Here is a 71,845-nt window from a genome sequence, read left to right as displayed (position 1 = left end):
TAATAATTCTGCCTCATGAACATTGGCAAGCTTTCCATTTTGCACAAAATGAGTTACCTTCTATGACTAATTTACGATTAATTGCGAATATTTTCATGTTGAGCGAGGTGGACCAGCCGGAAACAACAATAATGTAACCAACACCTCCCTATAGACATGGTCCCTAGAGTCAGGAACAACACGCTAGACTGAGTCACGAGCTCCTCCACTACTGCATCAGTGGAGGTGGTTTGGTATGTAAGACTGTGATTTATCACCCGTAGTTCCTCACTTCAGTGGGTGTGTTTACTGATGTATGATGACGAATAATGACCAGGATATTATTGTCTTTATAGGTTTGAGAATTTGTTTACTGAGAAATGTCATACTCTGGTGAACAACATGAGGATTTCATAAATGTAGCAAGACTGTAATACACTATCTGACTAAAATGCTGAACCGAAATCATGGAACAATAATGGAACATTGGGTTATAATGCATTGGATACATTAGACGGCAAAGATATAGGAAAGGTTAAAAAAAAAAGGACCACACTTAAAAAGACAACTGCTGTCTGTATGATGGCAGCCAGTATTTGTTTGGCAGTTGCTCTGGGTTGCACGGTGAAGACAACTGACCTCAAACAGAGATGTCCAGTGGAGCCAAAGGCTCTCTATCACTATGTGTGTATAAGTGGTCCTGTGCTGCTTTTTTAAAAGGATAGAGCGCCAGGGTTAGGGGTTCGAGTCCCTCGGGGGGTCACTCGTGCTAAAAATATACGCTGTGCACTCGTGGCAGGCTGGCAGCACTGTAAAGTACTTTGGATAAAAGCCTCCACCAAATGTTATACGTTAGTATGTGCCTGGTGGATACGCCGGTAGGGCGGGCCATACTTTTTTTTTTTTGGAAAATCAATCGAGTGGGGTGTCTAAAATATGTGTTTTTTTGTGGGGAATTCAAATATGGGATTATTTTTCTAATAGGATAACTCCTACCTACATTGTTTTGGATTTCAAAATGGCCGATTTGACCATTTTTCACCCCTTGGCCATACATGGATGCCAACATGAATCTGAAGGAAATCCTAACATGCAAGGTGTCTAAAATATGTGTTTTTTTGTGGGGAATTCAAATATGGGATTCTTTTTCTAATAGGATAACTCCTACCTACATTGTTTTGGATTTCAAAATGGCCGATTTGACCATTTTTCACCCCTTGGCCATACATGGATGCCAACATGAATCTGAAGGAAATCCTAACATGCAAGGTGTCTAAATGATGTGTTTCTTAATGGGGAATTCAAATATGAGGTCATTTTTGGGATAGGATAAATATAACCTGCATAATTTTGGATTTCAAAATGGCTGATTTTACCATTTGAACCCATTGGTATTGTATTACAAAATTGCAAAGATAAAAAAGATATGGGAAATCATTTATAATGACAAAGCCATCAAATTTATTAACAAGTGAACTGTATATAACTGGATACAACTCCAAAGATCAATAATAATAATACTAACAATAATAAATTGTATTTGTAATGCACACAAACTAAATGCACACACAAATGCTAAATCTCGATCTCCTGACTTCTTGAACTTTGCCAGGTTCCAATATCTTGATTGGACTCATTCTTGGATGGCAAGATCTCCTACTGTACTGCTTTAGCCACCAACCTACAAACACAAACTTAAAGTCAATGTCAGCCATAAATAAGTGAGCTCTTTCCAGAACTACTCAGCAGAAACCATTTTAACAAACGTCTCAATGTATTGAGAAAATCCATGGGGCTCCATCAATCCTCTATCTTCTTAAAACATTGGGGATGGAAAAGAAGGCAGAGAAAAGGAGAAGGGGCAAAGAAGAAAGCTTTGCAGCAGCAGACAAGGTTGCCAGGAAGGATGTTCAGAGCTTCCTTACAGTCCCTGAAGTTGAGCTCATTCCTGAAACTGACCCTGCAGCTTCAGCAAAGCTACGGAAAAATTATGATGAGATTCCAAACATCGCCCTTGCTAGTGTAAGGTATGGCATAGGTCTAAGGCCAACTGCAGCTATAGCAACTGCAGCTCTGATTGATGCAGGACTCATCTTAGAAGATGACACAAGTAAAGTGATTGATAAGAACAAGGTTAAGAGAGCACAAGAATAGTTGATGCAAGAGCTGGGGGAAGAGTTTGAGGAGAAGTGCAGGGAGCAGGGGGGGATTTCCTGTATCCTCTTTGATGGGCGGATTGACATGACCAATGTGATGATGGAAGCTGAGGGCAGTGACCAATCTTTTCCTGCAAAGATCAAGGAAGAACACTATAGTGTTGCTAGTGAGCCTGGCAGCAACTATCTGTTCCACTTTACACCAGAGAAAGCAACTAAAGAGGAGTCCCATGCAGAGAAGATCGCTAAGGTCCTGTTTGCCTGGCTGAAAGAGAGAGGTTCTGAGACCTTGTGGGCCATTGGAGGAGACTTGACCAATAGGACAGCTCCTTGATTCTGTTACAGACTTGGAGATCAATCCTAACTTCACCAGGATCTTTCTTGGCCCTCCGCTGATCAAGCTGCCTGAGAAGATCATTCAAGATCTCTAAACTGATCAACACTATGGCTATAAGCTGGTCTGTGCAATCAGGGATGGAGTGCTTTCTGCAAGGCTGGCTCTGCTGGAGATTGGACCGGTAAACCACAGCCGCTGGCTCACCACAGCAAACAGACTCCTCAGGCTCTGGGTGTCAAAGCATCAACTTAAAAGAAAGAACCTGAATAATCTACAATGCATTGTGGAATTCATCATTGGAGTGTATTATCCATGTTGGTTCAACATGAAGGTCAAGCACTCCTGGATCGAAGGGCCTAGGCACATCCTGTTTCAGCTGGACTGCCTCAAGTCTCAGAGGAAGAAGGTGCTGGATGTTGTGATGCCAACTGTGAGAAGATCTGCTTGGTATGCCCACAGTGAAGCCATCCTCCAAACACTGCTGTGCTCTGAGGATCAAAAAGAGAGAATTGAGGGGGTGGAGAGAATCCTGGCCATCAGGGGAGAGGGGGATCCAGACACTCAGCTGGGAGACTCCTGTGTCAGGATCAGAAGAACACCTCACATCAATAGTGATGCTTCCAGCATTGGTGGCTTAATCAGCTGGTCAGAAGATTTGTCAGAGCCACCTCTCACCTGCTCCCTAAGCACCTCCGAGGTGAAGAACTTAATCAACACCCCCATGGAGGTTCTCGACTGGCCTTGCCACACACAAAGCATCGAGAGGGTTGTTAAAATGGTGACTGAGGCCTCTGCTAAGTACTTTTCACAAGAAAAAAGGGATGGAGGGATCAGGGCTCAGGAGACCAGCAGGAGGCTGATGTCCAAGAATGAATCCAAGCAGGACTTGTGCAACCTGATCAAATTTAAGAAGATAGAGGATTGATGGAGCCCCATGGATTTTCTCAATACATTGAGACGTTTGTTAAAATAGTTACAGAGGTTTCTGCTGAGTAGTTCTGGAAAGAGCTCACCTATTTATGGCTGACGTTGACTTTAAGTTTGTGTTTGTAGGTTGGTGGCTAAAGCAGCACAGTAGGAGATCTTGCCATCCAAGAATGAGTCCAATCAAGATATTGGAACCTGGCAAAGTTCAAGAAGTCAGGAGATCGAGATTTAGCACTTAGGTGTTTGTGTGCATTACAAATACAATTTATTATTGTTAGTATTATTATTATTGATCTTTGGAGTTGTATCCAGTTATATACAGTTCACTTGTTAATAAATTTGATGGCTTTGTCATTATAAATGATTTCCCATATATTTTTTATCTTTGCAATTTTGTAATACAATACCAATGGGTTCAAATGGTAAAATCAGCCATTTTGAAATCCAAAATTATGCAGGTTATATTTATCCTATCCCAAGAATGACCTCATATTTGAATTCCCCATTAAGAGACACATCATTTAGACACCTTGCATGTTAGGATTTCCTTCAGATTCATGTTGGCATCCATGTATGGCCAAGGGGTGAAAAATGGTAAAATCGGCCATTTTGAAATCCAAAATGATGTAGGTTAGAGTTATCCTATCCCAAAAATGAACTCATATTTGAATTCCCCATTAAGAAACACATCATTTAGACACCTTGCATGTTAGGATTTCCTTCAGATTCATGTTGGCATCCATGTATGGCCAAGGGGTGAAAAATGGTCAAATCGGCCATTTTGAAATCCAAAACAATGTAGGTAGGAGTTATCCGATTAGAAAAATAATCCCACATTTGAATTCCCCACAAAAAAAGACATATTTTAGACACCCCACTCGATTGATTTTCCAAAAAAAAAAAAGTATGGCCCGCCCTAATACGCCGGTATGGTGTGTTCTTTTGCAGCCAAACATGAGAAGACTGGTAGTCACTCATCAACTCATCATCAAACAGAAATGTTTTTCCCAGAGTCCATTCAGCTTTCAGGTCACGGTGTATCTGTCAAGCCCTTTGCTAACATACCAAATGGCTAACAAGATCAACTGGACCTTGTCTAAACACGACCACACCGTCTCTGTGGCAGTGACATGTGATCCAGCAGGGATGTCACTGCTGGACTGTTGATGTGACTGTTGGTGTGTCTAAAGTGTCTAGAGTGACTAGAGACAGTGTCTCTAGTCACTGTTGATGTGACTAGAGACTCACATCAACGACTATCTTGATCCTTTGCACTAGAGATACCACTGGACTATCTTGCGTTTGTATTTTTATATTACTATTTTATATTACTTTATTTTATATTACTTTATTATTATTATATTTTATATTACTATATTGTATTGTACTGTGAAGCTATGCATCCCCCACCCTGTACCCCCCCCCCATGCTGCTATGACACCCGAATTTCCCCTAGGGGATCAATAAAGAATTATCTTATCTTATCTTTAAACACGACCACACTGTCTCTGTGGCAGTGACATGTGATCCCAGAGAGGAGAGAGGAAGGCACGGCGTACTACTCTCTGTGTCTGCATGCTCTGTTTTGGACCCATCTAGATTATAGCCAAGGCTGTATAATTAGAAAGCTTTTAGCCTGTGTGCCCCATTATGACTATGCAACACAAGAGCTTCCTGGCCTCTGTGTACACAGCCAGACCTATCGTCTGAATCAATATAATCCATTCAATGGTGGAATGGATCCTGCCGTTTTTTTTTAACTCCCTTTGAAGAACTACAATGTAGTAGTAGTAGTAGTAGTAGTAGTAGTAGTAGTAGTAGTAGTAGTAGTAGTAGTAGTAGTAGTAGTAGTAGTAGTAGTAGTAGTAGTAGTAGTAGTAGCAGTAGTAGCAGTAGTAGTAGTAGTAGTAGTAGTAGTAGTAGTAGTAGTAGTAGTAGTAGTAGTAGTAGTAGTAGTAGTAGTAGTAGTAGTAGTATTGAATTGATTAATTGAAAATGGGGGACCCTGATGTAAACAAGACGAAAATCTTTCTCTGGTCTGCATCCCCCAATTGTGTGCATTGAGCCGTACTGTATTGTACCCATTCTGCAATCTGTTAATAAAATGTTCAATCAATCAATAGTAGTAGTAGTAGTAGTAGTAGTAGTAGTAGTAGTAGTAGTAGTAGTAGTAGTAGTAGTAGTAGTAGTAGTAGTAGTAGTAGTAGTAGTAGTAGTAGTAGTAGTAGTGTGAGGTTTGGTCCGCTCCCCACCCACTCGCTCCGTTCCTTTAAGGTATTTTGTTAATTAATTGCATTCCCCACCACACGCATGTTGGATCGTTTTGAATATTCCCTGCATTTGCCTGTTATTTCCCGTCGCTGTTCCCTGTCTGTTGCTTCCCAGGACTTTCGTGAAGTATCCCTGTGGAGAAACCTGATTCCCCGTACGAAGCTGCGCCTCGTTTATCTGCCCGCTTTACGCGTTGCGCTCTGGTGAGTTTTTGGAAACAGTTCTTTTTGGATCACCAGTTTTTTGTGTGTTTGTGAAACACCGAAGAGATCCCGTTTTTGTTATACTGTTCTCACCTATTTTTTGTTGTTGGATTTACACTTTGGATTACCGTATTGTTTTTTCTCTGGACTCTGCTAACTGTGTGTATCACACCGAAGATCAAGTCACTTGGATATTTATTTGGATCAGTCACCTCTCTGTTTCTGTTGTGCGCTGGCTAACTGGGATTTCTCTCTCTCTCCCCGTTTCCACCTGGAGTGAGCTGGGAGGATCTGCAGAGCGGCTTCAGACGTCACAAGCTAATTCCTCACCACCACCTACTGGGAGAATCTGCAGAGCCGCAACCATCTTCACATGCCAGATTCCCAGTTTGTTCTGTTTCTCCACCTAATTCAATCTTGTGACTCTGAGAATAAATACGCCCTTGCTTTGGCTAACTCTGAAACAACTCTCTCTGTGCCGTTGCGCTTGTGGTCGGTTACAAACCCTAACAAGTAGTAGTAGTAGTAGTAGTAGTAGTAGTAGTAGTAGTAGTAGTAGTAGTAGTAGTAGTAGTAGTAGTAGTAGTAGTAGTAGTAGTAGTAGTAGTAGTAGCAGTAGCAGTAGTAGTAGTCAGTCATCATCACTGCACAATCATTCAACGGCCTTTGATGTTGGCAGTGACTGAAAAGGTACAGGCTGAAGCATAATGATTATACTGTACATGCCTGTCCTATATTCTTAACAAATTAAGCCTCCAAAATAAGAATTATTCACATTTGTAACCTTTAAAACCAAAAGTTAATTACTCATTCTTAAATGTATATCAGCATTATTCCACAATGTAACCCCAACAATAGAAATACATCTCCTTATAATCCCTTTTAGCTTTTTGAACAGTAAATTTACAAACGTCTCTCAAATCACATTTTCTTTCATGTATTGAAAATAACCTTTGCACACCGTCCAGGAGTAACTTTGCTTTAGCTCTGTACATTATTTGCATTATTTTATAATAAACCAAATCATAAGATTTCACAACATGATACTTTTATAAACACAATGTACAATGTAGCTGCTTCCTCTTCCTGTAACGTCTCTAGATTCCTTTCCCTGGAGCTGTTCGACCCCTCACACCGGGGGGGGGGGGCATTTCAGGGCAACATGTCGCCAGCTGTCCAGCTCCTGCAGCTTAATTGTTCCTGAATAGCAGGAGTTCAGAAATGCTAAATATCATAATGGAGAGGGGCACTCCTCCTGGTATCAATCTACTTCCTCTACTGTTCCTGGAAGGTCAGGGTATTTACATAACTCTGCCATCATTATGCGATATGAAAACTACCTTGGTCTCTGTGTGTGTGTGTGTGTGGGTGTGTGTGTGTGTGTGTGTGTGTGTGTGTGTGTGTGTGTGTGTGTGTGTGTGTGTGTGTGTGTGTGTGTGTGTGTGTGTGTGTGTGTGTGTGTGTGTGTTCCACTGGTAACAGTGAGGGGTGTGGTGAGAAACAGGTGGTTCTCAACAGTAGTTTCTTTCAACATGGCCCTGACTGACCGGTATGGCCAGTAAGTTAATGTTGTGACATTTTAACTGAGGCTGGGGAGGGTTGGTGGGGCACTACTGCATTACATTAAGTCTTGGCCAAAAGCTATAGAATGTAGGTATTAAAAAATACCTTAAAATACAAGTGAATCTACTGAAATAAACCATTTCCAGCCAGACTGTCACACGACACGCTAATTAACAAACACTATGTTGGACTTTGGATACTGTGGTCTGTTTGGATACTCATTCAAAGGATAGTCCATTATTTTATAAAGTGATTTGGAAGCAGAAAACATGGCTGTTTGTTAGCAAGGTATTGAATGGAGGCATGAGCGATAGAATTGTTCAGCATGGTTGACACATGCTTCCATTGACTTATCATACTATAGATTGCACTATTTTACTCTGTCCGTTCTATTTTACTCTTGTATTACTTTTTATTACAGGTTCTAAAACGGGTCGGGTGAACTGTGTGGGTATCAAGCAGGAAGAAAGACAGGTTTTAAAACTGTGTCTGGGACCCAGGCCTTAACTGCACCCTGAGAGAGGGAACTGCGCCCTGAGAGAGGGAACTGCACCCTGAGAGGGAGGTTTGCCCTGAGAAGGAGGTTCGAAGGGTCAAAGTGGGTGTTGTGGTGGAAAATATAGCCGAAGCTAATAACTTACTCAGTCCAAAGACACCTGGTTAATACGATTTATTAACTAAATCAAAGTATGTATCAATACAAAATAGTAAGAGTTAGGCTGGATGACTCTCAACGGAGTGTTTAGCTAGGACACCAGGGAAGAGACACCCCTCACCGGATGGGGGACCCTGATGTAAACAAGACGAAAGTCTTTCTCTGGTCTGCATCCCCTTAACAATTGTATGTATTGAGCTGTACTGTACTGTACCCATTCTGCAATCTGTTAATACACTTTTCAATCAATCAATCAATCAATCTTGGAACATCTCTATACAAAACTGGAAGGGGTGGCGGCTACAGATACACGAACATAGGGGTGTGACATCTTTGGGGACATATGGAAAGGGGGGAAGGGGGGTAGGAAGGAATGGGGGAAGGGATGGGGGTAAGAATGAAAGATGGGTGAGAGAGATCAAAGAGAGAGGGGGGAAGGGAGTCTTATCTCCCACAGTGTCAAACAGGAAGGAAGACTGTGAGGTTTTAAACTGTGGATATCAAAACAGGGAAGGTAAAGACGGTTTAAACTGTTAAACTGTCATTCAGAACTATTTTATTGCATTGTGTTAAACTTTTCTTTCTATGCTCATTTTGTGCCTGTCTTTTTTCTGTTGTGAAGCACTTTGAGCTGCAATTCTTGTATGAAAGGTGCTATACAAATACAGTTTATTATTATTATACAACCAAAAACATTGGCGCAAGGGCTTTTTTTTTAATGACCTGAAAGGACCCTTTGTTTGTGACGAGTCAGATAGGCATTGTAAAAATGCAGACTATTCCTTTAAATCCAGCAATTATTTTCCTTTTTAATTGTTTACATACACTCTGTTCCACCAGCTTCCCTGGTGGGCATATTATGTCTCTGTGCAAGGCATGCAACTGTTCCTCAACACAAAATACAACTGAAAACACTTAGAGAGAGAGATAGAGAGAGAGAGAGAGAGAGAGAGAGAGAGAGAGAGAGAGAGAGAGAGAGAGAGAGAGAGAGAGAGAGAGAGAGAGAGAGAGAGAGAGAGAGAGAGAGAGAGAGAGAGAGAGAGAGAGAGAGAGAGAGTCATGTATTATTCACTTGTGTTTTCCCTCCAGGCGCTAGTCAGGAAGCCAAAGACCTCAGGAAGCTGCTCTCCTTCTAACCTCGTTCCCAGTTTTATCTCCTCCGTGAGATAAAGCCTGGTAAAGCACTACGGCCGAAAGTGTGTATGGGGTAGAATTTCCGGTGTATATAGGCCTACTTCCCCTGGAAGCTGCCTCCGAACGGACCAAACTTTTCCCGAATCCTGTCGGCAAACAAGCTAGAATGTCCCGTTCATGTAGTAAATTCTTCAGGCGAAGCCTGCACTTCACACGTTTCTATAATTGTTTTGTCGAAACCGGAAAGCCTGTGTAGCCTGTACTTCCTGTACTTCCGTTTACACACTTTAGGAGGCATATCTTGTCCAGCCTACTCTCCTTCAAACCACAGCTCAGTGTAGCCCCTTCCGTGACTGCGATGTGCAAGCCAGGGGCTTTTGAATCCGCAGTCACTCGCAGCTCCATAGCTCGCAGGCTAATTTGGACCACCAAGCACTGCTTATAAGGGGTCCGAAATATATCAGATATGAATTTCAAAGGTACCCAGCGTACAATTAGGGGTTCACACACAGCCGCGCTGGGGTCTGAAAGCTCGGAGTTGCTAATAAACATTTTAAATCATTTTTATAAAACGAGTGGTACTCACAGAGCGAGCCGTGTATTTCCGTATTTGGCTGCCTGGTGCGCCTGCGCTGTGATCACAGCGCATGCACATCATGCACCCAACGCCGGAAATAATGCTGTGTTGACCAGTTTATAAAAATGATTTAAAATGTTTATTGGGAACTCCGAGCTTTCAGACCCCAGTGCGGCTGTGTGTGAACCCCTAATTGTACGCTGGGTACCTTTGAAATTCCTATCTGATATATTTCGGACCCACCCCGAGCTTATAAGCAGTGCTTGGTGGCCCAAATTAGCCTGCGAGCTATGGAGCTGCGAGTGACTGCGGATTCAAAAGCCCCTGGCTTGCACATCGCAGTCACGGAAGGGGCTAAGCTCAGTGGGGCTTCTTGCTCTTACTTTTACTTTCACTCCTCCCTGCCTGCCAGATACAAGGTGAGATGATTTCCTCCCTTTTTCTTGCTTGATTCTGTTGTGTCTGTTTGTGTGTATGGTTGGAATGTCTAATTACCAAATACAAAGAGTCTGATTACTGAGTAAAAAAAAATTATAAAGAAAATAAAGGTAAGTTGGCTTAGTGTTTTAGGTCTGACTGTGTTTCAGTTTCAACTTCAACTTCAAATTACTTTATTTTCCTTTCGGAACTTAATTTGTGCAGTGGTTAAAAGACAAACATAGTCACAATACATAGACACTCACCACTATAAAAAAAAACACCAGCTTCATTAAAACTACAGTCAAAAATACCACTATAAAAAAAACACCAACTACATTAAAACTACAGTACAGCATATTAAAGTTTAAAGGAAGTGCAATATGTTCACAGGATCGTTGTAGTGTAAAGTTCTGCTGGTCTGTGATCAGTAGAAACATGACAATGTACTCAGTGCAGTAGGAAGTGGGAAATAGGTCAGAACACGCTCACATTAAGCTGCTACTTAGCCTATGATTTAGCAAATTTGAGAATTTTGAGTTATAAAAAAAGAAAACAAAAGTTAGGCTGTCTGCTGCTCGCACACATTCCTGTCTATAACTGACATCGTTGCAACGCAGTAAAAGGTCAATTACATAGACAAACAGACCCACAAAGCCCCATGTTAAACCACAGTGAACGCTTAAAAAAAGATTTGTTATGACTATGTGTTGTTTTGTAAAATCCGATACTGTTGAAGGGCAGACCAGCTTGCCGTAGATTTGTTGTTTCCTTTGAATGTGGACATCATTGCTCCACGGGTCTCACGGAACCATGTGGTCCTGGGCAGCTCTTTTCTTTTGGTGTACGCGAAAAGTTCTCCTCTTTTATGGTAAATGGCTTTTTTTTTTTTTATATATATATAGCGCTTTTATCCAAAGCGCTTTACAATTTGTTACTCACATTTTTTTACCCATTCACTCACCGACGGTGGAGGCAAAAATGCAAGGTGCCAACCTGCTCATCGGGAGCAATTAGGGGTTAAATGTCTTGCTCAAGGACACATCGACACGCTGCCCGGGAGGAGCGGGAATCGAACCGGGAACCTCCGGATTACCAGACGACTGTCGCCCAATATTTATAATGGGTTTTACACCACTGCCACATGATAACGATTTGATACCATGCCGTATATATCCAAGATAAAGATGTTATAAACAAACAATAACATATTCCAAAACCTTACTTCCTCTTTCTCGACTTTCCTCTTGGTATAACCACATTGGTCAACGGTGACCTTTGCCCCTTCGGAATGCAAACCTGTGGCGGGAACTTAAACGGCTCATAACAGTGATCGGCAGACAAGGAACCCTGTGGTCCTACAGCATGGCAGCAGGGGGGGGGGTTGGTAGGGCTAATTTTAACCTTTGGCACCTCCAGGTCTCCCAACACCTGTGTGATCCAAAGGGAAAGGAGAGGGAATAAGCTCTGCTTGTGCGTGCGTCTCTGTGTGGAGGTCAAAGACTGACTTGTAATAATTCAAAAGTGGCCGTGATCACTGTCAACTGGGATGTAATTACTGGCCAGAATGTTGGAGAGAAACGGCGTCGATTTCATACTCAGCTGTGCCTCCCTTTGGGTCCTCAATCACTGAGATGGTTTTAGCGGCGCTGTAGAGTTGAGCTATAGCCCATGTGGTCTGGCCGTCACCGACCGACTTCCCTCGTTTCTTCTTTAACCCTTTCACTGCCTGCACGACAAATGGTTAACCCTTTCACAACCACGTCTGTAGTCGGTTAAATGTCTGTAGTGTGTGTTAGTGAAAGGGTTATTTTTTTTTTATCTACCTTTTTCTCCCCATTTTCAATTTTTCCAATTTCGTATTATCCAATTCTACCCTCCCCTGTCTCGAACGCTGTTAGGCCATGCCTCCCACTGGTCGGCTGCAATGTACTCGAGGAGGCAGCTGTCGCATCTTTTCACCTGCACAGCGTGATCTCTCAGTGGCGAGGAGTAACGCGTGGGAGGCTCACGCTGCCCCCATTGCTTCCTGATTCTGCTGTACAGGCGCACCAACCGACCTGCAGGAGTCGCTGTCCACAACGTTTGATCCCCACCCACCGGCTTTCCCACCCTCTAACACTGCCAATTGTATTAGTATGAACGACCAGCCAAGCCGGAAGCAACACCGAGAGCTGGGCTCGAACCCAGCATATCCTGCGTTAGTGGCGAGCGCCTTGCCCACTGCGCCCACGGGTTAACCTTCTGTAGTGTGGTAGTGAAAGGGTTATACCCAGCACAGTGCCACGCCAACAAGTGTGAACAGTCGTGAAGATTTCAGAAAAGGACTCTCGCCGAGCATAAAATATTCACAGCGTCTAGACAATCCGCTTGCAGCAGCCTCGCTCCCGGGCATCCTGACACTTATGCAAATGCCCTGACGTGGTTTTCCTGACGTCGAATGCAGCCGAGAGAGAGAGATACTATATCACTATATGCATGTATATATCCACAGCTGTGAGACTTGCATTACGGTCAGGAATACTTGTCATCACGACACGACGGCATCTTTATGTTTTTGTTATGATGAAATACGAAATACGGGGCACAAAGGTGACTGTTTATGAGGCCATATTAACATAGGCATCCCTCTCTCTCTCTCTCTCTCTCTCTCTCTCTCTCTCTCTCTCTCTCTCTCTCTCGTTTCCTGCACCAACAGGTGGTTAGCCTATACAGTATACCTGCTGCTCGCTGGGAAGAGAAGTTGCATAGGGCTACAGTTCTACAGGGGTGTTTATACATAATTAATAATAATAATTCATTACATTTATATAGCAATTTTCTAGACACTCAAAGCGCTCCCTACAATGTAGGGTGGAAATTGCCTCCTTCACCACCACTGGTAGCACCCAACCTTGGGCTGCGCAGGCTCAACGGCTGCCATACACTGGCACCAGGCACATCAGCCTCCATTCCCAATTGTAGTAGATAAGATAAGATAAGATATTCCTTTATTGATCCCCTTGGGGGAAATTCAGGCAGCATAGCAGCATGGGGGAGGGGGGAGGGGAGGTGATTGATTGATTGATTGATTGATTGATTGATTGATTGAACATTTTATTAACAGATTGCAGAATGGGTACAATACAGTACAGCTCAATACACACAATTGTTAAGGGGATGCAGACCAGAGAAAGACTTTTGTCTTGTTTACATCAGGGTCCCCCAGGTACAGGTAGTAGAAGACATACAGGTACAGATCACAGAATTATAGTACAGTGGAGAAGTAAAAATAAAAATAGAATAAAAAGGCAGTGTAAACAATATACAATAATAATTAACTTTGGACATGGGGGTTCACGCTATATCCCCCAGATCCCCTCCCTGCTGAACAGGTGCCCCGACTGACCAGTAGGAGTTGCAGTTTACAACGACCAGGACACATACCCCACCGGCTTCCCACCCGCTAACACTGCCAATTGTGTTAATAGGGACGACTGACCAAGCCGGAGGTTCCGCTGACAGCTGGATTCGATCCAAGAGTCTCTGCGGTGGTAGGCGAGTGCTTAGTCCACTGCAATCTCTTATGCAGTCTCTTATTTGCACAATCGAAGCGGGCATGGCCACCCGCATTTCACTGTATGCCCTGGTATGTATGTGATAAATAAACCTCTTGAATCTTATGTATTTGATCTAATAAATTGGATCAAGCAAACTATGGATCAAGGGAGTTATTTCCACCACAATATTGACCTAATAAACTTATAACAACAACTATGGACTAAGAGAGTATTTCCACCACACAGAGGGAACAAAACATGAGTGTAAAAACTGAATGAAAATAAATAATGTGGTGAGTCAATGACCAAATGGTGTCAGGACACAGGCCCTGGCCCCTGGGGCCCGACAGGTGTTGGGGCTTCGTCTCCTGTTCACCACCCTCACATTGGGCACATGCGGACAGGACAGGGGGTATTATGTGCCTGACAAAAATAGTGCACTGTAAATAATTGACTTTAAGCTCTGAGTTCTTTCTAAAACAGCTATGGGCCTGTATGTCTAGGAGTGAACATCTTCAGAGGTTGGATGAAAGGAAGATTGAGTAGGTTCATAATGAAATATAATCTCAGAGGGTGCTTTAATCGAAAATGTTATCATAGCCAAAAAGCCTGGTCGGCTAGGTTTTGTCTGTGGGCTGGATCGTGACAGGCTACTCATACCTTAAGCAAGCATGGCTTGGTTTGACAGGCCCATGGGGGAGTAGTGTGGTGAAATTGGTTGCACTGTAGATGCTGGTCTTGGTTCAGAAGCTGCAATTTCCTCCAGGAAAGCGTTGTCAGTGTTGAGGGAAGCATGGCTGAGTCCCTGGGGGTGAATGAATGAATGATGAATGAATGAAAACTTTATTTAACACATTGCAGAATGGGTACAATACAGTACGGCTCAATACACACAATTGTTAAGGGGATGCAGACCAGAAAGACGTGTCACGTGTGTCTTGTTTACATCAGGGTCCCCATGCATTTTCAATTCATATGACATTTATGACATACACAACATACATGACATTTATGGCATATGGGACATACATAACATACTGTATATAGTACTGTATATATAATACAGGTATATAGAGGGTCCCATAGGATCCTCTGAAACTTACGGTTGGTTTAATTTCTTGAGGTTATAACTCCATCACAAAGTGAACATAAAGAATGGCTTTTATGAATATTTAGTCTATCTCTCCATGGGCCTACATAGATGTATGCAATTATGGTAGTTATGTAGACTACCATATAATGAGCTTACCACAATCTAGAAACAGCTTTTGGGTGAAATCGTATAAGGTGGGGGTTGCTGGTGTAATAAGTCCTTGGATGAATGAATGAATGAAAACTTTATTTAACAGATTGCAGAATGGGTACAATACAGTACGGCTCAATACACACAATTGTTAAGGGGATGCAGACCAGAGAAAGACGTTTGTCTTGTTTACATCAGGGTCAAATCAGAGGCAAATCTCTCCTGTGACAAAATGGCATCCAATGTAATAAAAAAAGTCAACCAACGAACTCGATTCTTGTACCGGATCTCCTCACTGGTAAACAAGAATACCCTGAAGACTCTGGCAGGAGCACTCATTCAAGGGTACTACGACTATGCTTGCACTTCATGGTACCAAAGCACCTCAAAGGCGCTAAAAACAAAATTACAAACATCTCAAAACAAACTGGTCAGACTACTGCTTGACCTTACTCCTAGAACCCACCTCACCCCTGCCCACTTTGACAACTTAGGATGGCTTAGAGTAGACGACAGAGTACAGCAACTTGCAATGGGCCTGGTCTACAAGATACACTACACGACCAAGGTACCCATGTACATGTCAAAATACTTCCCAAAGGTCAGTGAATACCACGATCACAACACCAGAGGGAGCTCCACAAATCATGTTAAACCCAGATTCGGCTCAAACAAGGGACTAAACACGTTTCGCAATTATGCCACATCAATGTGGAACGCCCTACCCAAAGCTGTAAAGGAATGTGAATCACTACCCACTTTCAAAATCACTCTCAAAAAACACCTACGGGAGACTGCAATTCGAAACTGGCCCCTGTAAATGTCCTAACACAACCCCCTCCAATGTACAGTAAATTACCAAGTATGGTCTTGTCAATATTCCAATGTACAGTTTTGTTTGTACAGTGTACAGTGTCCCCCACCCACCCCTCCTAGTCCCCCATTTTCAAATCATAGTGACATTTATGACATACACAACATACATGACAGCATGACATTTATGGCATAGGGATATACAGGTATATTGATTGATTGATTGAAAACTTTATTAACAGATTGCAGAATGGGTACAATTTATACAGTACAGCTCATGCAAGACCAGAGAAAGACTTTCGTCTTGTTTACATCAGGGTCCCCATTTCATAGTAGTAGGTAGTAGTATCGATTCCTATACCTATTTTGGTATTGTCGGGGGGGAGGAGGTGGAGACACAGTGGTGAAAGGTGTGTTTGTTGGCAGTCTTGGGAGAGAGGAGAGGTGAGGGCACTTGATCGAAAGAGCTGAAGAAGAAATTTGACCCACTGGCTGCTGCAGGGTTTAGAATCTATCGCCGTCTGTCTCGCGCGAGTCCCACAGTCAGCAGCGAGCAGCGCGAGGCACCGAGAGCAGGCGACCAGCGGTGGTGGTGGTGGTTACCGTGTGTCACGTTCGAATAATGTAACGTTACAATAGCTATATTAATAGGTCATTTGGTAGGCTCATTAATTAGCTTGTTAATTACGAATAACGAAAAAAAATAGCACGTCGAACGAACGCCGTGCCTCCAGTCGGGAGGCATTCCTGATACGATTTGTTTGCCTTGTTGCTACCCAGCTGCTAGCTTAGCTCCGCGTCGCCAGTTGGTTAGCCGCGGGTGTTAAGCTAACAAGCTAACAGGCTAAGCTAACAAGCTAAACCAGGAAGGAGGCAGCAGCTCAAAGGTTGCTTCACTTCTGCAATCTTTAAACTGGAAGAAAAACACCTCGAGTCTCCTCACAGAACCTGTCACACGGTAGGTGGATTATTCCAGTGTTCCTTTGGCTTTTCTCTTAACATTTACGAGCAGCTGCTCAGCTAATTTACGGTTTGTGCTTTTTATAGCACACGGCAATAATAATGATGCCGTTTGCTGTCGATGTGGGTTGTTGTTGAGCGTGTGTGTTACTAAACATGGACGGTGAGGTTACTTTCTACTAATCGATATGGGGACCTTCTTCTTGATGTACTGTGTTGTTATCTTCTGCCGCCATAGTTATTAGCTGTATTTATATTTATGTAACGTTGGTTGCCGCTTTAAAGGGGCACTTAATCTAAATTATTATGGTGATGGGGGACCCTGATGTAAACAAGACGAAAGTCTTTCTCTGGTCTGCATCCCCTTAACAATTGTATGTATTGAGCTGTACTGTACTGTACCCATTCTGCAATCTGTTAAATAAAGTTTTCAATCAATCAATCAACAATGCTGGTTTTATTTTGCACATAATCTCACACACATACATGTATTAATTTAGTTTTGACTGAGTTATTGAGAGCACATTTGTTTTAATGACCACCGGTGTATCCATCTCGGGATTAAATGATAAGGTAGCGGATACGGTATTGTTATTTCTCAATCATCATTTCATGATTTAGAGTTTTTGAATGTGTGTGAGATTATGTGCAAAATATATCAGCATTGGATTTTTTTTGGTGAAGTGTCCCTTTAGTGCTGCTAGGGCAATCAATGCACTACTTGGGATATCGATTGCCTCCCAATAATAATATACAATGGGTATGATACATGGTGAAACAACCAGTAGTGGAGATGGGACTTTGAGCCACCTTGCCATTTGACCTGAACATCAAGAAGATGTGTCATGCCGTGGAACTAGCAAGCTCTTTCCCCCCCTCAGTTTACAATCATGTGAATCTTATTGCTTAGGCAAAGGCGTGCGAGAGATTGAATTCTACAAGGATTCAAGTACTTTGACTATTTGCATTGCTCAGTCATATAGAATAGGCCACAGACCAAATAAAATAAGATACTGCATGCTATTGGGGCAACACCTCAATACTGTAGGCCTAACCAAACCCTCAAACTAGACACGTCTCATAGCGACAGAAGGGACAGATCCTTATTGGATTGTGTTGATACTGGCAAGTGTTTCACAAACAACAAATACAGTCGTGTCTCACGTTGATTGGCCAACATCACGTCCACAAACCAGCCTGGCTAGATTCTACTACCTGGATGAGTCCGGGATGGGACAACAGACGTGCCTGTCTTGACTCACACCTCTTTTCTTTACGCTTTCACACAAGCTGCTGCTCACCCTTGGTTAAAGCACAAGAGATGGTATATTTAGATTAAGGATGCACCGATCCAATTCTTTATGTCCCGATACTGAATTGATACCTGGGCTTTGGGTAGAGTACCGATCCAAACCATTACTTTTAATGAACAGTATATAGACATGGATCGTAATTTTAGGGTCATCAGATAAAAATGATTGAGATATGTAATACATTTGTCTTCATTAGAGAGAAACGAGAATGTGTCAGAAATGCAGCAAATCAAGTCACTTTGCTTTGATGTCTGGTATGTTGGATGTATTTGGGATTTAGTATTGCAGAAATTCTCAGATACCGATATTCTATTAACCTGGTATTGGACTGATATATCCCTAGATCTCTTAGAGCTGCAAATAATACAGAACTAAACTCTGATGCCACATCCTGTGTGACTAGCCTGGCGGAAAATGATTGCGAATATTAAGATGCATTTCACTAGATTTATATATTATTTTATTTTTAATTTGGTGTGTAACTAGTCAGGTTGTGGAAGTGCTGTTTCCGTGTGTCTGTGCATTACGCACTTGATTATATGCATGCCCTTTTACTGTAAATTGTGCATTATGCACTTTACTATGATATGCACTTTAGGGGATGTTGATCTTAACCTTAGCATTTGTCCTTTTATACTGTGTTTTTTCCTACTGTCCATGTTTTTTTCTGTACTGTTTGCTCTGCTCCTGTATTGGTTTAGTTGTAGACAGACACACAGTATTGCTCTGTACCTGTATTCCAATGTGGATTCATCCATACATGGCAAATCAAATCTCTGACTCTGACTACACTAAGAAGCGAGGCGTGCAGATTGTAGCCTGTATTTCTCTAGGTGTCTCATGCTGCACCATCGTGTCGTTCTCTAACGTCAGTGGCAAGAGGAGCTATCGCTTGAGTTATAGTTGAGCGCTGAGTGCTTCTGTTGTACGGGCAGCTCGAGTGAGTCGGCAGGACCTGAAACCAGCCCACCTTATTCAAGTGGAATAATTTGGTGAAATATTCATGCCCTTTACCGCCAGCTTTTCTTTTGAATGTCAAAGGGAGGGACATTTTTAGTTGGGGATCCATCCAGTTGATGATACGGAGAGAAAGGGAATGCACAGAGGCACTGCGCAGTAATTACCATTCAGTGCATGCATGTGCACTCTGCAGTGCGTTCTGCACAGCCTCGGGAATGAGGGCAGTAGCGGCGGGGAAGCGGCGGATATAAGGCGCATGCAAACTCTGCAGTGTGTAGGCTAATTATTAACCACGAGACAAACCCATCATGTCTCTTCTTCCTTGTTGCTCTTTTGGAGTCCCTATTTCACAGAGCTCAAAATGTGCAACCGCCCTCCTCACGTGAAACTGGACTCGAGTGGTAGTCAATAATGGTGATTATTCAGTTTGGTTTTAATTAAAACGGTAGGCTTAGATCCTGTTCTGCCGGATGTTAATGGGAAATATTGGAAGAATGTACAGGAAATATTACTTTTCATCTTGAACGTTGTTTTACTCATTTAGGGGGGCGGGGGCTCTTCTTTCTGAAATGATATGTGACAATTTTTTCAGAGTGTCCGTCTGCGAGTTAAGATTTGACATGGTCGAGTGCATGGGATTCACATTATCCAAAGTCGAAGGTCACGGAAGTAATTTCATCTCACCTACCGCCCAAATAGCAAAAAATTCAAATAAAAAAAAATCTAACCCTAACTAACCGTGCACTTGTCCTAATAAACTAACCTACACTGTAACACGCAACACTTTGATGAATATTGTTACTCAGCTGATAGACTGTTGTACCCTTCCTGATGACCTGTCGTACAGAACTTGTAAGTCGCTTTGGATAAAAGCGTCAGCTAAATGACTAAATGTAAATGTAAAACTAGCAGTCTTTCATGCACTTCAACAATAAGCAGGACAGCGTCGTGTCAAGGCAAAGTATGGCTTTGCTTCACTGAAATCTTTACTTGCACATTCGTTTTTCAAACGAAAAAACGACTTCCAATATTTGTTCAAAAGGTACACAACAAGTGTACATGATCCATCCCCCCACTGTCTGTCATCTTCTGCACAAGATAAACTGCTGTTTCTCCACCTGTCTCACAGGGCGCAATATAGGTAACAGTAGATGACACACTTTTGAAACAAAATGCCTCTAGTCGCATTTTTATAGTTATGAATATGAGTTAATTATATTGTTTACACTGCTTCTATCTGCACTATAACTGTACTATTGCTTATATTTATGTCTTCTACTATTACCACGACCATACCTGTACCCCCTTCCCCCATCCTGCTATGATGCCTGAATTTCCCTAAGGGGATCAATAAAGGAATATCTTATAAAAATAGCCTATATCTCCCTGTACAGTGCTTCAGCAAATCGACCAGTACCACAAGCAAATGAAACAGAAAAGACAGAACTCTGATCTGAAACGGAACAGGCGAGTGAGGAATCTGAGGATACAGGGACACTGAATCCTTGTATTGTGTTAAGTACAGCTCAATGAAATGATATAGATGAAAAAGGTAAGGAAGGATTGCAATAATAGGGATCGATATTTTTACACCTACATAATTTGGTCCAACCTATCAATGGAGTATTTGTTTACTGGGCACGAGGGCTGAGCCCAAATGTTAGAAGAAATGAACATCAAATAATAAACAAGACAAACACAGAACTATACAGACAGGATCAGCACCAGACGGAAGGGATGACAGACTACTTATACACAAGGGGATGACGAGACAACACACACCTGGGGTAATGGTAATTGGGTACACCCGGGGGAAAACAATAGGGACTACATACCATGACAGAGGACTACATCTAGACATGACGACTCACATTAGGGTTGGACACACAGCCTTATGCAGCCATTTAACACAAAAGGATGACCCTAATTCATTGCAAATTTGCATCAAATTCAAAACAGAGTGATGCACAAAATAACTTAAAAGAAAAGAATAATTTAAAACGATGAATAAAGTGTGCATGAAATAATAGGGGAAAGAAAACGTTAGGAACATGTTACATTCACCCACACAAGGGCTAAGTAATCACACACCCCCCCCCTCTCTCACACACACTCTCCCAGCTCTCGTTCTCTCTTGCCCCTTCCTCATCTCACCCCCCTCTCTATATATCTCACACACACGCACACACACACACATCAGAAACAAACATAGTATCAATGAGAGCATCAATAATACACCTGAGTGATTTCTAGAAAAAAATATATATATATATATTTTTTAAGTTAATCGTGAGTTAAAAAAAATTAGTGGCGTTAATAGAATCGGGCGATAACGCGTTAATATCGCGTTAACTTTGACAGCCTTATATCAGAATATCACAGTACTATGTTGTGTTTACAATAATTTGAACGTCACGCGTACGAACGAACACACAGTCTAGTCGAGATGAGGAGGGGTCACCGTCCGTCATAAATTATCAGGAAATGAATCGATCATGCAAAAAAAAAAAGAGGGAGAGAGACTCACTCACACTCGCCCGTCTAATTTCATAATACAACGTTTCCAAATGGGCGTTTGGATTAACCCAAGTGTATGCAATGATGTCATTGCTGAACTTTCCCAGCGGAACACAAGTTACTTAACGTTACACAGGTTAGGTATGTTATGCACGTTAAGCTATGCACGTTAAGCTTGCTAAATTAAGATGGCAGGAGCCGTCGGCCAACAAAGATGTTGTTTCAACAAATGGATTCACAAAATGGATTACCGTCCAAACGTTATTGAAGCCTCCTGTGACCAGTAAGTAGGTACTACTACTTTTAATAACCATTTTTGACCGCAGCAATATATGCATATGTTGTAAGTTATATGCGTAATGTGCCTAAAGTCGACAGTACTGAACCAGAAAAATTATTTAGGCGCAAATTTTTTCCATGATTTAAAAAAACAAAGGTTTGAACGTCCGTTCGGAAAAACCCTGCCTAAGTTTGAATCCCAAAAACAGGCTTCGGCGACGGCTGGCACTGCCATGATGATTAGAATGTGACTGGGAGTGGAAATAACACGTTTTACGCTCTAATCAAGATGTCGGCCCCGTTTAACCCTTTCACTACCACACTACCAAATGGTTAACCCTGCAGCAGCACTGGTTGTTGGTGAACCGTAGAGTTGACTCAAATATTAGACGGAATGTTTTTGGAGCATTGTAATAGAAAACGTATCCGCCACTTGAGCTCTGACCTTGTTCTTCTGACACGGTCGTGACCTGGGTCACAAGCTAACGTGCCACTGTCAATGTTTTCCTCGTGGGTGGGTTCCCAGAGAAACGCCATTGAATTGCGCAACTGAACCCTTTTTGTTTCTTATTAAGCCTAGTATGAAATGGAAATGGGTTTGAAAATGCGTTATACTGTGTGTGAATACTGAGTAACTTCCTTACCCTCCCAAGCGGCCTCCTTGTGTGTCCGCTGTGCAGCGGCCACGCTGTGTCCAGTATTATTGACTAGCTGCTGCTGGCTCATCTGCACAGCATTCTGCCTGGTGGCTCATCTGCACAGCATTCTGCCTGGTGGCTCATCTGCACTGCATTCTGCTGCTGCCTCATCTGCACTGCATTCTGCCTGGTGGCTCATCTGCACTGCATTCTGCCTGGTGGCTCATCTGCACAGCATTCTGCCTGGTGGCTCATCTGCACTGCATTCTGCCTGGTGGCTCATCTGCACTGCATTCTGCTGCTGCCTCATCTGCACTGCATTCTGCTGCTGGCTCATCTGCACTGCATTCTGCTGCTGCCTCATCTGCACTGCATTCTGCCTGGTGGCTCATCTGCACTGCATTCTGCCTGGTGGCTCATCTGCACTGCATTCTGCTGCTGCCTCATCTGCACTGCATTCTGCCTGGTGGCTCATCTGCACTGCATTCTGCTTGGTGGCTCATCTGCACTGCATTCTGCTGCTGCCTCATCTGCACTGCATTCTGCCTGGTGGCTCATCTGCACTGCATTCTGCCTGGTGGCTCATCTGCACTGCATTCTGCTGCTGCCTCATCTGCACTGCATTCTGCTTGCTGCCTCATCTGCACTGCATTCTGCTGCTGCCTCATCTGCACTGCATTCTGCTGCTGCCTCATCTGCACTGCATTCTGCCTGGGCTTGATGTTCAAGTCATCTGCTATGTTGTCTTATAGAATATCAATTTATCTTTTTCGTATATATTTTCATGTAATATGGTATCATGACTGGATATCTGCACTAAGGCTGCACGATTCTTGCTCAAATGTGAATCTCGATGTTCTCTAAGAATTGACATCACGATACTCTCTCACAATTCTTATTTTTCGTCATAATTTTTAAAAAGTTAAGTAAAAAGTAAACGTTTTTTAAGTAAAAAATACAATATAAAATCACCATAATTTAGAGATGAGAATTCATAGGTCTATGAATTGAGGTTGTGATTCTTTTCCGATTTAATTGTGCAGCCCTAATCTGCATTTAAACATGGCATAATCCCTGGGATCGGTCCCGATATTGTCTCTTAGTTAAACACGGTCCAATACTCTTAATGCTTTTTATTTACTTATTTTATTAATATCGATACTTTTAGAATATCTTGTTGAGGGGTGGTTAGGTGGCGTAGCGGAGATTGCGTTCGTCACCAACCCCGGAGCTGTGAGCTGGATTCGCCTGTTCGAATCCAGCTCACAGCTCCGGTATTGTCACCAGCTTGGCTGGCCGTTCACACTAATACAATTGGCTGTATTAGAGGGTGGGAGAAGCTGGCGGGGTGGGTCTGGGTCGTTGTAAACAGCGACTCCTACAGTTCGGTCGGGGCGCCTGCTAAGCGCGGATAGGACCTGAGTGGGATAGTGTGATCCTTCCACACGCTACGCCCTCTCAGGGAGGATCCGCGCTGCCAGGTGAAAAGAAGCGGTTGATTGGCTGGACGTGTGTCGGAGGAAGCACGTGATAGCCTCCACTCTCCCAGATGATCTCACTGTGGGGGGTAAGTGCGCAGCGACCAGGACGGGGATTGGGAATTGGCATACGACTAACATTGGGATGGGAGAAAAATCTGAGGAAAGTGGAGGGAAAAAAAAAATTAAAAATCTTGTTGAAAGTGAGGAATGGGAGGGGCTGAGCCCAAAACTCTCTCTCTTTCTCTCTCTCTCTCTCTCTCTCTCTCTCTCTCTCTCTCTCTCTCTCTCTCTCTCTCTCCTATATATTATAATCCATTACTTTTCCTGTTGTTTTAGGTTTTTGCCATGGTATCGTTCTAGAACCGGTATCGTGATACTCAGGCTGGTATCGGTATCAAAGTCAACAACATGTTGGTATCGTGATGACACCAGTGTCTCTGCTGGTTTGGCCCGTTGCAGGGGATTGTGGCAGCTGTGCTCGACGAGCAGACAGGCTATTTAGGTTACAATCCCTCACTCTGAAGATGAGCCAGACAGCTTCGCTGCCCTTCAGCCGATTGTTCGTCTCGTGTCTGAGACTCTGCTCTGTTGCGAAGTGTGGCTGTTCCGCTGACTTTGTGTCGCAGGCCTTTGTGCATAATATCGCCGTAGCATTTCCATCCGTCTATATTGCTGTCTTAAAAGATAAGGAATGCCTCATCTGACTGTTTATAACTTATCTTCTCTGTATTGCTGCTAATTTTAGCCAGTGTGCCAGTATTGTGATAAGGGGGTGTTGGGGGTGTTGGCAGCAGTATTAAGTGCAGGGGTCTCGATGACAGGGGACACGGTGCTATGTCATTCGCTCCAGACCCAGCCTGTCGACGGCTCTAGAAATGTATACTAGTATAGCCGAATCGTGGCGATTGCTGAGGCAAGCCGACGAAGCAAGAGGATGCCCGCGGACATGTCGGCTCCTTGTGATGCGTAACGGGTTGGGCATCGTTTGGATTTGAACGATTCCGGTTCCGATTCCGATTCTCCATATCGATTCCTGTTCTAAACGATTCTCGATTCCGATTCTTTGAGGTGCATGTCAAAACAGGTGACAGCTTATTTCGAAGGAGATTTTTTCTTTTCTTTTTTCTTTCAAAAAGAAAATCATACTATTCACATTTTCAGTTGACTTGATACAGTTTAATTTGGTTGCTGTACTGTAACTAGGGTATTAAATTAAAAAAAAGTAAAAAAAAAAAAATCGAAATTTAGAATCGAAATTCTTGTTACCTATTAGAACCGGTTTTCGGTGCCCAACCCTATGCGTAAGGGCACCTGGTTAATGTGGATGGTATATGAGTCATGACCACGGTGATCATTCTCCTGTGATTTGGGCACATTTTTGTTGGATATTGGTAGGGCTGTCTTAAATACTTCGAAGCTTTGTTCGATGGGCATGGGCTTCGAATATGAAAATAAAATTTGAATATATTTATATATATATATATATATATATATATATTTATTTTTTTGCAAAATCAACTCTGCCTCTCTTTGTTAACTACAACAAGCAATGCTGTTTGTTATTTAAGATGAGGTCGGACTCGGCACTGACAGATTTGTGTTCATTGTGCTGCCTGAAATGACGGCTTACAATATTTCATGAAAGCAGTGTTTAGTTTGTATACTTTTTTTTTTTTTTTTTTATATATCTAAGCTTCGAATTATAATCGAATCTCGGCCCCGACGCTTCGAATTCCAAAAAAATATTCGAAGGTCAGCCCTATTTCGAGGAGCATAATTCTTTCACACGATCATGAAATGAAAATGGTCTGCAAAAGGTTTAAAGAGATGAGAGTTTTTTTTAATATGGGTGTGTGATGAACTCGATACAGAATCGAAGATTTGGAGAGAAAATATAAAATGACGTTCAATACAGTGTATGGAAATGTGAAAGAAAAAATTTATAAAATGTTTTCGATCACAAATGAAAACAAGATAATCGAGATACAATTATTATTGCGCCACATGCTGCGTTGCTCTCATTTAGTCCTGTGTTGTAAACACGGCGCACCCATCCTTCACAGCGGTGTGCTCTGCCCCTCCCACCACACCCAAGCGGTAGTGTCGGCTCGTGTTGAGAGGGAGGAGGGAGCCACGGTGCGTTTCTCCAGTTATTTTGAAATGTATTTTTGCCATAATCAAGCAGCCCCAGCTCTGTAGTATGAATACATTTTGACATATGAAAGAATGGAATTGTGTTGAAATTAGTATCAAGTAAGGCATCGATTGACATGTGATTGTATTCAGTAGTTGAATCATGTAGGTCTGCGAATTGGTCAAACTCTTAAAACATAACCATGACTTTATACTTGATAGTCAAGTAACATTAGACCCTTCTTCCTTTTATTGTTCCCTCAGAGTTAGACAGCCCTGACTGCAGAGATGTCAAAGGCCCCAGATTCTCCACCTCGGACCCGCTCCAGATCAAGATCGAGGACCCGGTCCAGGTCTTACACCAGATCTCGTTCCAGGAGCAGATCGCGCTCCAGATCCAGGAAACACCGTCACAGGTAAACCGTCACCGACTGGTAAACTACACACCACACCCTCCACATGAGACCAGCCCGACTGGTAAACTCCAGCCACACCGTAACCCTCCACATGAGAACAGCCCGCCTGGTAAACTCCAGCCACACCGTAACCCTCCACATGAGACCAGCCCGACTGGTAAACTCCAGCCACACCGTAACCCTCCACATGAGACCAGCCTGACTGGTAAACTCCAGCCACACCGTATCCCTCCACATGAGACCAGCCCGACTGGTAAACTCCAGCCACACCCTAACCCTCCACATGAGACCAGCCCGACTGGTAAACTCCACACACTAACCCTCCACATGAGACCAGCCCGACTGGTAAACTCCAGCCACACCCTAACCCTCCACATGAGACCAGCCCGACTGGTAAACTCCAGCCACACCGTAACCCTCCACATGAGACCAGCCCGACTGGTAAACTCCAGCCACACCGTAACCCTCCACATGAGACCACCCCGACTGGTAAACTCCAGCCACACCCTAACCCTCCCAGGGTTTAAAGTTCCCCCGACTGTATGCCATCTGAACACTGACCTCGGAATCTTTTTTTATTCATGCGCTAGAAGTATTTTAATCGGCCCGCGTTACCCATTTTTGGATCAGTATTTAAGGAGCAAAATAACGAATAACTGATTAATCTGCTGATAAAGACTTCTTTTATGACTGTATGCCATTTCCTTACATCACAGATTTAGTTTTAAATAGTGATGAGATTGTCGGCCACAATTAGATGGGAAGCCTTCAAGGCATATATTAGAGGTCAAATTATAAGCTACACAAGTAGAATGACAAGAGAAAGAATGAGAGATAAGAGATCTGGAATCCAAAATCAAAATGTTTGAGAACGAAAGGTTTCAGAAAGGACAGAACGAACATGTAATTTCAAAACAATTATTAATACTTAGAACTCAATACAACGAGATAACATACGATAAAGCTGCTGCAAATTTGATGAGGCTAAAACAGAATTATTACGACCAAGGAGAAAAGCCTGGTAGACTCCTTGCATGGCGCATCAACAACAGACAGAGGACAATCACTAACATAGAGGATGGAAATGGAAATAACAATCGATCCATTAGAGATTAATACAGCATTTAAAACCTTTTATGAAAAATTATATAGTTCAGAATATAACATTAGTGAAGATACCCAAACTGAATTTCTTGATAAACTTAACATTCCCAAAATTTCTGAAGAAAGAAAGAAAACCCTGGATGAAAAATTAAACATAACAGAGATCAGAGGCCATAGGTGCATTAAAATCCGGAAAAACAGCGGGACCAGACGGCCTCTCAATTGACTTATATAAACATTTTAAAGATAAATAGTGATGAGATGTTTCAATGTTCTTTCCCACAAACCTTTTAAAAGCTGCCATCAATTCTTGAAGGTTTTATGATAACACTGCCAGCAGCACAGACGCTACTATCTGGTGGATATGATGCTAGATGGAAGGAAAAATCGAGGTCGTCTAAACATCGGCCTGTAATATCCGCTTCTGATGATAGACCACTGCACTTCCGTGTTACATTGAGCTCATGGAGGAGAGAGCGGGGGGAGAAAATTAATGAATGTGGATGAGAGCCTTGACATTAAGTGGTTGTAGCTGTGGGGGTGCTGGAGACATGATCCAATTAGTGATGTTGTACTGACTGAATGTCATGTTAGTGTGGTCATGTCAGTGATGTCAGTTTTTATGAATGAACGTTGTATGGTCCGTTTTGTGTTTGTTTTATGTTAGGACTACGGGTGGAAATGAGCCCTGTGCTATTCCCGGCATATTTACGTCCCTATCATGCTGTGATGTTATGCATACACTCATGTAAATTATGTTCATTAATTTGCATTGTCCTTAATAAACAAATCTTAAATCTTACTTTTATACGTGTCGCCTGAGTCTCCTGAACACGGAGAGACCAATCCCAAGTCGATGGGCACTTTCTCTGCCGAGCTATAGTAACTTTTTCACACCTGGCTACTCCCGAACTACGCATGCGCAGATTGATGAACCTAGACTCCGTGGGCAATCTGCGCATGCGGAGTTCGGGAGTAGGTGCGGATATAAAAGTCTATTGGATCATGTCTCCAGCACGCCCACAGCCGTAGCTACAACTACTTAAAGGATAACTCCACTTTTTTTTTTAAATTCGCTTATTTAACATCTTCCCTGGAGTTAGACAAGAAGATACATACCTTTTTTGTCTCTGTGCGTGCATTTTAGCTATAGAGCCCACCAAGGTCATGCATATCAAGTTTGGTCAATGTCAGACCTTGCAATACACTGTAAGGCACTGTAAGGCTACTGTCCTCCCCCACTTCCAGTGATGAAGCTAAGCTATGCTAACGGAGCGTCTATTCCCAAAGCTAAAATGCACGCACAGAGACAAAAAAGGTATGTATCTTCTTGTCTAACTCCAGGGAAGATGTTAAATAAGCTAATTTAAAAAAAAAAAAGTGGAGTTATCCTTTAATGTCAAGGCTCTCATCCACATTCATTAATTTTCTCCCCCCGCTCTCTCTCCCATGATTTCAGAATACCGGAAGTGTTGCGGTGGTCTGACTATAGTGAGATCTGTTCAAAACCGCAGGAAACTAACTGCTCTCATATTTCAGCTGTGTCTTTACCTCTCCACCTCCTTTCCTGTTGCAAACCGCCGTTTCTCTTCATATTCTATATATCATATGATATCTTACGATATCTTCATACCGTGTGCAGTATTAGGATCTTATATCAAACCACAACTAGGCTTGGCATGGTAGTCGATGAAACCGGTGTCAGTAGGTGTTCAGGCGTCCACCCAGTTCATTACTTGGCCAACGTGTCGGCGTGGACAGCAGCTGTTTTTAGGTTTCACTCTCATTTACAGAGTTGTTTTATCTTCACGTGAAGGATATACATATTTATTGCAGAAACACAGTCGGCCGCCACTGTTAACACTCCACACACACCAAGGAGACAAAGAGTGTATCTCACTCATGGGACAGTAACTTGTGTATCACGCTGCAGGTCAGCATTCTATTCCAATGGAAACAAGATTTAGGATTAAACCTGCAGCAGCGAAAGCTCGACTGGGAGAGGAGCTCAGACGACCAGTCCAGACCAGCAACGGCATGTCTGCGCGGTATATGATCAATACATTGATCCGTCCGTCAATGAACAGATAGAAAAGTGACTGAAAGGAATTACTGTCCGCTGGTTTAACAGACGTTGTGACGGACAGACACAGCTGATCAATGTAGCCACATGGCGTTAACGGTCAAAGTGAGCTCTCTACACAGACATTAAGCGTCATTTTGTAAAATGTCCCGGTGTCACTGGTAATACCGGTGTTGCCATGGGTTTATTATTAGTCATGGGAAATTCCACATCACCGCGGCAACCCTAACCACAACCCATACCATCTTTCCCACGGTATTGCTGTACATCCAAGTGAGGTCAGTCGAGTGAGGTATCATGTTTCAACTATTAAATTGCAATTTTATTGACCCATCTCAAACCCCGCCCTCTTTTCTTGATCCTCCAATCACAACTGTTGCTTCCCTCGGAGGATCCAGCTTTTGGTAAATGGCAGCGGTGGCCTAAAGGTTAGAGAAGCGGGTTTGTGACCGGAAGGTCGCCGCCGCCGCCGGTTCGATCCCCGGGACCGGCAGGAAGAATCTGCTGCTGAAGTGCCCTTGAGCAAGGCACTTAACCCCCAACTGCTCCAGTGGAGTTGCTCAGTGGCCAACGGTGGCAGACTGTGGTTGTACTGGGCAGCTCCCAGGTGTGAATGGAACTTTTCCAGCTAGTTAGATAGTAAATTATATTGACATTTGTTTACACAGCTTGTGTTGTTTTTACTACCTGTACCCCCCCCCCTTCCCCCATGCTGCTATGATGCCTGAATTTCCCCAAGGGGATCAATAAAGGAATATCTTATCTTATCTTAACTGTGTGAATGTGAAGCAGGGCGTTCCTGAAAAAGAGCATATGTGCTCAGCGAACCTACCCTGGGTAAATAAAGGTTAAACAAACAAACAATTTGATTTATATAGTGCTTTTATCCTAAGTGCTTTACATTTTATTCCTCACATTCACCCATTCACTCACACATCGACGGCGGAGGCGACCATGCAAGGTGCCAACCTGCTCATCGGGAGCAGTTGGGGGGTTACGTGTCTTGCTCAAGGACACTTCGACACACTCCCCGGGAGGAGCGGGAATTGAACCGGGAACCACTGTCCTTTTGTTTCCATAGAGGAAGTGCCAAGGAGCTCCAAGCTACTTGATTATCATCTTACAGCTTGATGATGCTTTTCATTCTATCAATTAGAAAATATTGCTACCATCAGCCCCCATCCCTTTTAATTTGACTCTCAGTCTCTGCTGAATCGATGGAGGGGTGGCTGTCTCTTAATTCAGCATCTTATTCAGCATTTCCTCCTTCATCTTAGCCTGCTGTGACTTTAACCCAGGAACCCTCTGCCAAGTTTTTAAAGAGGTTAGTGTGGAAGTAGAGAGGGAGTACTACTAGCGCCAGGCTAAATCTCCCTCCCACTCTCTCTCTCTCTCTGCCCCCTCCTACTCCAAAGATTAGCAGAGCTGTAGAAACAGTCGGCCGCCACTGTTAACACTCCACACACACACCAAGGAGGCAAAGAGTGTATCTCACTCATGGGACAGTAACTTGTGTATCACGCTGCAGGTCCATCAGCATTCTATTCCAATGGAAAGGTGCAACCGGTAAGCTGAGAGAAGGGGGGGGGGGGTTGGCAAGTATTACACTTGAATATCTCGCCTGTAATTTTCCTTATCCTCGTGTGGTTTATGTTAAGTACATGTTTTGCATAGAAGATTTGCCTTCTACTTTACATTTCACTGGAGGTCTAGGTTTGTATGCAGCGCTGGGGGGAGTCTTACTTTTCATGAACTAGGCTTCATTAGTAACTACGGTACTTCTCTCACAAGTTCGGCGCATAGTAATGTGCGTTGTTTGATCTTTATTCTCATTCTAGTTGCTGGTCAGTGTTCTGCGGTCTTTGGTCTCTTCTTTGGTGTGTTAGTTATATATTGTCGAGCATATTCTGCTTGTTTCCCTTTTTGATGTCTTGTCCCTTCCCCACTAACGCTGTCTTTTGTACTCAATGGGGTATTTATTCTCAAGGGCATTGGTCAGACACTGCATAGATCTTGGATTTCATGATATTCCCTTTTGTATACTTTCCGATATTTCCTTCACTCAGGGAAAGTCACTTTGATGGAGCTTGATTGGTGAATTGCTCGTCACATGATGTCTGCACAGGCTCAGGATTGGTTTCAGCTGCCGATGTTATATTGCCCCCTTGTGTTGATGACCACAGCACAATACAAGGAGGCCAGGAGCAAAATCTCAATGTCCAGACTAACGACTCGCAGACGGAGCCTTCACAGACTTGTGACCCGTCACAGATGTATTTACGAGTTCTCGAGTTCAGAAGAGGGTTTGAGGGTTCTGAGTAGGAAGGGCATTCGGAATGTCCCTCCCTCTCTCTCTCAACCGACAGTCGATGTCAGCTGTTAAGTACACCATCAGTAACCTAAGATCTTGTATGTTATTATAATAAAAAACTGAATGTGGGTTTATAATAAATCCTCACTTTCGTCATATACACATATAAAGTGCCGATAGAAATTAAATTGCAAGCCGCAGGTTAATCATTTAGCAGAACATTTTCACACCTGTAGATGGACAGGTGTACAGGAGAAGAGAACAAGGACTGCAGACACACGACTGTCTTCTTCACTTGCAATAAACACATTTTTAACTTGATGAAAGTCTTTGTACCGAATATTGTTCCCAATAAATAGATTTGAATTGCAAGTGAAGAAGACTGTGTACGGGAGGCCTTTGTTCCACTAAGCTGCAGCTTAATAATAATAATAAAGTGAATACAATTAGGAATAGCCTATTATAGTAGTATAGGCATACACGCAAATATTTCTTTGCCACTGTATAGGCCTATTTCAGCTTTATTGCCAGTAATTATTTAAGTAAAACAATGCATTGCAAAGTCTGAGTCAGTGAGTGTGGACAAAGAGATTAGACTCACTTGTTCCTTTGTGGCTTCACTAACGACTTCCTCTGCTTCTTCTTCTTCACTCTTCATCTTCAAGCTGTATGCTTATCCTTGAGAACCCCTGCCACCCCCTCCATGATGAGCTGACCGCAATGCGGTCCACGTTTAGCCACATACTTATCCCCCCCCCCGACATACCACAAAGCGCTTCGGGCAGTCTTTTGTGCCGGTGGCAATCAGGCTCCACAACAGGGCCAGGACGGGCTAACTGCCGTGGACTGGAGGAGCTGGGTTGTGGACTGTCTGTAACCAATTAATTTAATTAACATCACGATTGGACTCGTTTCTTTTTCTTTTCACCACTTGTATCTATATTTTAGCCCTATTTTAGCTATTTCTTAGCCCTATATACTTGTCCATCTTGTTTTTAACACATACTAAATAAGTGTATGTTATGTATTAACTGTTTACATTAACTGTTTTTAAATTGCTGTTATGCTGTGATGGACATCTGAATCTCCCCTCGGGGATAAATAAAGGTTTTCAATTCAATTCACACTTCTTCTTCGCTCTTCGTCTTGCCTCTTCTTCGTTCTCCTTATTTGCCCTTCCTCTTTTATATTCTTCTCTCTTCTCCTCTTCTGTCCTCTAGCTCTAGGTCTCGTTCCCGTTCCAGGTCCCACTCTCCGTCCCACAGAAACTATCCCACCAGGGACTACCAGAACAACCGCGGCGGCAGCGGCGGCAGGGGCTACCGGGGCTACGACCGCGGCTACCGCAGCAGGCCGTTCAACTACCGCGGCGGCAGGAGCCGGGGCTTCTACCCCAACCGGGGCCGCTACCAGAGCAGGGGCGGGGGTAACTACGGCTACAGGGCCGACAACTGGCGGGGGGGCGGAGGTGGCGGTGGCGGCGGCGGCAACTGGCACGACCACCACCACGACCACCATGACCACCACGACCACCACGACCAGGACTACCACTCGCACAGTCCCCGGAGGGGGCGGTCCCGCACGCCCAGGAAGCGATCCCACAGCTACTCCGACCGCTCGTCCTCCGGCCGGTCCCGTCGCTCGAGGCGCTCCAGCTACTCCTCCCATTCGCGCTCCGCGTCGCCCCGACGCCGCAGCAGCGGCGGCAAGAAGCACGGCTCCAAAGACGCCAAGGAGAGGCCCGCCGCCGCGGAGGCCCCGCCAGCCAGCAGGCCGGGGGGCCCAGGGGGGCCGGACGGCAGCGCCATCGAGAAGGCCTCCGGGGGGAAATGGATCGACTACGACGCCAGCCCCAAGCAGAGCGGCAGCCCGCAGGCCGGACAGTCCTCCGGGTCCAAGGGGGAGCCGTCCCCCGACGGCAAAGGGCCCGGCAGCGGGGGCCCTCTGTGGAGGACCATCGGCAGTCCCCCCGGCCCTGCCGCCAAGAGCCCCTCGAAGACGGGGCCCACCGCCTCCTTCGGTGGCTTTGGATTCTTTTCAAAGGACGACGCCCCCAAGGTTGGAGATAAGGCCGCCATTTCCTCTGCCTTCAAAAAGTAGGTTTCACCCAGTTTAGAAAGAGAGAAAAAAAATCAATGAATTTTTCTTCCACGATGTTATTTGTCCTCATTTCTTTTCAGTCTCTTCAGTATGTGAAATGTAATTACTCTTTCAAAAAATGTGTTCAGTCTTTGCCAAAAGCTACAAAGATCCCTGGAAGAATACATTTAAAAGTGGAGAGAGGCCACTGACGGCTCTTTCTAGATTTAAAATTGAAAAGGTCGCTGGCCGTGTTTCATCTCCTGTGCAATAATAACAGAGGCTGTGTGAAAGCCCCCTAGTTTAGGAGGCGGTGGTGAAGTAAGTATCATTATTACCGTGGTGTGAGACCTGGTCACTAATGTTTGCATTAGGGATGGATGGGCAATTGTCAATAATTATCATTGATTAATTACGTGATTACTTGGTTCGCATTCATTAATCCCTTTAGGGCTCGAGATAGGCCAATTGTCAAATTAGAGCAGGTAGCTGTCAATTGTATAACTGTAAAATGGTCTTAGGCAGTGCCAAGGGTAAATTAATCTCTCAACATTACTTTTTTCCTTGCACGATAGCCTTGTAAAAATAAATGAATACATCTGCATCATTCTGTTTTTATCCCCAGAGAATTTCTTAATTGATCATTCTGATACACTCAGAATGTGCATCACTAACGAGGACACTTAACGTGAATGTAAAGAAACTGACATCTTTCATACTGTAACAAAATCATGAATTGGCCATCAGTAAGTCGTGTTATTCTAGTTTTAATTTCAGTTTCATTCTGTGAGAAATGGTATAAGAATGTTATTGACATTTTCATCCTTTTATTGTTAATGTCGTATCTCATGTTTTCACAAAACAGAAAAGCATTGACACATGAATTCAGTAATGGTCCTCCGCATGACGGCACCAGAGGTAAAGGTCCTTGTCGTCTGTCCCAGGTTCCTGGCGGAGAGTAAGAACAAAAATCAGATGAGTGAGAAGGAGAACGGCCGTGATAAGGACCAGAGCGCCACAGACCGAGAACTAGAGAAAGGTAAGAACGGCCACAGCAGCATCTTTCTCATGTTGGGGAACAGAGACCGCCTGCGTTCCCACCTGGCACTGGTTTCAAGATGTTCGGAACAGACACAAATTGAAACGTGTGGAGTTTCGATAAAAGGATATATAGAAATTGTGCAACGTATTAACGTATTCATTAAAAAAAAGTTAATGTTCCTTGTTCAATGTCCATGTTCAATTGACCTATCTCAAACCCGCCCTCTCTTTCTTCATCCTCCAATCACAACTGTTGCTTTGGCTTTCCTCAGACAAACATTATAATAGTTGCGATTGGAGGATCAAGAAAAGAGGGCGCAGCTTGAGATGAGGCCATTGCTCTCAGACTCACTGGAGAGCCTCTCTACTCCTTGTGTGTGTGTGAGTGAGTGACTGAGGCTTGGATGTAGGCAGCTGAGTGTTCAGTCCAGCACTGTGGTAATGGACCCCCTTCAAATAGAAGCTGTCAGTCAGGGAAAGGGAAACAGTCCAGCTCTTGGTACCAAACTAAAAGTGCACGTTCACATCCTCCCCTCCCACTCTCTGCTCTGGTGATGAGCAGGCTGAGCAGCCTATATAGTTACGGATCCTTTTTGACCATGGCCTGTCATTATTGTGTGTTTGCTCAGTTACATAAACAGTTTGTAGAGTTGTTAACAGAATGCCAATGGATACATATTATATACTTAACCTTCTGTAGTGTGGTAGTGAAAGGGTTAGCCTTCTGTAGTGTGGTAGTGAAAGGTTAACCTTCTGTAGTGGCAGTGAAAGGGTTAACCTTCTGTAGTGTGGTAGTGAAAGGGTTAACCTTCTGTAGTGTGGCAGTGATAGGGTTAACCTGTAGTGTGGCAGTGAAAGGGTTAACCTTCTGTAGTGTGGTAGTGAAATGGTTAACCTTCTGTAGTGTGGCAGTGAAAGGGTTAACCTTCTGTAGTGTGGCAGTGAAAGGGTTAACCTTCTGTAGTGGTAGTGAAAGGGGTAACATTTTGTAGTGGTAGTGAAAGGGTTAACCTTATGTAGTGTGGCAGTGAAAGGGTTAGCCTTATGTAGTGTGGTAGTGAAAGGGTTAACCTTCTGTAGTGTGGCAGTGAAAGGGTTAACCTTCTGTAGGGTGGTAGTGAAAGGGTTAACCTTATGTAGTGCGGCAGTGAACGGGTTAACCTTATGTAGTGTGGTAGTGAAAGGGTTAACCTTCTGTAGTGGTAGTGAAAGGGGTAACCTTCTGTAGTGTGGTAGTGAAAGGGTTAGCCTTCTCTAGTGTGGTAGTGAAAGGGTTAACCTTCTGTAGTGTGGTAGTGAAAGGGTTAGCCTTCTGTAATGTGGTAGTGAAAGGGTTATGGCGTCGACGTTAACAAAACATCTCGCCAACATCGCCTGCATCTTTTGCAGATTCCAAGGAGGAGAAAGCCATGGCCTTCTTCGACGCCGACGAGGAGGAGTTCCTCAAGTCTCACAGCCTGAAAGACGGGGAGACGAAGGGGGAAGCGGACGACAAGCCCATGACCTCCCTCACGGCACGGGACATCTTCGGCAAGTGGGAGGACGAGCCCAGCTACCCGCCCTCCTCCTCCTCCTACCCGCCCCCGGCCAAGGAGAAGAGCCGGCGGGAGGTGGAGGCGGAGGTGGATGAGGAGCGGGAGCACCTGGAGGAGGAGCTGTATCGCAGCCGCAAGCACAGCTCCAAGAAGGAGGAGAAGGCCAAGAAGAAGGAGAAGAAGGAGAAGGAGAAGGAGAAGGAGAAAGAGAAAGAGAAGGCCTCCAGGGCCAGCCCGGCGCCCGTCGCCGCGCCCCCCAGGGAGAAGGACAGGCCCTTGTTCCCGGTCGCCAGGGAGGAGTCGCCGGCCCCTCCCCCTCCGCCTCCACCTTCTCGCTCCTCCGGGAAGAGGGAGGACTTTGAGCTCAAAGTTAGCTCCTTAGATGAGATGCCCAGGTATGTGCCGGGGGGGGGGGGGGGGGGCTGGCTGGCCACTGTCTGAAAATTTGACATTTCCTTGCACATTTCTCTATAATTTTTTTAATGAGGAAAAAGGAAAGCAAAATTGAATCAAACGAATAAGAAAATAATTTGTCTCACACAAAAGGTCTTCTGCCTAAATGTTAGATATTTCTTTCAAACGAAGCCAGGAGATATGGATATTCAAGAATCTTCCCAACACTTGTTATTATTGTTATGCATTATTTAGCTGTTCTATTGGTGCTTGATTAGTGACGCTTTTACAGATTACGATATAAGTTATCTATATATCATCCGTTTAGCCTTGCATGTGTGATAACGACACACAATAACAACTCTTTGACGTATCTCTGCAGATAGTTGTCGCACCGTACGTCTCTCTTATCTCGCTCTCTCCGCTCTTCGTCACCGTTCCCGCTCTGTCCCTCCTCCTCAGCTCTTCCACAGGGTCCACCACGAAAGACCGCCGCTTGTCCCGCGATCTGGTCAATCCTAAGAAAGACCAGGAGTTCCGCTCCATCTTCCAGCACATTCAGTCGGCGCAGCTCCGCCGCACACCCTCCGAGCTGTTCGCTCAGCACATAGTCACTATCGTGCATTACATCAAAGGTACAGTACCGGTCCAGCTGCCGCCCCCCGGGGGCTCGGCCCGTCTCCTGGTTCTCGGATAGCGGCGGCAACAAGGGGGGTGGTTTTTTTGGTGCCGGGATGTGCCGGATTCACACGCCGGAGATTGAAATTAAATGTCCGGTTGATGGGATGAAGTCATTTTGAAAGGTTGGCTTGATTTGCTCTCTGGAGCGTCTGGGTCGTGTTCACAGCTTTTCCTTTCCCTCCTCCAGCCCAACACTTCTGCTCCTCGGACATGACTCTAAGCGAGCGCTTTGCCATGTACCAAAGAAAAGCCGCAGAGCTAGAAACCATGAAGCCAAGGAAGAGCCCAGAGATCCACAGGTATGGTCGTCTTTCTCCCTGTAGAAGCATCATATACTCATATATATACATATGTAGATATATATCATATATATACATCATATAATAATAATAATAATAATAATAATAATAATAATAATAATAATAATAATAATAATAATAATAATAATAATAATAAGCACACCAGCTATATCTACTCTGGCTCCCTGTGTATCTCAAAGGGTAGAACGTGGCACCACCAGGGTTACTGGTTCAATTCCCACTGGAGGGCGATCAAGCTAAAGAATTTATTTTCTTGTAAATGTCTGTATTGTCCACCAATCGGGTTTGTTAACGATGCAACATGAGAATCGTGGTGTGTGAAACCTTTTGCTGTTGTAAATTTGTGAGAGTATATTTCTATACATATATAAATACAGTATTTGTCCCGTCATTCAAGTTTCAAGTTTCTTTTATTGCCACACGGCCAGGCCGGTGGAATTTGTCACCAACTTCACCGCTGGCGTCTTCTCTGCTTCTCTCGCAGGAGAATCGATGTCTCCCCCAGTGCCTTTAAGAGGCACTCTCACCTGTTTGAGGATATGGAGGAGATCAGCTACAAGGTGACCGGCCTTTTTGAAATTTGAAGTATTTGAAAAAAGAGAAAAACAACACGCAACAGAATTTGAGACGATGTTCACAAGCAGCAGTGTTCAGCTTTTGTGCTTTTCTTTCAAAGGATGCATAAGTCTAAATCAAAAGAGAGCCCAAATGTCTTTTGTAAATACCAAGCAAGCCCCTCCCCCACGTGCCTGCTATGAGATATGGTTATTGATTGGGTATGTGTACCAACCCAAGCAAAAGGCTAAAAGGAGGTGACTTAAGAGCCTGTGTTCCAAGCCTCTGAAGGGACCCTAATCAATGCCATTAACCTTGTAAGTATTATTCCTCAAAGATCCAAGCAAAAAAAAAGAATAGAACTGTGACTTTATGAACAGCTGATTTATGTTAGAGTTGGTTTGTGCATGCACTGCTGGTTTCCCACAACTGGTGATGTTTACTGTAGTAATGGACAAGGTTCATGTTTTTTTTTAAGATAAAGACGTTCCGTTTCTTTGTACACATATGTTCATACTAAGTGTCTACCTGCACCTCTATCAAGTTGTATTAATAATAATAATACATTTAATTTGTAGTGCACTTTACATTTGGAACCAAATCTCAAAGTGCTAAACATAAGTGTAGTAGTGATGGCCATTGTCAGAATAAAATATAATTTTTTTTAATCACCAGTAGGGGGAGTTGCAATGCTACAGATATTTAACCTATTTTGTTTCCACTGTAATGTTGTATAGATTTTGTTTTTGTTTTCAGTATTCTGTTCTTGTATTTGATTCTCCCATGTTTACTAAATAGTATATCTCATTTAAGAAGCGATGACGCACTTGATTTAACACCATTATATATATATATATACAAATAATAATTTTAAAAGATGTCCATGTATTGTCACGTGTCTGTAAGTAAAGGCGGTAGCTAACACGGTCACGGCCATGTATCTCTCACAGGACCCGGGTAAAAAGCTCAAGGGAGACGTGATGGACCTGCGTCAGGATATTGAGCGGCGCAAACGGTTTGCCGGGAAGGAGCGCGAGTACAAGCGGGGGGACGGGGCCAAGAGCTCCGGAGGGTCCCGGGGACCCAGCCGAGAGAGGTCCTCGGAGAAGGCTGCCAAGCACCACAAGAAATCCAAGTAGGCTCAAAGCAAACGAGCGCTATATATCTCACCACAGGCTGCTTTCATTCATTTCCTGATTAGTTTGTGGGCATTTTTGTAGAGGAAATTGGTTGGGTATGGACTGGCTGTATTTAGGAAAGCTAATAATGGCATCATGTACAAATAATGCACACCGGTAGGTTAATGGGCGCTAACGCGTGGTGAACTCTGCTTTATTTCACCAAATTTATATCGTCAACCCTGTTCAATCAATACTTTCATATTTTCCTGCAGTTTTAACTACATATTTTTTATTTTAATATTTTTATTTACTTTAGAACCTATTATCCCCCAAATAAAGTAATATTCCTATTCTGGCACTCTCATCTGACATTTAAAAAAAAAACTTTTTGTCTACAGGAAAAGTAAGAAGAAGCGTGATCACTCCCCGTCCTCCTCCTCCTCCTCCTCCTCTCCTTCCCCCTACCCTCCTTCCTTCAGGGGGCGGGAGTACAAGGGCGAGGGCATGGAGCACATGGAGGAGGGCTACGGTCCCCCCCGCGGATACCCGCGGGACTACGCCGGGCCCGGGGACAGGGGGCCCGGGGACAGGGGGCCCGGGGACAGGGGGCCCCGCGATTACGAAGGCTACAACATGGACCGAGGCAGAGGGCGCGGATTCGTAAGTCTGTTGTTGTTTTTACGATTTTTACACTTTTCACTGGGAAGATTCTGATTCTGACTTTTTTAATTTCTCCATCCTAATAACGTGTCTGTAGATTGCGCTTCTCTAGAACCTTCCCCCCCACTAATGATAAAGGAACATAGTGTGGTGGCGATGGTATCTCTCATACATAATCCATGCACTGCCTGATTTTAGTAAGGTAAAGTAAAGCACACATCCCTCAAATCTTAACCACTCCCTTTCCACTACCAACTGGTTAACCTTTTCACTGCGACAATACAGAAGGTTAACCCTTTCACTGCCACACGACAAAAAATAAAACCCGCCGGTAGTGTGGTAGTGAAAGGGTTAAATAAATTCCTGGTTTCCTACAATCTAGTCTACTTTTTCGCCCGTTTTCTTTTACAGCGCTAGGATTGTCCATTGATCGTTGCTTTTGCTTTGATCTCTGGACCAAAGATGACTGGCACCACTCTGGGACTACTGTCCTGCTGTACTTAAGTTTTTACTGTAGTTAGTGTTAAGTCAAAAGGTTTCAAACCTTACGAATGCCTTTGGCACCTGGTGGTGTTTCCTGCCTTTTGAAACCTGCCTTGTCGTTTTGGTTTCAGTTCCCCAGAATGAGGGGCAGTTGGGGCTGGAACAGGGGCAATTACCCAGGCAACAACAGCAGCAGCAGCAACAACAACAACAGCAGCAACAATGGCAACCCGCCCAATATGAATGCCCCTCCAACGAGGCTTCCCGAGGAGGAGTGGGACCCTGAGTACACTCCCAAGAGCAGGAAATATTACTTGGTGAGTTTCCACGTCTCCTCGTTGATTGGCTCATCGGGGCTGCTGTGTGGCCTGGCGGGTTAGAGAGAACATTGCCCCTCTGCTGCCCCCTCTGGTGAAATGCATGCATGCATGTGTTTCTGCAAGGGGATATTTGGAGCAATAAGTCGGTACGTACACTGAGCAGCATTTTCCAATAGGAGTGCTCTAAAATCTAAAAATAAACGAATGAAAAAATAAAACTAAAAGAAATATAAACCATATATATATATCGACATGGTATATATGGTGATATGTTTAATTATTGAGTATATATATTTTGAGGTTGAAACCTTGGAATGGTAGCCCCTTGGTGTAAACCGTCCTCCACCGTTACAAACTGTGCCCGTTGACCCAGATGATATAGGGGTGACAGTGGCTCAGGAGGTAGAGCAGTCGTCTGGTAATCCGGAGGTTCCCCGTTCGAGTCCCGGGCAGCGTGCCAGTGGCTCAGGAGGTAGAGCAGTCGTCTGGAAATCCGGAGGTTCCCCGTTCGAGTCCCGGGCAGCGTGCCAGTGGCTCAGGAGGTAGAGCAGTCGTCTGGAAATCCGGAGGTTCCCCGTTCGAGTCCCGGGCAGCGTGCCAGTGGCTCAGGAGGTAGAGCAGTCGTCTGGTAATCCGGAGGGTCCCCGTTCGATTCCCCGCTCCTCCCGGGCAGCGTGTCGGAAGTGTCCTTGAGCAAGACACTTAACCCCTAACTGCTCCCGATGAGCAGGATGGCACCTTGCACGGTTGCCTCCGCCGTCGGTGTGTGAATGGGGTAAAACGTGAGGAACAAATTGTAAAGCGCTTTGGATAAAGCACCTTATAAATGCACCATTTACCATTTCTGATATGGTTGAGCGCGGCTCTCCCGCTGGGGTTGCAGAGTCAGAGGGGTGAGTGTCACGAGGTTGTAACCTTGCAACGGTACCTTGCCCCCCCTTGGTGTAAACCCGCTCCTTCACCACCACCTGAACTGGATCCTTCTCAGGTGGCGGAGTGGATCAGACCGTGGTGTTTGACCCACGTGGTCCCATGGTGCTGGTGAGCAAGAGGGTTGAGGGTTCAGGGCTGTCGGAGGACGGGTGCCAAGTGCCTGCTGGTACCTAGTGACCACCGTTGCATAGACACCGGTTCTTCAACCCGCGTCGACATCATCACTGTTTTATTCCTGTGATGTGGGGGGGAAAGTTCCATCCCTATTTCTGAACATGAACAACAGTCTCTCCGAGCTGGAATTGGCTGAAACGAGGCTCTGGTGAGTCATGTCAAGTAACACCTCCTGGAACTGCTCCATTTGACCGTGTATGGAAGGCTTGCTACAAACACGAGCTTTATTATTTCATAGTACCACCACCTGATGTGATCCAGAAAATATGCCAATAGCCTACATGGAAAATGACTGCATGTGTAACGGAGAGTTGAGAACACACGCTCGGTCTCCCAGTCGCTTTGGAACGTGGCTTACATATGTTACAGTCTGGGCTCGCCTGTGTGTTGGTAGTGAGAGTGGTTAAGGTTGGGGTTAAGATAAGGATTGGGCTGGGGCGCCCTCGTGGTGCACCGCATAGTGCCTCGCACACCTACGCGGCCGTCCCGGGTTCGCCTCCCGCTCCCGGAGATGATTTGTCGCATGTCCTCCCCACATCTTCTCCCGTTCTCCCTCTCCTCTGTCGGTCTTGTATGGCCATAAAAGGGAAGCTGTAAAAATGCTAAAATAAATCTTTAAAAAAAAAAAGATAAGGATTGGGTTCATACATAGACAACACTTTCTGCGCCAACCACGAGTATAGATAGGGTTATCTCGCCAACCATTGAGTGCCAGGACCCCCGAAAACCTGAGTATACTCGGGTTTTCATAGTTTTCTTTTGTTTGATTTTTTTTATTCTATACAGTCTCATGGACCTCAGTGTATCATTATTGGGACTCATTCTGAGACGCCAAGAGTGCAATACCGGCCGAATCCTGCTAGGTGGCAGTATAGCCTACCCTTTGAAACCTTATTTCACACTGTGTGTTACATCGTATATATGGTCCGGGCGGAGAATTTAGACCAAGCCAAGTGAATCGCTTCATCCGAGCACTTTGAAATGCGTTCAGCACACTCCATGCATATTTTGTGCCAGTTCATGTCAGGGACCCAATGGACATCAATACTGGAAATCGTGATCAGACAATTGGACTATTCTTTTTGGGATACCTCCTAGTAAAGGTAAGGACTATATGACATCAACCCTACTTTGATCCAACAATGATTTCACATCGATCGCAACGATCAACGTATGTAGTATTGGAAATGCCGTTGCTGACGATCAGAGCATCAAAAAACAACCACCCCCCTTTGATGCATTCATGATGAAACATAATACCTATTATTAGGGATGTTCGATATTGGCTTTTTTACCGATATTGTCCAACTCTTAATTTCCGATACCGATATATGCAGGGTTCCCCCCCCCCCCCCAAAAACACAACATTATGCATACTTTTCACAATAAATAAAATAAGAATTTGTTCTTACTTGCTTGCCTGGGTAAATAAAGGTAAAAATGTTAAAAAATATATATAATAATAAAGAAATAAAATAAAAAAAATTACCGATATTGCTAATTTCCGATATTACATTTTAATGCCAAAATCGGCCGATAATATCGGTAGGCCGATAATATTCGACATCCCTACCTATTATATACCTTTGATTTGGAAATAGTAACGTGTCCAGGCGAGCAACGCGAACGCCTTTAGCTAAATTCACATATCACTTTATAACACAGCTTCCAGGAATTAGCCAGGATCACTCTGAAACACACGAACGTATACATGAAAAAATCAAATGTCAAATGAGCCATAGTATTGTCTCCATAGCTATAATATAGAATATAGATATAGCTCTGCAAACATCGTGACGCAGTGAAAATCCCTATCTTTTAAAGCATGGCCCATTGACTACAAGGATGGATAAAACGGCTGGCGCTGACGGTGTTAAAGTGAAAATGACGACGAGTTGCAACTGCAAAGTGATGATGATGAAATGCAGATGACCCTGTGTGATCTAGCATCTCCCTTTGACCCCGTGTGAACTAGCATCTACCGGTATACTTAATTTATTTGTTTTCTAACCCTTAGGTTATTTACAGAGTAGGTTATTTACAAAGGGTATGTTATTTACAGAGGGTAGGTTATTTACAGAGGGTAGGTTATTTACCAAGGGTAGGTTATTTACAGAGGGGGTTATTTACAAAGGGTATGTTATTTACAGAGGGTAGATTATTTACCAAGGGTAGGTTATTTACAGAGGGTAGGTTATTTACAGAGGGTAGATTATTTACCACGGGTAGGTTATTTGTTTACAGAGGGTAGGTTATTTATTTACAGATGGTAGGTTATTTACAGAGGGTATGTTATTTATTTAGAGGGTAGGTTATTTATTTACAGAGGGTAGATTATTTATTCAGAGCGTAGGTTATTTATTTACAGAGGGTAGGTTATTTATTCACAGAGCGTAGGTTATTTATTTACAGAGCGTAGGTTATTTATTCACAGAGCGTAGGTTATTTATTTACAGAGGGTAGGTTATTTATTTACAGAGGGTAGGTTATTTATTTACAGAGGGTAGGTTATTTATTTACAGAGGGTAGGTTATTTACAAAGGGTAGATTTGCTTAGCATGTATGCTCTTTTTCAGCGACATCCTGCTTCATACTCATTGGGGGTGAAGTGCCTTGCTCAAGGGCACTTCACTGGTGGGAGTTGAGGGAGGGGAGAGCGTTATTCATCCCGCCTCTTCGCTTGACGTTAAGGCCGCTGCCGGCCCAAACAGCCCTCTGGGAGCCTTTGTTATCACCTCCAGTCATCGTTCTCTTTGCCTGTGTGCCCCTCCAGCATGACGACCGAGACGGCGAAAAGGCCTGGGTGGACAACCGAGGGCGGGGCCGGGGGCCCTTCCCACCCCGGGGCCGCGGCCGGTTCGTCTACCGCAAGGGAGGAGGCAGCAGCCCCAAGTGGACCCACGACAAGTTCCAGGGAGGGGAGGAGGGAGAGCTGCCGGACGACAACATGGAGGACCATAAAGAGGGCAAGGCGGCGGACGCCACAACCCCCAAGTAGTGGACTAGTGTCCCCGTCGTCATCACTACCGTCTGTCCATCCATCCTCCTAGCAGAGGTTTAACCACACGGCCCACAGTCCTAGCGTCAGAATGTCGATAGTCATCAGAAAGTTATTTTTTGTTGTTGTTGTTTCCTGCCCGAGCCCGTTCTGCAGTATGGTTTAAAAGGGACACTGTGATTTTATTTATTTTTACCCGACACTTGTCACGTTGCTGTTGCTGACACTTGTCACGTTGCTGATACTTGTCACGTTGCTGTTGCTGACACTTGTCACGTTTTTTGACACTTGTCACTCACGTTGCTGACACTTGTCACGCTGCGACAGAAACTCAAAATGGCACGTCGGCGTCGTTAAGCATTTATCGCTGAGTGAAACGAGTGCCTCCTTAGTTTCCACGGTGAAACACCAACGAGCGAAGACCTGTGACGAGTGTCTGGTAAAGAAAAACCAAGAAGAATACAATTTAAAATGTCGGGGTGTCCCTTTTGAGGAAGAAGCGTGTAATTGACATGAAGAGCAAGACTCTTGATTACCTTTTTTGTATGTTAGATCTTTTATTTGTGAATGTTTTTCTTTTTTTAATGTAAAGATGCATTTAGTTGGTCTTGCTTTTGTAGTAGGCTGGCACTGAGTCATTTGCACCCTATTAACGAGGAACATACTGAGGAACCTAAGATGGCTTAACTTTTCTCTGAAGACATGACAAAAGAAATGCATTTGTGCCTTAGAAATGATCATTACAGTGATATATGTGTAATATCTCTTTACTTTGTACTGCTTTTTAATTGCTGTACTAGAGAAAGACCTTAGGTGATCTGTATGTTGTTTATTTGGGCACTGGTAAATCTTTGATGGTATAATTGCATGAAACAATGGATCCATACCTTGCTCCATGGGACCAATTGACGTTGGACACAGGGCTCATAATTACATTTTAACCGTCTCGCATACACAAAAGTCAACATGGTACCCCCAACTTAACGATTCTCACTTATAATCTCAACAGTTTCTCATGTAGCGCGCCAATACTCCTGTATATCTCCTTAGGAGATAATAGAGGTTTGTTTTATATACGTGTGGTGTATTCTCATTGATAGTTGATGTTTTCTGTTTAAAAGAAAAGTTACAAAAGTTTAAAAAAATATAAATAAACAATGAAGAATTTTCACTGTGTACAAGGATTGTAAAACTGATATCATTTGGCTTGCTTATGCTTTAGAGCTGACAAAACAGGCGTAGCTTTGTGCCTCTGTAATATAATTTTAAGGTAAGTGGTTACTGTGATTAAGGTTTTTAAGACTGATAAGAAAAGGGGTAATAAGTACAGATTTGTACAATCATCATCATTGAAATGTCAATGAAATACTGTTTTTTTTACTTTTTCTTTTTTTTATGCAGCAATTACAGTAATCTTAACGCTATATACTATAGCTGCATTTCAGTAAATTCTGCTCAACGTAGAATATGACATTGAAAAGTGGAAGAGAACTGCTAACATTTTGACAGGATGTGTAAAAAGACAAAGAAACATAGTTGTTGAGAGTTCACACAAAATAGCAGAACAGGTTTTGTGATCCTTTTCACCGTGCTGCTGTGTCCTGAAGGCTGTGTGTACCGGAAGTACTGAGTAGAAACTGTAGGACACTGTTTTTCTGTTATACTGCAAACGAAGCGGAACTCTTTTCTACTCTTCCTCCAGAGCTTTGAATAATTTCTTTTAATTATCAATAAATCTTTTCTTTGATTCAGCCGAATCGCGTAGTTGTGTATTTGTAAAAATATTCCACTGGAAAATGCCTATTTTGTGTTTGTGTTGTTGTGAGGGACATTATTTTGCAACACTGCAGGAACGCCTGTTATGACTTACGAGTAATATCTGCTAAGATTTAAATGGGATCGTCTCTTATTGTGAATTATTAATTTGGCCAGCAATGTCGCACCACATACCTAAAGTCAGGAGATGCTGAGTCTCTCACTTTGGCTGCATTGAGAGTTGTTTTCTCTGGCTCTTGTAACAATTACCAATTGAACCAGCAGTATCTACTTAACTGGACACTGGACACAAGCACCTTTTCATTCATGGAGGGAGGGTTGGGGAGGAAAATTTCAAGGCAGCAAAAAAAAACGAATCCCCTGGGATAGAGTTTGAAGCAGAGAGGCTCTGCATTGGCCATATCTACAGTACAGCAGAGAGGTGTCTGGTCCGGGGACAAGTGGCCTTTTCATACCCCTCAACAGACATCTCTTTACCAGGGAGCTGCAGTGTTCGCAGCTGAAATGGCGAGGGTGCTGGGAATTGTGGAATGGGAAACACAGGAAGTGATGGGGTCAGAGAGGATGACTAACAGGGGGGGGGGGGGGGGGGCGCGCGGACTGGGGGTTCTGTGGGAAACGGTCTTCTCTGCTAAGATTAACCCACCCTGGAGTGGACTGAGAGCAGCTTGTAATAATATACAAGAGTAAATAATCAAAATATGGACATGGTGTACACAATGAGGCAGCGTTGTTGCTTTTCCAATTTTGTCGTTAAGTGTAAATACATGGTTAGTTACTATTCTGGTCTGTGTCCAGGAACAGAGTGGTTAAGAAGTTGAATTACTCCCAAGAGAAAATGAAAACTGGGTAGAATACTAATGTAGAGCCATAATACTGCGCTGGATATAAAACTCATATGGTAAATGGCTGCTTTTTTATATAGCGCTTTTATCCAAAGCGCTTTACATTTTGTTACCACACATTTGACCCATTCACTCCCACATTCACACACCGACGGTGGAGGCAACCGTGCAAGGTGCCACAACCTGCTCATCGGGAGCAATTAGGGGTTAAGTATCTTGCTCAAGGACACATCGACATGCTGAGCGGGAATCGAACCGGGAACCTCCGGATTGCCAGACGACTGCTCTTCCTCCCGAGCCACTGTTGCCCCTAAATATACAAATATAAAAGCAACTTGATCATACAAAACAAAGTAACAACATGCTAAATTGTTATTAGTCGGCCTCTGCCAAACGGAGCTCCTGTCCTCCGCAGTCTGAAGTGGATTGGCCGGACATGTCTCTTTAGTGGTAGTGCACCCGCCCTATTGTCCCTGTGCCTGTGGCCAGGATATCCGGTTGTCCGTTCCTCCAGATCTCCCTCACGATGCGCTCCCTCTCCTCCAGCCGCCGCGCCCTCTCCAGCTCCTCCGCCGACGCGAACACGTCCACGCTCCTCAGAGGAGTACCGTTCAACTCGCTCCCAGGCCCGACCGTCACTTGGGGGACTCCCGCCTCCTCGTCCCCCCCGAGACTCTCGTCGTCCTCCTCCTCCTCTTCGTCCTCCTCGCTGGACTCCTTCAGCTGCCTCCGCTCGGGAGACGGGTGAGGAGGCCGGCTGCGGCGGCCGCGACGGGTCCTGCAGGCGAGGCTCGTCACCAAGAGGCACAGGGCCAGGAGGAGGCCCAGACACACTCCCATCATGAAGTACAGGGCGAAGCTCTCTGGGTTGGCTGTGTGGGGAAACACAAAGGATGGGTCTGTGGTTACACAGTGTGGCGGTGTGTGACCAGGTCAGCCGTGGCTCTCTCTCATCCCAACTCGGTCTCAAGACACCAGATAGAAGTCAAGTGCCAGGCATTAATAGTCTCAAGTCAAGGTCCAAGTCCCAAGTCATTCATATCAAGTCTCAAGTCAGGTCCCAAGTCATTCATATCAAGTCTCAAGTCAAGGTCCAAGTCATTCATATCAAGTCAGGTCCCAAATCATTCATATCAAGTCTCAAGTCAAGGTCCAAGTCATTCATATCAAGTCAGGTCCCAAGTCATTCATATCAAGTCTCAAGTCAAGGTCCAAGTCATTCATATCAAGTCTCAAGTCAAGTCCCAAGTCATTCATATCAAGTCTCAAGTAAAGGTCCAAGTCATTAATGTCAAGTCTCATGTCTTAATGCAGAACACACACCATGTCAAGTCAAATAGGAGCAAGTCAAGTTTCCAATACAAATAAGTCATAAAACAAAGTCTAGCATTTACATTTTTCTTTCATCTTCACTTTTGCATTGAATTAATAGTGTGAACAAAATCTCAAATTCAAGTATTCATGCCACAAGTCATGGCAACATAAGTCAGGTCTCTAGTCATTTCCCCATGCATCAATTCAAGTCTCCAGTCATCAAATGTATGACTTGAGTTCAAGTCATATGCATATGTTTTTATAAATCGAATGTATTATTATTATTATTATTATTATTATTGTTATTATTATTATTATTATTATTATTATTATTATTATTATTATTATTATTATTATTATTATTATTATTATTATTATTATTATTATTATTATATGCTGCATTCGATTATAACAGGTTGGAAATTCTGACTTCCTACTAGGAAAAATAAAATGGCACGTCGTTTCAACATGACCACCCACATTGTATATAAACGTTAATGTTGTTATTAGCTGTTTTAAAGGAACACGCCAACTTTTTGGGAAATTAGCTTATTTGCCATCTACCCTGGAGTTAGACAAGCAGATACTAACCCTTTTCTTCTCTGTGCATGCATTAGGCTTACGGAACAGCCTAATGCCGTTAGCCTAGCTTAGCGTCATTCACTGGAAGTAGGTGTGCCAGTGTAGCCTAGTTCCCAACAGTCACGAAATACACTCCAAATACAACTCCAAAACTCCTGTAAACATGGTTTGACCTGTGTATTTACTACGTGGAGAATTTCTAAAAAGAAATGAGACATTTTCATTTTCTAAGCAGATATATACTAGTCGGAACTATTTTTTGCCTGGGCGCAGTGATTTCATCACCTCAAAAGCCCAGTTTAAAAAAAATAAACAGGGCTTTTGAGGTGATGAAGTCACTGTGGTTTGGCATGAGTATCCGCGTTTGTGGCTCGAACGCACGTAGGTCAGAGAAGATACGTTTCCCACCTCCGACCATAAATAAATGCAGCATAAGTCCCCACCTCTGCATTCACCCACGATGATGGCAAGTAGTCACTGGCATTTGTCCGAATTGAATCAGAACGTACATATATACACAAAGACCGACAACAGCATGAATGATGCAGTAATTACTACATGGGGGCAATCAAGAGGCAGAAACAAGTCTGTGCGTTTCTCCGCTCTTCCCCAGCTTTTGAGCACGGGAAATGAGGAATGTCACTCGATATTCGAGAGAGTTGAGTACACAGACATTGTCAAAGTACACAGGGTGTCAGGAAGCCAAGGAAAACAGAACACCTAAGTCCTTGGAACTGATGGCGGCCGGTCACGCCTGGAAGGAATTCTTAAAAGAAGAAGAAAAAAACTGAATTTCTACTTCTTAAGAGGCCTGTGCGCTGGACACGATAAAGACGTTACCTTTGATGTGAGCGTAGGTGGCCATGCTGTTACTCAGAAGCTCCATGTCTCTCCTAATGGGCTCCATTCTGAAGCACCTCGACGGAACCTCACATCTCCCGGTCTCCCTCGTATGCAACGGTGCCAGGAGCTGTTACAAAACACATTTCAGACCAGTTACTCCAACGTACATGACATTTAAGATCGCGAAAAGGAATTCCCCTCCAAACACTTGCTTTTCTGCTTCACTTTAATGGAGTTTTATCTTTATTTTCTAAGGTAGAAGAACCTTTCCTGGCTGTGACGGGGTTGAGAGGGAGATATGGCTCCAGCCTCGGAAAACGAGTTGCATCTGTGATTAATAGGGGTGCACCAAAACCACATTCTCACTGCCAATAGAGTTTCTGAACCTAAACCAATACTGATACCAATACTGGGTATTCGATCCGATCCATTACTTTTATATTAATATTGGGGAAATTCTCTGAATGATCTAAATACCCTTTTTTAGCGTTGGTATCGGCGCGCTATCTGAGACTAGTTTCTAGGTCAGGGGTGGGCAATTAACTTTTACAAGGGGCCACATGATAAACCTGAACTGTGTTGGAGGGCCGAACCAATGATAACTTGAACTTAATTCTGCTCAATATTCATTATCTCCCATTGTAAAAATGTACCGCGGGCCGGACACGGACGCCCAAAGGGCCGGAAGTGGCCCGTGGGCCGTAATTGCCCAGGTCTGTTCTAGGTGCATCTCTGTCTTTGATAGGAGACGCGTGTCATTCCTGGAGCCAGCGGGGGGGGGGTCTGACTTAGTGTCCTTAAAGATTCCAAAAGACGTTTGGGAGAATGCACCAAAATCCTTCCTCCTCCGTCCTAATCCCTGCCTAGCATTCTTCTAATCCAACAGGGACCTCGGGGGTCAATCTGGACGAGGACATTGTGTTCATGTGGAGTGTTTTACACAGGGGGGGCTGTGGAGAGTTTTACACAGGGGGGCTGTGGAGAGTTTTACACAGGGGGGCTGTGGAGTGTTTTACACAGGGGGGGCTGTGGAGAGTTTTACACAGGGGGGCTGTCTGTGTATCGTTGGCATGTTTGTATTAGGGGTCTTTTTTTGTGTTGCAGGGAACCTCGCAACCTCTCTTCCTGTGTTGAGAGCAGGGGGTTTAGAGTCTCCCACCAGGGACGGTTTTCACACCGGGCAGCCTCTCTTCCTGTGCTGAGAGCAGGGGTTTAGGGTCTCCCACCTAGGGACGGGGTTTTCACACGCATGCTCGGACACATCCACAAGGAGAGACTTAAGTTGATGAGGTCACAGTCTCAAGAGAGGAGAGATAGAGGCAGATAGAGAGACAAAGGAAGAGACCGAGGTGTAGTTAGGGTCATTCAGGGGAGGGATTAGGACAAACATGGCAACAGTCATAAATAGGCCAATGCTGGCAGTGAAATAGTAAATTTGACAATGGGTATTTTTTCCCTCATAACATTTTCACAACATGCGTGAGAGCAGAAAAGTTCTCTCTCTCTCTCTCTCTCTCTCTCTCTCTCTCTCTCTCTCTCTCTCTCTCCTCTCTAGAGAGAGTAAAATCATGCCTATAGCTTCAATCTGACCCATTAGGGCCAAATGGGTCATTCTCCCACCCTGATCTTTATCCACATCTGACTCTTGGCAGACCCTGTGCACTCTCAAAGACACGTTTTTTTCTGTGTGTGCCAATTATAGTGGTTGGTTGCCATGGTACCGTGACAGCTTATTGGTCTACCGACTCATGGGAAATGACTAGGTCTGGACCCAGCAACGGTTCTGTGTTGAACTGCCCTGGCTTGGGGGGGGGGGGGGGGTAACTGCTTTGACTCATAGTAGGAAGTGTGTCACCATCTACATCCTCAATGTCTTGCCCCCAGACTTTAACGACATAAGTGCTCGTAGGGTAATTTTGTTTTTGGTGCCACTCATGTAAAAGACAAGCAGGGTTTGCTTTTAATTAGTCAGGCCACACTTTTTGTTTGTCTCGGTGAAAATCACAGTGTTTCTTTCCCTCAAATTAGAGTGCTTCATAAATCTGCGATCTTATCAGACACTCAGTCGCCTACGTGTCAGTTATTACAGTGGAAAAGTGTAAAAGAGGACACTAGCTGACATGGTCAACACTACTGGACTGAGATTCTGTGAGAGGTTGAAAAGCACCGTGTCAGTTAGCAAGAGGTGCCATATGGCCTCTGTTTAATGCACCCATGGTCAACAAATTGCAGGGCAGACGGTTTTAACACCTAACATTTCCAGACAACTCCAATAACTGCCACGGAGTTAACTGTGGACATGCATAGACTCAGCAGCTGTAGCTGTTTATGTGGCTCATAAAATGAACTCCCCTTCAACCCTGCCACACTTCCTGCTTAGGTAATCCAATTAAAAACAAAAGATGAAACCTAAAAACCCACCGAAAATACATGTTGTTTTACAGTAGCCGTCTTTTTTCTTTTCTTTTTTTTTTACCACCAAACTTTATAAGTAGATATTAGCGTCCCTCAAACAGTTCATTGAATGGCCAGTGTTGCCTTTCACAAAACACCCCCATCACCCCGGACACGGTATATAGGTCTCGTAAAGTGCACATTAACAAAATACATGTGACTGGAAAAGCCAGATTCCTCTCTTCCATCCGTTCTGTCAACTTTATGTGGAGCTTTCGGGCTCTTTGTAAACTACTGCACCCATAAAAGGTTTTATGGCCCGTGACACTATAAAGAAAGGCACAGTCCTCACTAATAAACTAGTTTGTTGTCTAATTTCCTTCCACAGAGACCCCTGCTGTGTTGGCTAGGTTTCCTGAAGTGGACATTTTTGAGAATCTGTGTTGTCCAGAGCAGGATGTGACCAAGAGAACTGAAATTATATCTTAACTACATATATCTCAACATATATATATTAGGGGGGTAAAGGTACACGTATCCGTACCGAACCGTGTCAGTGCTGGCTGTGTACCGAACGAACACAACGGTATATGTTAAACACTAACAACCGCTCACTGGGCTCTGTTTTTTTTCACAATCTAATATAATATTTTTTTTTTAACAAATCGATTATTAATTTCGATATAGAATATTCGTTGACAGCCCTACAAGTAGGCCTACAATTAGTTACTGCACACACTACATCACCTCTGAGTGGAACATGGAAAGCCAAACTTTCCCCCACTGTACCGAAAACCCTGTACCGAACCGTGACTTCAAAACCGAGGTACGTACCAAACCGTGTACCGTTTTGTGTACCGTTACACCCCTAATATATATATTATATATATATATGAAAATACAAAAGAGAAAAAATGAAAGAAATGTAGAAAAAAAAGAGTGATAGAACCATGGGATTGACTGTTAGTATATCACTCACCTTGCTCCAGGAACAGAACACACTTTGCCCACCACGAGCCGCCCAGTAAATTCCACTGACCAACCAAATAGCTCCAAAAACGTGTAGCGGGGGCTGTCAATCAAACCCGTCAAATCAAAGTCCAACACTTGGCTTGTAACCGGAGGAGTGACTCCATTGGGTGCTGCCGAGAGGAACGAGAAGTGTCTATCTGTCCCGCTCTCTGGCTTCCGGATGGAGAGGGCAGATGTTGACTGCTGAACCTCTCTGTGGGGTTCTGAACCAGAGAGAGAGGGAGGGAGAGAAAGACAGAATTAAAGAGAGAGAGAGAGAACAGTCCTCACGTGTGCTGCCTCTTGCCTCCCCAGCATCAGTGTCGGCTATGGTCCACTCCCTCTCTTCTCCTCAGAGAGAGAGAGAGAGAGAGAGAGGGAGGGAGGGCGAGTGAGAGAAAGGGGGGTTGGGGGACCAGCCAACAAGGATCTGGACTCGTGTTAAGAAGGATCTGTTTCCTGAGAGTAAAGGCTGTGTGGGGAACTTCGAGCGTGTACCACCAAGACACGTTCTGTCCTTTAGAGCTGCAGCAGGCAAGCTTGGAGATATTAGAAAGAGTTGGTTTAGAAACAGAGCGAGCTCTGCATTACATTATTATTTTCAAGCCCATGCACGTGCAACAAGCATGCAGGTTCTCCCAGAGACACATTAGCACCTTTAACAACCACACTACAGAAGGTTAACCCTTTCACTACCCCACTACAGACGGGTAGCCGCATAGTGAAAGGGTTAACCTAACCTTCTGTAGTGTGGTTGTGAAAGGGTTAACCTTCTGTAGTGTAGTTGTGAAAGGGTTAACCCCTTTGGTAGTGTGGTCGTGAAAGGGTTAAGCTGGGAAAAGAAAGTATATATATATATATATCTATCTAATCAGCCTCTAATCAGCAGGTGGTTTGTGTGTACTTTTTTACAAGGAACGGTGAGATGGTGGTGTTAGTTTTTCCAGATGCAACCTGGGAACACCGGCTTGGCAGAGCAAAAACATCTGATTGGTCAAAAACATCTGATTGGTTGTTAAAGATTCAGCCCGGTTTTTTAACAACCAAACCACATGTTTCCTGCCTCGCCAGGTGGTGTTGAAGCTTAACCCTTTCACTGCCACGCGACAGAAGGTTAGCCCTTTACTATCACACAACCGACGGCGATGCTCCATCATTAGCATCATTAGCTCCGCAAATGCGGAGCTAATGATGCTAATGATGGAGCATCGCCGTCGGTTGTGTGATAGTAAAGGGCTAACCTTCTGTATTGTCACAGTGAAAGGGTTAACCGGCTGTCGTGTGGCAGTGAAAGGGTTAAAGCTGCCGGTGCCTCTGGGAGTCCATCATGGAAAACCTCCGTGGCTCATGCAGCAGGCGCTCGAAAGGTGATGCAGAGCTTACTCTGTTAGTTTCTTTCTGCTGGACATGTGAGCTCACTCTCGCTCGTTTCGCTGAAGTTGCCCACTACACCTTTAAAGACACAATAATTTGAGCAAAATTACATAAATAAATAGACCCAAGTCCTCACATACCATCATGTTATTAAACAAAGCCTACTTTCACACTAGAGGTATTCTGCTGTGATTTATGCTGGTCCATATAGCCTTGGCTTTGTGCGTGTCTGTGTGACCACCAGTGAAGTGTGCTGGTGAGAGCGGTGAGCTCCGGTGTAAGTAAACCGGCCCTCAGTCAGTCCGTGCCACAGTGAGGTCTGTTCAGTGTTAAAAGCTGGGAGGGTGGAGCAGGAAATAACTCGTGGACTGCAGCCGTGGGCACCGGGGATGTGGTGCTGCTGCGAGACAAGGCTTAATCGAGCTCTTTGTATTTTAATCTCAGTTTTTTCTTTTTTGAGGGGGGGTACGGTTTGTACAATATGCCGCTAACAGAGCTTAAGCAAACAGCCCGAACTAGCAGGTGCTGTTGTCGAGTGGAGTCTGTGGATGGATGGGCAAATTGGGGCAATACAAGAATCCTTGTGGTACGAATCATAAGACTTTGTTTATGCGGTCGTGCTCTGTTTTGCCTCCGTAAAGTGCTATTCTGAGCCTGTAGTGAGTGTTTATGTGGCACTCTCTGTCCAGTGTTTTCGTAAAAGCCTGTCATTATGTGGCTTCTGGCTTGTCGTCATTCAGAAAGCTGACGGTCTTCAAAGTTGGTTTGAGAGAGAGAGAGAGAGAACTCGGGCCTGAGAAAAACACCTCCCTAAAAAAACTCAGACAACACCACAAACAATGACTGTACACCACCCGGGGGCATTCTTGAGATGTAGCCTGCAGTAGAAGAATATCTTTCTCCCGCATGGCCACAGTCTATATCTACCTCATTTGCATTGGCACCTTACCTCAAAGTTTTGTACTTTTTTCTTTTTTACTGTATGAAGCACACTCGCAGGGGCTCATACGGAACCAAGCATTTCACCGTAAAGTATGTGTATTTTATTGTGATAATTAATAAACAAACTTGAAACTATCTATATGGAGCACTAAAAATCAGCAGCATGTGATGTGTGTGACAGGTCATGGCCACAGTGAGCGGTCTATAAGCTACAGGCCTTATCTTACCCTACCGCTGCCTAGATGCCTGTGTTGTGTCAGGCCTGTCCTCTTCCTGACACTGCACAGGAACAACATACCCCTTTTACTAAATTCCTAGAATTCTTAAACACACATATCCCTGTGTCAGAAAACACTCGGATGGGCACTTTCCAAGGGAAACAGTCGAGTCCTCCTCTCTACTACGTTCACTTGGCTATAGGCCACTGCACTTCCGCGTTACATTGAGCTCAAGGAAGGGGGGGGGGGGGGGGGGGGGTGAGAGCCTTGACATTAAGTGGTTTTAGCTATGGCTGTGGTGGTGCTGGAGAAATTATCCAATAGACTTGTATACGCCTGAGTCTCCTGAACATGGAGCGACCAATCCCAAGTCGAGTGGCACTTTTTCGGCCAAGCTAATCACTTTTTCGCACCTACTCCCAAACTACGCATGCGCAGATTGATGAACCTAGATCTCTCTGGACAATCCAGAGAGACTCCGTGGGCAATCTGCAGAGTTCGGGAGTAGGTGCGGAAAAGTGACTATAGCTCGGCCGAGAAAGTGCCACTCGACTTGGGATTGGTCTCTCCGTGTTCAGGAGACTCTCAGGCATATAAAAGTATATTGGATCATGTCTCCAGCCCCCCCACAGCCGTAGCTACAACCACTTAACACATTCGGCGCCAGACCCGAGATATCCCAGGTTAACCCGCCAATGCGTTGGGCGCCAGACCCGAGATTTCTCGGGTTTTGGTTGTTTATTCCTTTTTTTTTTTTTTTAACTTTATTTTATCGCTTTTCTGGTCAAGTATGACCGACAGAAACAGGTTGAAATGGGATGTAGAGCAGGGGAAGACATTCTGAGAAATTACGGCGGGTCCGGGAATCGAACTCGTGTCCCCCAGATCCGTGACGAGCACGGTTTTCCCCGACGCAGAAATAGCGCCGAGATATGCGGTGAGCTACGGGAGCTCCCCGGTTGTTTATTCCTTTATTCGATATTTGTATTCATTGTTCATCCACGGACCTCTGTGTTACCATAGGGAATGAGTCTGAGGTCGCCAAAGTGCAATACCGGCGGTATCGAGCACCCTTTGTAACCTTGTATTTTGGCTTGTGTAATGGCCAAACGTCTCCGGTTTCATGTTTCCTTGTTGGGCGAGGGCCGCCGTTCTCCAGGTTCAAATATCCCGATCCATATGTTGTGGTGGATTATGCCGTGGACCAAATGGACATTGGATGTACCAGATGGCGATCAAACAAATGGAATATTATTTTTGGAATACTCCCGATCACAGGTAAGAACGATCTGACGTAAATTTTTGCTTGATCCTGCAATGCTTTTATACCGATCGGGCTGATAAGCTAAGAAACTACCCCCCCCCCCCCCCCCCCCAATCATGCATTCATGATGGAACATAATACCTATGATATAGATTTGATTTTGGAATAATAGCGTGTACAGGCAAGAAACAGCAAGTGGAATTGACGTATAGGGCTATAACTCAGCATTTCATGAATTACCCTAGAACGCTCTAAAACCATACTTATATTCACCACGGTATAACATGGGAACGTATGGATGGAAAAAAATATTATTTTTCACATATTGAACGATAGATAGGTGATGTCAAATGGACCGTAGTATTGTATCCATAGCTATAATATAGAATATAGTTATAGCTCTACAAACAAGGTGACTCAGTCCTATCATTTACTTTAAAGCGCAGCCTAGCTACAGCGGGGGCCTTACTAATAGCTGGCGCCGAATAAGTTAAAGGAACACGCCAACTTTTAGGGATATTAGCTTATTTGCCATCTACCCTGGAGTTAGACAAGCAGATACAGATACAGACAAGCAGTGGAACGCCCTACCCAAAGCTGTAAAGGAATGGGAATCCCTACCCACATTCAAAACCGCTCTTAAAGAGCACCTACGGGAGGCTGCAATTCTAAACTGGCCACCGTAAATGTCCAAACCCCCCCACCCCCTCCTAATAGACAGTCTCCTCCCCACCGCATGTATATATTCTCTCCCCACCGTATGTATATTACTATATTTCTCTCCCACCCACCCACCCCCTCCTAATGTACAGTCTCCTCCCCACCGTATGTATATATTCTCTCCCACCCACCCACCCCCTCCTAATGTACAGTCCCCTCCCCATCATATGTATATACTCTGTCAGGATCTATGGGTAACAATACTGTATATTTGAATATCGTATGTCACAAATGTAATAGTACTAAATACCTGTATGTCATGTATGTTGTGTATGTCATAAATGTCACTATGAATTGAAAATGGGGGACCCTGATGTAAACAAGACAAACGTCTTTCTCTGGTCTGCATCCCCTTAACAATTGTGTGTATTGAGCCGTACTGTATTGTACCCATTCTGCAATCTGTTAAATAAAGTTTTCATTCATTCATACCCTTTTCTTCTCTGTGCATGCATTAGGCTTAGGGAACAGCCGCACCGTTAGCCTAGCTTAGTGTCATTCACTGGAAGTAGGTGTGCCAGTGTAGCCTAGTTCCCAACAGTCACGAAATACACTCCAAAACGTTCCTGTAAACATGTTGTGACCTGTGTATTTACCAAGTGGAGAAAAAAACATTTTCGTTTTCTAAGCAGATACATACTCTGAATATTTTTTGCCAAACCACTGCTGCCTGGGCACAGTGATTTCATCGCCTCAAAAGCCCAGTTTTTCAAAAATGGTATGTATCTGCTTGTCTAACTCCAGGGTAGATGGCAAATAAGCTAATTTCCCCAAAAAGTTGGCGTGTTCCTTTAATGTCAAGACTCTCATCCACATTAATAAATGTTCTCCCCCCCCCCCCGCACACTAATCGGTTCGGAACATGACAGAGGCTTCAGTTCGGCCCTCTAAGAAAACACTGAGCACCGATTTTTCATGTTCCGAACCAATTATTCCCGGTGTGTGAACGCGCCGGCCGGTTCCAGATTACGTTCGGGAACCGGCTCCGGCACGTGAAAGGCCTGCCACCAGTAATCCCTGTAAACATGTTGTGACCTGTGTATTTACCAAGTGGAGAAAAAAAAATAGACATTTTAGTTTTCTAAGCAGATACATACTCAGATTTTTTTTTGCCGAACCACTGCTGGGCACAGTGATTTCATCGCCTCAAAAGCCCAGTTTTTAAAAAATGGTATGTATCTGCTTGTCTAACTCCAGGGTAGATGGCAAATAAGCGAATTTCCCCAAAAAGTTGGCGTGTTCCTTTAATGTCAAGACTCTCATCCACATTAATAAATGTTCTCCCCCCCCCGCTCTCTCCCCCTATGATTTCAGAATACCGGAAGTGTTGCGGTGGTCTATAAGTTAAACCCTGCTCCGTGGGCTGCCAGTCGCAGTGGGTAGAGAGTGCGCCGGCGGGGGTCTCCTGGGTGAGAGTGAGAGAGACGGGTTTAGCGAGGGGTGGAGAGAGCCGAGCTGTGGAAATTGCCACTGTTTGCTTTCCCCTCCACCGGCAGACTGGTATTGATCGTGAGTAATGTTTTCCCTGGCGCGGCCTGTGGGCAGTTGTGTGGACTTTGGGCAGGTTCCACAGACAGACAGATGGGCAGTGTGGTGGACGCCAGGATTATTCCATGTCCGTGGTATAAAAACAGAACATGCTGTGGACACAGCCAAGCCCCGATATCCCCTCTGTGTCTAATATTCCTCACTCGCTGTTGATCAATGTTCAAACAGCTTTATCATAGCTTAAAAAAATGCCTAATGTGGTAAACAATACATATTCCATATGCAGTAGAAAGCAAAGAAATTGTAGTAGGTCCAAATTAAGTAGTGTAACAAAAAAAAAGTCTTTATTTACAGTCTCTATACATTCCTAAGAAAATTACCCATTTACTTCGATAAAACAGGCAGAAATGGACCGTATCATTCTGAACCAAAGCAAAGGTTCCCCCATAGGCCTGTCACACCAGCCGGTGCCCGAACGTAATCTGGAACCGGCCGGCACGTTCACACTAATCGGTTCGGAACATGACGGAGGCTTCAGTTCGGCCCTCTAAGAAAACACTGAGCACCGATTTTTCATGTTCCGAACCAATTATTCCCGGTGTGTGAACGCGCCGGCCGGTTCCAGATTACGTTCGGGAACCGGCTCCGGCACGTGAAAGGCCTGCCACCAGTAATCCTGATTAAAAACAATACACAGAACAGTCAAAACCTGCACAAGAGCCACCTGGTGCTCTGCTTGGGTTAAGTCTTTATCACTGAATCATGGGGGAGAAAAAAAAAAGTTGTCTCTCTGCGTCTTGGGCTGTCCCCGACTAAGGATTTGGATGGTCGACTATGATTGGCCAACATTTGCCGTTAGTAGACTATTGGTAGACTTAAAAAAAATAAAACTTTTTTATCATTCCATTTGGGCTGTGGGGGGTGCTTAATGTCTGAAGGAGTCGACTGAAGGCTTCTTGTCCTCTGCAAAAGCATGCAATTGGTCCACTGATGGATACATCTTGATATTTGTCTAGTCTAGTGTGTTCATTAGATGGGTGAAATCCTCTTATCGACCAATAGGGGTCAGCCCTACTTTGGACTGGTCCCAGCCAGGCTCCCCTCTCCTTTATCGGAAAGAAAACACAAACAAACAAGCAAGTTAAGTATTTTTCTTGAGGTACTCCCTCTTGCCTCCGGTGAAGTTGCGGACGCGGCGGATCTTGTCCAGCTGCCACTGGATGGTCTTGGTGATGTCCAGGTGGTCGGGGATGTGCACGTAGCGCACGTTCCGGCCCGTGACGAACAGGTCCGCCAGGTGCGCCACGCGGCCCCGCCGGTCCCGGTAGAGGACGTCGGCCAGGCGCACGTTCATGAAGGCGTCCACGTTGACCACGCGCCCGCGCGCCGTGCTCTCGTCCCGCAGGTCCACCGTGGCCACCTCGCCGTGCAGGCCCTGCAGCAGCACCACCAGGCTGTTCTCGGCGATGGTGCGCTCCCGGATGGAGTTGATCACGTCCAGCGGACCCGACGGCGCCGCGCCCACGCCTTCCGACTCCGTGGGATGAGGTGTAGCCATGGTCTGTGTGCGGATGAGAGGAGAAGAATTTTGAATCGCTTAAACACTTTTAGTCACTAAATGTGGTAAATGTACGTCCATTCGCAGTGGTGGGCCGTTACACCTATAAGGCCTCAGTGCCATCAATGACTAGCACCATGGTTGTGGAGTCACCAGGACACCAGGGCTATTATTAGCCTATATTGTCATTCGACATAACCGCCCCATATTCACACAGTGACAGTAAATTATTGGGTGGAATAAAGTGATTTAACACAAGGATCAACACTTGAGAGTTAGAATCCATTAATTGCATCACAAATATACGTCGCATAGCCCAAATCAATGTCATCATCATCACCAAAGAAATGAGAACAAACTCACAACAACCAGGTACAAATTTTACTCATACAGTATGACCACCAAGCAAGCAAGAATCCCCCAAAACATAATCAGGATTCAACAGGCTTCTCCGACATATTCCAGCCAAACCGCTGGGCTTAAATCAGTGGTTCTCAAACCTGTTCTGTCGTCCCCCCCCCCCCCCCCCCCCCCCCCGGCAGACGGACATGTTTTTGGCCACCCCGTTGCCCCGACTAAATAATGGGCCAAGTTTATATTTATTTAAATAAACAATAACATTCTGCTTGTGCAATCCCTTTGCTAGAACAATAACATACAATACAGTTAAATAGACACAGACTGTGCTTTTTCAAAAATATTGAGAAATCTTGCCAAGAGCGAGATGAGCTTTGTCATATTTTCTTGACTTGGTTTTTGGTTTATTGATGTTACCTTCACAGTTCACACTTGTTTGTTTCCAAAACACATTTCAAAATGATTGACCTGTTTGATGAGTAAGTGCGGTACTATCCTTAGGTCACATCGGTAGTTGCCTCTGTCACCACCCACTGAATACCCAGAGTGTAGGAGATGAGCCATGAAGTTTATTTGTGTCTGTAAATGCTGTGTAGTGTGGAATGTGGATGCCTACTGTACATGAGTAACCTACATGCCATTACTGCTTTTTATCTATCGACTCATTATAGCTACTTTATTACTTGAAATATAACACCCACCACCAGTCAGTTACTATGACATATTAATTACATACAATTTACTAATCCATGTCAAAAAGAGTAGCAGAGAGAGAGAGAGAGAGAGAGAGAGAGAGAGAGACTATCAGCCCTTCCATTCCTCACTGTTGAAGCTGGAGTTGACGTCAATAACTAAAGTTATCAAATGCCTCTCTATCAACCCTTCCATTCCTCACAGTTGCAGCTGGAGTTGACGTCAATAACTAAAGTTATCAAATGCAGGTGAAACGTGCACTGTTGAGTCCTGGCTTTAGGCAGAATCACGAACAATGGTTTAAGAGAAGTTTGAACATCAGCACATAAGTAACGATACGATGGTCACGAATATTCAAATCGAGGAAATTCCGTCAAGGCTCTAATCAACATTCATTAATTTTCTCCCCCCGCACTCCTCCATGAGCTCAGAATACCGGAAGTGTTGCGGTGGTCTATACTAGGGGTGGGAATCGCCAGAGACCTCACGATACGATCGTGATACTTGCGTCACGATACGATAGTATCGCGATACCAAATATATCGCGATACGCTGAGTATTGCGAATAATTTTTTATTTTTTTTTATCAAATTTTATTTATTACCTTTTTTCAACTGCAAAGTAAAACTTTGTCAACATGTTTTATCTAATAAAATTAAGTTCAGTCTGTTCATCTCACTTCAAATCATTTTTATTGCAGAACATGGTATTTTCTCAAGCAGACAGACGTAAACACTGTAATCTGTGTTGCATGTACCTGACAAACTGAACTGTTTGTGTCATATTCCAACTTAACTGAATGCACATGTGTGTGTGTGGACTACTGTACTATTACAGGTATTTAAATGAACAATGCAACTTCCTTATACAAAAAAATTTATAATTAAATATCGATACTTGGTGTCCCTGTATCGCCACGCAAAGTATTGCGATACTACTATGTATCGATTTCCCCCCCACCCCTAGTCTATACGTGCCGAAACCCTTGTGGTAGTGGATCATCCGTGTCTGCTTGAGCTGCATCCATGAAGAGTTTATTCTTTCCCTTGGGTTCTCCTGCAACCTCACTGTCTTCACCCATCTCTTGAAGCTGATCATGCACGTCAGTCTCAGAAGTCTTTCGTTGCTTTTGGGCTCTGCCCTCTGGCTCTTCGTCACTGCTGCTGCCGGGAAATCTCACCAGTTTCTAGAATATCAGTAATATTGTCTAGAGTCTTGTACTGGAACTGCTGGTGTCTCTCCTCCTTCTTGTACTCTTCTTGTCTCTCCCTCAGCCTTTTGGGCTCTCATTGTACTGTGGTACCAGACAGGGTCCACACCTTTGGAGCAGAACATCCTCCGCTCCGTCTTCTGGTCTTCATAGTACAGCTACTCCACATCACTCATGCTTACTCAGGGTCCTCTGCGTATACTAGGGCTGAGCCCTAACGTTTGAACGTTCGGACCTTCGTATGTTACGTTGGCATTCGAATTCTAAATCAACATTCAAATTTCTTATAAAAAAATATATTTCTTTTTTTTGTTATATATTTTGTTTATGTGTCTATTCATTTTGTTTAAACCAATGGGTTTTTTGATGTGGAGTTGCTCCATACACATTATGTGTGAAGAAGAAGAAGAAGAAGAAGAAGAAGAAGAAGAAGAAGAAGAAGAAGAAGAAGAAGAAGAAGAAGAAGAAGAAGAAGAAGAAATAATAATAATAATACCTGTATTTACTATTTGTCAGCTGGCTGCTGACAGTGTTTCAAATCTCTGTTAGTAGGGTTTAGCTGTGGTCTGGGAACAGTCACGGTGTGGTGTGTAACGTCAGCCTAAACACTGTCCGCAACAGGTCACGAAAGACCAAATGTGTGTAACAAAGAATGAACGTACATTACATAAACTAATGGTACCCGCAGTGATGTAGCTAGTTATTAGAAAATTATAGACTTTATGGCTGCATTCATTGTTGGACACAGTGAATAAACAATGATACACACAGACGTTGTTAAATTAAATTATACCTTTTTTCAATAATTTTTAAAGAGACAAAAAAATATGGGGATGGCAACAACAATAATATACTATTATTTATTCAATGTGTTAAAGGAATATTTTAAGGAAAATATAAAGTTAGCGCCGGTTAGTTTCAAAAGCACTCTCAAAGAACACCTACGGGAGACTGCAATTCGAAACTGGCCCCTACAAATGTCCTACTCCTAACCCAGTTGTACAGTAAAGACCAAGTATGGCCGTGCTCCAGTAGCACACCATGTACCGCGCTGCGTCGCGGAGTACCGTGCTGCGTCACGGATCGGTTGACTCCGAGTTCGATTCCCGGACCCGCCGTCATTTGCCAAATGTCTTCCCCTGCTCTCTCTCCCGTTTCACCCTGCATCTGTCGGTCATGCTTGACCAGGAAAAGCAATAAACGCTAAAAAAATGAAGTTTAAAAAAAAAATAGACCAAGTATGGCCTTGTCAGTATTCCAATGTACAGTGCCCCCCCCCCCTACCCAACCTCCAATGTACAGCCCCACCCAACCCCACCTCCTCCAATGTACAGTTTCTATGTCAAATGTATGTCAGTATTCCAATGTACAGTGTCCCCCCCCTACCCAACCCCCCCCTCCAATGTACAGCCCCACCCCACCTCCTCCAATGTACAGTTTCTATGTCAAATGTATATACACTCTTTTTCTGGATTTTTTAAGTATCACAAACAGCACTGTTTTTGCAAATCTGGTATGTCATAAATGTATAGATGTAGCAGTACTGTCTATCTGTATGTCGTGTGTGTCATATGATGAATTGAAAATGGGGGACCATGATGTAAACAAGACGAAAGTATTTCTCTGGTCTGCATCCCCTTAACAATTGTATGTATTGAGCTGTACTGTTACTGTACCCATTCTGCAATCTGTTAATAAACTTTTCAATCAATCAATCAATCAATCAGTTTAGTTGACTTCCTGTTTGGCCGGAGGTGTTTGACAGTGGGACATGTAGGCTAGTACGTTACACGTGCGCATTTTAAAAAGACAATTACCTGCGTTACTTTAGTCCATTCATGTGACGATATTGGTTTTCTACTTGTATGAAAGAAGAACTATGGAAATGTCAACATATCTTTTCTACCAGGAAAGTTGTTTTTACTTTACTAAAGCAAAGTTGTTGGATATAGGTCCTTCCCGTCTTCGACCAAAGGCTTTGGAAAAGGCGCAGTTTGATGACGTTTCATACGGCACACAGATTTAATTCAACATGCACTCTAGCTCTCTCTAGTGGCTAACCCAAGTTACTTTTCTTTTTTTTGAAGAAGAAGAAAATCAATGCAAAAGAAATTGAACCACAGAATATCAATTGAAAACATCAGCTAACATAACCAAATAAAAGAAAATGTACCTCTGATGTCACAACTTGTAAATACTTTCATGACTTTTATTTATTTGTATAAAGTGCTAGTAATTGGAAACATGAATGACATTAAAATGCCAACCCCCGCCTTCCAAATTATTGTTTGTACTCCATAAAATCTTTATCATGTCTATGCAGTGCAATAACTCAATTCAAAGTTACTCCCCTCACTCCATATAGGCTGCTATTTATCATAAGCTATAATATATTCATATATTATATATCATATTATGATAAATAATTATATGAATACCAGAGGTAGTGCTGCGTAGAATATCTACTTACACAGATCAAACAGAACTGCATGCACAGACAGACAATGTTGTTTTACCTGAGATTCATTCATACAGTGAACACAAACACCAAGCAGCTGTGCACAGTGCTTGTTCACCGTGAAGACACTGATGTATTTGACAGACAGACCCGAGGGATTATTCTATCTCCTTCGTGGATTTGAAAGGCAGTGATCACCAGACCAAGATGAAGGAACTAACAAACACACGCAGGACCCTGCCACCTGTATCCCTTCAACCCAAGCGCTCCCTCAACCCAGTGTCCTCAAACGCCACTTCAACCCAGTGTCCTCAAACGCCACTTTTATTGCAACTGGATTTTAGCCCTCAGTTCACCCCCCCCTCCTTTTTTGAGCTGATATAAATCTTCACGATTGGAATTCATAGTATATTTAATAGTAATAAGTAATAACAGATGTATGCGAGTCACATGGAAATAGGGTATTTTTGATGCAATAAAACAGAACAATACTATTTGGGGATATTGGTGATTATTTCCATTACTGTGACCATCTAGTCTGCTGGGGTTCATCGTTTCGTTATGACCACTGACTGCATGACTGTTCCCTCAACATAAATTGACAAAAGGCTAAGGGGACAAAGGTCAAGGTTGGGGGAACTTATGACCTAAAATAAAAAAGAGGAAAAAAAGTTCTGAGGAAATGACATGAGATGACATAATATTAGACTGAAGGGAACTTAGGGCTGACTGAATATTAGACAGATAGAACATAGGGTTGACTGAATATTAGGCAGATAGAACATAGGGTTGACTGAATATTAGGCAGATAGAACATAGGATTGAGGGAACCTGGGGCTCAAGGGGATCAATAAAGGAATATCTTATCTTAGGGCTGACTACACATTAGGCAAATAGAACTTAAGGTTGAGGGAACATAGGGTTGACTGAATATTAGAGAGATGGAACTTAGGGTTGAGGGAACATACGGCTGACTGAATATTAGAGAGATGGAACTTAGGGTTGAGGGAACATAGGGTTGACTGAATATTAGAGAGATGGAACTTAGGGTTGAGGGAACATACGGCTGACTGAATATTAGGCAGATATAACTTAAGGTTGAGGGAACATACGGCTGACTGAATATTAGGCAGTTGGAACGTAGGGCTGAATGAATATTAGGCAGTTGGACCTTCGCATTGAGGGAACTTAGGGTTGAGTGAACGTAGGGCTCACAGAATATTAGGCAGATATGTAATGTAGGGTTGAACTTGAATCAGAGGTTATCCATCATGGCGAGCAGGTCGTCTCCTTTGCTGCTGCTGCTCGGCTGCCCTGGCTGCTCCTCCTGATCGGCAAACTGTCCTGCGATCCGAGCCAGTTCAGTACTAGCCTGCACGTCCTGATGCAAACCACACACACACGAACACGCACACACACACACACGCGCGCACACACGCACACACACACGCGCACACACACACACACACACACGCACACACACACACACTTTGAGCATTTGATTTAAGGTGCAACGCCACAACAGCATATCCAAGCAAAGTTGGTATTGTAACTGAAATATCCAAATTGATATTGAATCTAATCTAAATTGAATCGGAAATCAAAAATCAAATCAGGACCTCGTGAGTCAGAATCGATTCAGGAAATCAGTGGCAGTTCTAATTATACCCAAATCATACCTGCATTGCTTGAATGTTTATCACTCCGAATGAGGGCTCCTCCGCTCCACCTGAAGCTCCCCTGGTTAGAGAAAAAGACAGTCTTGTGAAATACTCATCATCACTCTTCTCTGTTACCCTGACGATCAACAAAGTGTCAAGGTGCTCGTTCAGAAACACAACCAACTCACGCCTCCTCCTCCTCCTTGTCTGTAGCGAAGAGGTTGATTCTGAAGCCCACATCAGTGTTCTGATCCGCCATGATGCCAGCCATCAAGCGGGCCAGTAGGTTCAGCTCCTCTTTGGCCAATGGGTTGGGGGTGTCGTCTCTCTAAAGGACAATGAAGGTAATGTATATATACTGTATATATATATAGGGTTTCACATGAGCCAGAGGCCTTGTATGATCTAGTTGTGAGTGTCCAATAGGATTTATTTGTATGTTTACCTTGATGGAGTGGCTCTTGGATGTGTGGGTCTCCTCTGGTTGGGTCACACAGTACCTGTGATCCACAAACACACATCATACAACAATACATCCCACTTTTTATGCTTTTTGGGGGGTTTTGGTGATCAAATATTGAAATATAATAATCAGTGCAGGAGCTCACTTATCCTTGAAAGACACTTATCACTGACTTAAACTTGAAAAAAAAGAGCAAAAAAAGAAAAAAAACTTGCCATAAAAAGGCCACTTTTTTATGAGGCACAAAAGGGCAGGTGCTCGAGCACCCTTTGGGCTCTATGTGTGCACGTGCCTGCGTTGTGGCGGAGTCTAACCACTCTGTCTCCAGACAGCTCCAAGGATCCCGCTCTAACAGCATTTAGCTAGCAGCTACAGCTTGGTACGTACACGTTGTGGCCAAGTCTAACCACTCTGTCTCCAGACAGCTCCCAGGATCCCGCTCTAACAGCATTTAGCTAGCAGCTACAGCTCGGTACGTACACGTTGTGGCCAAGTCTAACCACTCTGTCTCCAGACAGCTTCCAGGATCCCGCTCTAACAGCGTTTAGCTAGCAGCTAAATGTAATGTATATATTATCTGTTAGATCTCTGGGTAACAATACTGTATATTTGCATATCGTATATGTCACAAATGTAACAGTACTATATACCTGTATGTCATGTATGTCCCTATGTCATAAATGTCATAAATGTCATGATGTCATGTATGTTGTGTATGTCATAAATGTCACTATGAATTGAAAATGGGGGACCCTGATGTAAACAAGACAAACGTCTTTCTCTGGTCTGCATCCCCTTAACTCTTTCAGTGCCACTCACGAGATTTCTCGTGTTTTTTTATAGGTGGTTGCTAGCCACTCACGAGATTTCTCGGAATTTTTTTTTTTTTAATTTTTTTTGCGATCTGAAAAATTTTTGCATCACCCGAGCCTACCCGAGTATTGCCGAGCTGCGCCGGTGATCACTGTGGAAAAAAGCGCCCCCTGTCGTCTCCCAGATGACATAAGTGATTTTGGAATGGACTCAATGAAAATGAATGGGGAAAAAAATCCGGTACTCCACATTTTCCAGTTCACTGATCCAGCCGGGGTTACTAGAGTTCATTCTGGAGCCTCAGATCTCCGCGGATCATGGAGAACCACTGTGTCGCGTTGGATCCATACACGTATCGATTTTTTCGAATGGTGATCAGGAATTGGAATATACCAGTTGGATACCATCTGATGTCAGGTAAGGACTCTATGTTATCAGTGGTAGGATAATCAGAGTAATTTTGATGAAGTTATAAGCTGTTTTGTGAAATCTCTTCTTTCGTTTTCACTGTAAAAGTCCGAGAGGAAATCAACAAGGCGATTGTCCGCGCGCGGCCGTAATGTGCGTGCGTGCACGTATAATATTGATCATCTAGCGTTTATTTGAAAACGATTCATAAAAAGGCCGACGAATATCAACGTTGTGGAATATTCCACTAAAAGACGATTTTCATAGAATGCTCCAGAATGAGTTGTTTTTTATATCAAAACGGGGGCTTTTCTAACTGCTCTGAAACGGCAACGACGCGATAAAAAAACAATCTGCCTTCACAGCACTGTCTGGAACATAGTCTTTGATAATGCGATGGGCAGATTAGACACATAGCCATAATTTAAAACATAGATTAGGCGATATTAACGTTAACATTGGCGCGGATGGTGGCATTCAAGCGGTAAAATGGAAAACCAGGCATGGCATTTAAAGAGTTAACAATTGTGTGTATTGAGCCGTACTGTATTGTACCCATTCTGCAATCTGTTAAATAAAGTTTTCATTCATTCAGCTACAGCTCGGTACGTACATGTTGTGGCCGAGTCTAACCACTCTGTCCCCAGACAGCTCCAAGGATCCCGCTCTAACGGCACTCGTGTAGCAGCCTTCCGTGGGGAACTCGCACCGCCGGACTTCTCTGCCTTGCTTATTAAACATCCTGCGGAAATATAAAGGAGGGCGATGGCACATCCAATTTGGCTGTGTGGCCATGTAAACACAAGGGGGGAAAATGCCTGCAATTTGTAGCATGCTTGTCAACAGAATTCCTCACCGCTCGTGTTGGATTGCACAATGGCTTCCCTTCTCTTTAAATAGTCAACTGTGCCAAGGCCAGATACAGTTACTTACATGTGGATACTGACTGTTACGTGTGGGTGTGTTTGTATCCTGTCTTCATGTGTTGTACCCTGATCAGGTGTTCCCCAGTGTGATGTGTGATGTCTGGTTGTAGTTCCCTGTCTTGGTCTTGTAGTTCTTTGCTGTGTTTCTGTTCTCGTCATTCCCTTGTGCATATGTGGTCTGTTCTCCCCTGTGTGTGGTGGCTGATCCTGTCTGTACAGTCCTGTCCATTGTTTGTTATGCTTTTTATGTTATCCCTTCACCTTCAACCATGGTAATTATTATAATTAAACCTCTTTTGTTACTTTGGCTACCGTTTCATATTATGTTTCATTGACAAGACAACGAGCACTTTACAGTAGTCAATGGTAACGTAATACTGACTATGAATTTAACACCTCCGCCATGTTGCTGCCAAGTAGCTAGATTACCTGATTAGCCCCGGGACTTCTACCCCATGGGGCACTGGGCCTGAGGTCGAGAGGACAAAGCGTCCATTGGGATTCTGGATTTTTTCCTTGAGGAAAAGTGACACCTAGATGAAAGTAAAAAAAAAAAAAAAAAATGCGGATGAAAATCCCAAGTTTAACCCTCAATCTCAATTATATTGATTATCAATATTGACATGGACTCACGCGAATGTGCATGTCTTGGAAAAATATGAGCAGCGTTTGCCTGAGAAGTTGGAATTCTCCCTCTGACAAAGGTTTGTACACCTGAAGCAGAGAGAGAGAGAGAGAGCAGGAACAGGTTATGCAAGATTCAACACTGAAACCCGGATGGCAACAAGGGGTGATCCTCAGTCAGTATGGACTAGTAGTTAGTTTGGGTCCAAAATGTTGGGTTCATATTATAATAGTTTCCAGAATTGTTACATTTCAACTGTTGCAAGCAGATATCAAGAGTGGGTAATGCTTGACTTCTAAATGCGCTGTGCTGAATACTGTTACACTGTATTACAGGCTAAGACTCTTCATGAAGTAAATTAGAAACGATGTATTAAACTATGTTTTTATGCATATCTTCCTGGACATTTTTACAGTAGGCCTACATTTGACTGTATATTACTGTATATTTTTTGGCTGTATATTTTAGAATGTATATACATATTTTAGAATGTATATCCTTGACTGTATTTTTATTCTTATTCTTGTTTTAGATTTTTGACTGCCTAAATGTTTATTGTGAGCGATCTGTATAGTGCTGAATTTCCCTCATGATCAATAA

At 43.9% G+C, this 71,845-nt stretch overlaps 4 protein-coding genes across 5 annotated transcripts in view; 1 reads left to right on the top strand and 3 right to left on the bottom strand.

The window, feature by feature from the left end:
• Window positions 1-16,368: 16,368 nt before the first annotated feature.
• thrap3b (thyroid hormone receptor associated protein 3b) lies at window positions 16,369-47,054 on the top strand. Of its 2 annotated transcripts, XM_084313249.1 has the most exons (12): window positions 16,369-16,772; window positions 26,360-26,511; window positions 33,230-34,105; window positions 35,033-35,127; window positions 36,519-37,059; window positions 37,520-37,692; window positions 37,926-38,037; window positions 38,543-38,618; window positions 39,564-39,748; window positions 40,133-40,394; window positions 41,009-41,194; window positions 45,078-47,054. In XM_084313249.1, exons 2-12 carry the CDS (start codon window positions 26,384-26,386, stop codon window positions 45,300-45,302), a joined length of 2,859 nt encoding a protein of 952 aa, XP_084169375.1. In that variant the 5' UTR covers window positions 16,369-16,772; window positions 26,360-26,383; the 3' UTR covers window positions 45,303-47,054. The 2 variants fall into 2 exon arrangements, with proteins under 2 accessions (XP_084169375.1, XP_084169376.1); XM_084313250.1 differs by lacking the exon at window positions 41,009-41,194.
• On the bottom strand, window positions 45,607-54,382 carry eva1bb (eva-1 homolog Bb (C. elegans)). The gene is made up of 3 exons (XM_084313251.1): window positions 54,036-54,382; window positions 50,660-50,789; window positions 45,607-48,795 (listed from the first exon to the last, which is right to left on the bottom strand). The coding sequence occupies exons 2-3, from the start codon at window positions 50,724-50,726 to the stop codon at window positions 48,368-48,370; spliced, it is 495 nt and encodes a 164-aa protein (XP_084169377.1). The 5' UTR covers window positions 50,727-50,789; window positions 54,036-54,382; the 3' UTR covers window positions 45,607-48,367.
• Window positions 54,383-60,411: 6,029 nt separating this feature from the next.
• On the bottom strand, window positions 60,412-65,848 carry lsm10 (LSM10, U7 small nuclear RNA associated). Its single transcript, XM_084312671.1, has 2 exons — window positions 65,709-65,848; window positions 60,412-61,634 (listed from the first exon to the last, which is right to left on the bottom strand). The coding sequence occupies exon 2, from the start codon at window positions 61,629-61,631 to the stop codon at window positions 61,215-61,217; it is 417 nt and encodes a 138-aa protein (XP_084168797.1). The 5' UTR covers window positions 61,632-61,634; window positions 65,709-65,848; the 3' UTR covers window positions 60,412-61,214.
• A 252-nt stretch (window positions 65,849-66,100) lies between these two features.
• The window catches only part of oscp1a (organic solute carrier partner 1a), a gene marked incomplete at its 5' end in the record, with an annotated part of 11,694 nt that continues 5,949 nt past the window's right edge, over window positions 66,101-71,845 (bottom strand). Inside the window, 7 exons of the mRNA XM_084312442.1 lie at window positions 66,101-67,730; window positions 68,029-68,089; window positions 68,199-68,338; window positions 68,456-68,510; window positions 70,308-70,436; window positions 71,050-71,153; window positions 71,254-71,334. Of these exons, the coding sequence (XP_084168568.1) occupies window positions 67,605-67,730; window positions 68,029-68,089; window positions 68,199-68,338; window positions 68,456-68,510; window positions 70,308-70,436; window positions 71,050-71,153; window positions 71,254-71,334 (696 nt within the window). The 3' untranslated portion in view covers window positions 66,101-67,604. The remainder of the gene's footprint in view (window positions 67,731-68,028; window positions 68,090-68,198; window positions 68,339-68,455; window positions 68,511-70,307; window positions 70,437-71,049; window positions 71,154-71,253; window positions 71,335-71,845) is intronic.

This window comes from Notolepis coatsorum (genome assembly GCF_963971535.1).
Source record: "Notolepis coatsorum genome assembly, chromosome: 4".
NCBI lineage: Eukaryota > Metazoa > Chordata > Actinopteri > Aulopiformes > Paralepididae > Notolepis > Notolepis coatsorum.
Note: the sequence above shows the minus strand (reverse complement) of the source record. Positions and strands in the feature narration are given on the sequence as shown.

Excerpts from the sequence above, each read along its gene's own strand:
- eva1bb (XM_084313251.1), bottom strand. The coding sequence starts at position 50,726 with ATGGAGCCCATTAGGAGAGACATGGAGCTTCTGAGTAACAGCATGGCC. Across the intron at positions 48,796-50,659 it reads CACCTACGCTCACATCAAAG|CCAACCCAGAGAGCTTCGCC; the intron begins GTAACGTCTTTA and ends TTCCCCACACAG.
- lsm10 (XM_084312671.1), bottom strand. The coding sequence starts at position 61,631 with ATGGCTACACCTCATCCCACGGAGTCGGAAGGCGTGGGCGCGGCGCCG.
- thrap3b (XM_084313249.1), top strand. The coding sequence starts at position 26,384 with ATGTCAAAGGCCCCAGATTCTCCACCTCGGACCCGCTCCAGATCAAGA. Across the intron at positions 37,693-37,925 it reads TATCGTGCATTACATCAAAG|CCCAACACTTCTGCTCCTCG; the intron begins GTACAGTACCGG and ends TCCCTCCTCCAG. Across the intron at positions 39,749-40,132 it reads AAGCACCACAAGAAATCCAA|GAAAAGTAAGAAGAAGCGTG; the intron begins GTAGGCTCAAAG and ends TTTTGTCTACAG.